Here is a 72,089-nt window from a genome sequence, read left to right as displayed (position 1 = left end):
GTGTCAGAGAAACAGAAAGCAAGTGAGACCGACTGTGTGCGATAGATAGAGGGCAGAGAGAGATAGAGTGTGTGTGTGTGTGTGTGTGTGTGTGTGTGTGTGTGTGTGTGTGTGTGTGTGTGTGTGTGTGTGTGTGTGAGAGAGGTTTATCCAGAACTGTGTTTATCCTTTCTGCTCACTTGGGGAAAGAGGGGACTGCTGCCCTCACTCAACACAACAGATAGGCAGCTATCAGCTCCCAGAGCACCGGCAAACTCTGTGTGTGTGTGTGTGTGTGTGTGTGTGTGTGTGTGTGTGTGTGTGTGTGTGTGTGTGTGTGTGTGTGTGTGTGTGTGTGTGTGTGTGTGTGTGTGTGTGTGTGTGTGTGTGTGTGTGTGCTTGGCAGTGCATTTACAGACTCTGAGCTTGTCTGTGTTTATGTGCTTTCCAATACCAAATACATGTATCAGACCGCAGTGAATAGCAGCGGTGGATCGATCCGGTCGAGTGTGTGTCTCCGAGTGTTGGCTGAAAGCTGCTGGCAAGCTGACCACAAAATAAATGTCAGCGAAGTAAGTTAAGCTTTATTTATACGGGGGGGGGGGGGAGGGGGGATCACTGAGATTAAGATGTTTTTTACAAGGAGAACTTGGACACAAAATAGAAATATTGCGACCAGACAAAACCGCACTTTTTTAATCACAATAAAGTATTATAACAAGAATAGAGGAGTCTTCAGACAGAGAGCACACACTGACTACTTATTTACCCTAAACAGTGAACCTACTGTACTTTAAAGAGTACTCTCCTGCTGATGTTCAGGTGTATATCAGTATGTATCGTCTCTACTTTAAAGAGTCCTCTCCTGCTGATGTTCAGGTGTATATCAGTATGTAGTGTCTCTACTTTAAAGAGTCCTCTCCTGCTGATGTTCAGGTGTATATCAGTATGTAGAGTCTCTACTTTAAAGAGTCCTCTCCTGCTGATGTTCAGGTGTATATCAGTATGTAGCATCTCTACTTTAAAGAGTCCTCTCCTGCTGATGTTCAGGTGTATATCAGTATGTAGTGTCTCTACTTTAAAGAGTCCTCTCCTGCTGATGTTCAGGTGTATATCAGTATGTAGTGTCTCTACTTTAAAGAGTCCTCTCCTGCTGATGTTCAGGTGTATATCAGTATGTAGGGTCTCTACTTTAAAGAGTCCTCTCCTGCTGATGTTCAGGTGTATATCAGTATGTAGTGTCTCTACTTTAAAGAGTCCTCTCCTGCTGATGTTCAGGTGTATATCAGTATGTAGTGTCTCTACTTTAAAGAGTCCTCTCCTGCTGATGTTCAGGTGTATATCAGTATGTAGTGTCTCTACTTTAAAGAGTCCTCTCCTGCTGATGTTCAGGTGTATATCAGTATGTAGAGTCTCTACTTTAAAGAGTCCTCTCCTGCTGATGTTCAGGTGTATATCAGTATGTAGTGTCTCTACTTTAAAGAGTCCTCTCCTGCTGATGTTCAGGTGTATATCAGTATGTAGTGTCTCTACTTTAAAGAGTCCTCTCCTGCTGATGTTTAGGTGTATATCAGTATGTAGAGTCTCTACTTTAAAGAGTCCTCTCCTGCTGATGTTCAGGTGTATATCAGTATGTAGTGTCTCTACTTTAAAGAGTCCTCTCCTGCTGATGTTCAGGTGTATATCAGTATGTAGTGTCTCTACTTTAAAGAGTCCTCTCCTGCTGATGTTTAGGTGTATATCAGTATGTAGAGTCTCTACTTTAAAGAGTCCTCTCCTGCTGATGTTCAGGTGTATATCAGTATGTAGAGTCTCTACTTTAAAGAGTCCTCTCCTGCTGATGTTCAGGTGTATATCAGTATGTAGTGTCTCTACTTTAAAGAGTCCTCTCCTGCTGATGTTCAGGTGTATATCAGTATGTAGTGTCTCTACTTTAAAGAGTCCTCTCCTGCTGATGTTCAGGTGTATATCAGTATGTAGAGTCTACTTTAAAGAGTCCTCTCCTGCTGATGTTCAGGTGTATATCAGTATGTATTTTGCTATTCTTTAAAGCGACTCTAAGCCTCACAAATAGTCTGTATTTGCAGTTGATTTGTCCTGAACGCTAACTAATAGAAGTCTGCTCTACTTCAGATTAAATAGAACTCATCCAAATTATTTACAACACTTGATTCATCATGTCTGACACAATGGGACCAAAAGTGGAGAAAATTGTTGCCAAAACCCCCTTTACATATCATAGAATGAAATCCAGAACAATATCAATAAATAACTCCTTCTTTGTGATTGAGAAGTGGAATACATGTGGGATCACCTGACACATTTTCACCAAAGAGAAGAAGTTTTATTCCTCTCCTAAATCTTAACGACGCACTTCATATTCAACATACAGTTGGTGACGAACGTCCTCATCCTCTTCCCGTGTGTGTGCGTACCTCAGCCTGGTTTGGAAAAGTGGTTTGCGCCATTATCTCCTCTGTGAAGTCGAGGTGGTCCAGTCCAACGGAGACGGAGGAATAAAAAAGGACAAAGGTAAAATAAGGGACGAACAGAATGTGAGACAGAGTCAGATAAAGCTCTAAACACAGATAGTTTGAGAGTTAAGATCGAGCAGCATCTGAGGAAAGATGACAGAGTTTTTGTCAACATAAAACATAAACATGATGTTTAAGAAACAAACATTTAATCTGCTTTTAGATTCAAACCCGCAGCCAGAGGAGAGTGAGCGGAAGAGAAGAGGGTCAAAATAAAATAATGATGGAAATGAAGTGAAAACCCTAACTCTAACCATAACCCTAAATAACCTCCATTGGACCTAATAGCTGTTAAGTAAACAGACAACAACAACAACAACAACAACAACACATAGGAGGAGACTCCAGGCTTTAAGTTGGATGTTTATTGTTGCTCTAAAGCCATTTAATATGTCTCTTAATGACTCAAAAGTTGCAATAATTGACGCCCTGGGATGATGGACATGTAACGCTGAGGTGTGAATCGTCGTTGTTTGGGACTTTTTAGAAGTAAATAAAAACATACATTTCTTAGTATGTTCCTTGAATGTTCAGAGCACATATTAAACAGAATTACACCTTGTTTATTCTCAAAGGTAATGGCTTATTATTCTGATGTATAATCTATAAAGCTGTATGAGTTGGAAGTAGTATATTAAATTACACTAAAGCTGCACAAAAACATGGAAGACAGCCAATTAGTTCACTCACCTTTGCAGATGTAAAGTATTGCAAAGGTGGTCGGAGGCAGAAGACAGCTCTTTCAGATGCTGCTTTCCTCAAAATATCTACATGTTTTTGAATTGAGTACACATGTCCACCCTGCCAAGAAGCCAGGTTTTGGGAAAACTGATTACTCGTAGTCCTTTGAAGGTTTTGAATGCTGGCATACAAAGATTTCTATCCCTGGCTTTATTCACACACACCCTCCAGCCTCTGAAAGGATGCATCCGTGGAGCCTCAGTGTTAAGTGCAGAGGTGACAACCAGCGAGTCATGATGGGAGCTGTGAAAGTGTTGCTGTGACGCACGCACGCACGCGCACACACACACACACACACACACACACACACACACACACACACACACACACACACACACACATACACACACACACACACACACACACACACACACACACACACACACACACACACACACACACACACTAACAAACAGTGAAGATATTCTGAAGGCTGGGCTATGGGCAAAATCATCACACTGGGGGAAAGCTGAAAAAGATAATGAATAGATAGGAGAGAGGAAAGAGTAATGATACATAACACACAACCACACACACACACACACACACACACACACACACACACACACACACACACACGTACAGTAGAGACAGTAGAGATTTTTCCAGGGTCGTAGTAGTTCTTTAACTGAGGTACTGTAAAGGGTCTGGATATATTGTCCCCCGCCGGAGGAGAGAAATATAAACAGAGATTGTTGACGGGGAGAGGGAGGTGTGGAGAATAGAAAATAAATAACAACACACCAAGAGAGGAGACTATAGTACTCACAGAGAGAGAGCAGAGAGAAAACAGACACTCCACAAAAGATTGAGCAATGACACATGCTGCACACACACACACACACACACACACACACACACACACACACACACACACACACACACACACACACACACACACACACACACACACACACACACACACACTCTTGTGCTCTTCCCCAGGAGTCAGTTCAGTCTCTGAGGGGTCAGCCATTTATCCTGTCCCATTACTGCGGACACTGCTGTGAAATTGTCCAATAAATCAGTGTCCCAGAGCACCAGCGCCCCCCCCCCCCCCGCTGCTGCTGCTGCTGCTGCTTCCTCTCCTGTTTCCTTTCTCTTCTGCTTCCTCTCCTTGATTCCTCTCTGCTGCTTCCTCTCCACTGCTTCCTCTCCTTGCTTCCTCTCCTTGCTTCCTCTCTATGCTTCCTCTCCTTGCTTCCTCTCCTTGCTTCCTCTCCTTGCTTCCTCTCCTTGCTTCATCTCCTTGCTTCCTCTCTCTCTCTGCTTCCTCTCCTTGCTTCCTCTCCTTGCTTCTTCTCCTTGCTTCCTCTCTATGCTTCCTCTCTTTGCTTCCTCTCTATGCTTCCTCTCTTTGCTTCCTCTCCTTGCCTCCTCTCCTTGCTTCCTCTCTCCTTTGCGAGAGGTGTGTGTGTGTGTGTGTGTGTGTGTGTGTGTGTGTGTGTGTGTGTGTGTGTGTGTGTGTGTGTGTGTGAGTGTGTGTGTGTGTGAGCTGCATCCTTACCTAATTGCTTTTAAGAATTGTGTTTCTTAATTCTCTAAAATCAAGTTGTTGAGCATTCCAGGTTTCAACAGAGTCAGAGTCATCAAAACATCTTGGACTTGCATCACCTGTACGTCCCAAAACAGGTGCTCGTAGTTTATACCGCCTGCTAACGCGATCAAGACAATAACAATAATGAGGTTTAATCGTGAAACTGTCAATCAAAGCAGTGATGGTGTGTAATGTCTCTCCACCATAATAAACCACAAATATGTCCAAGGTACGGTGGCCCTGAAGGTCAAAACACAAAAACATTTCAGAAAACACAAAATTATTTCGCAATTCACAAACACTATTTAAGAAAGACAAACACATTAAATGAGATGTAAAAAGTTTCACTAAAAACAATATTTATGAAATAAAAGTCCAGAAAAAAAAATTTCAAAACACAAAAACATTTCAGATTAAATAACAAACACAAAACTGAAACCATCAAAACTATTTTTAAAACATCTTTTCTTTTGTGTTCATTTCTTGTGTTTTGACCTCCAGAGCCACCGTACAACACCTCTGTTAGCTCTTTAACATCAACACAGGAAATAAGAAATGATTTCTGCTCCATGTCTTTCACGCCACTCTCCTGTCATCCTCTTCATCTCTGAAGTGGGAATGGTTCTGCATTATTCAGTACGTTCTACACTCTCTTTGTTACCAGTGTAAAGCCACTTCTGTATTCCCCCCTGTGACGAACCACTAAAGAAAATATCATGCAGATCCACTGTGAAGGGTTCGAGATAACCCGCTAAAAGGAAAGGAAAGCAGGCAGAATAAAAGCACAAAGCCAATCCAGTGTTAGCTGCCGGAGATAATAAACCATTACCACATTAACTCTGAAACAAGGGTATCATTACCATAAACAAACCAAACAGAGCAGACGTGCAGCTGCACGGCATTTCACATTGGGTGTCACCTGGTGTAATTGTGAAGGAGAGACGGTGGATTCCTGAAAACACAGGAAGCATTTTGATGTGGCCTGTAAGCCACCGTGTCATTATGACAACTTTAATCCACTTTTAGCTGAGAGGTGTTCCCCACACGTCAGGTTCAGCCGTGCATAGTTTACCTTCTCAACTATTGGATGGATGGCCGGGACCTGGAGTTTTCTACGGACATTCATGGTTGCAAGAGGATGACTTCGCTCCTTTCTTCATCACAAAATTAAAATGTGTGTTTTTTAAAAGCAAAGTTAGATTGCCCTGAAACTCCATAAAGTAAAGTAGAAGTACTCAGATCTTGTACTTGAGTAAAGTACAAGTACTCAGATCTTGTTCTTGAGTAAAAGTAGAAGTACTCAGATCTTGTTCTTGAGTAAAGTAGAAGTACTCAGATCTTGTACTTGAGTAAAGTAGAAGTACTCAGGTCTTGTTCTTGAGTAAAAGTAGAAGTACTCAGATATTGTACTTGAGTAAAGTAGAAGTACTCAGATCTTGTACTTGAGTAAAGTAGAAGTACTCAGATCTTGTTCTTGAGTAAAGTAGAAGTACTCAGGTCTTGTTCTTGAGTAAAAGTAGAAGTACTCAGATATTGTACTTGAGTAAAGTAGAAGTACTCAGATCTTGTTCTTGAGTAAAGTAGAAGTACTCAGGTCTTGTTCTTGAGTAAAAGTAGAAGTACTCAGGTCTTGTACTTGAGTAAAGTAGAAGTACTCAGATCTTGTACTTGAGTAAAGTAGAAGTACTCAGATCTTGTTCTTGAGTAAAGTAGAAGTACTCAGGTCTTGTACTTGAGTAAAGTAGAAGTACTCAGATCTTGTACTTGAGTAAAGTAGAAGTACTCAGATCTTGTTCTTGAGTAAAGTAGAAGTACTCAGATCTTGTACTTGAGTAAAGTAGAAGTACTCAGGTCTTGTACTTGAGTAAAGTAGAAGTACTCAGATCTTGTACTTGAGTAAAGTAGAAGTACTCAGATCTTGTTCTTGAGTAAAGTAGAAGTACTCAGGTCTTGTACTTGAGTAAAGTAGAAGTACCAGAGTGTAGGAATACTCTGTCACAGTGAAAGTATTCTAAATGTTCCTCCAGTGAAAGTAGAAAGTACTCTCCTCTAAATGTACTTAAAGTAGCGACAGTAAAAGTAGTCATTGTCTGATTGGTCCATTTCAGAATAATATCTCTGATATGTTTTATAATGATTGATCATTAAAGTGTTCTCAGAGCTGGTAAAGGTGCAGCTAGTTTGAATGGCTTTGTATACTGCAGGGTAGCTGCTGGATTTACTGCAGGTGAACTACAGTCTGATTTAAGGGAGATTAAATTTACCATCATTAATCCTAATCTGCCTAGCAACTAAATACATGTAGTGGAGTAGAATTACACCATTAACCTCTGAATTGTTGTGGAGTATAAGTACTCAACTTTTAAATATGGCTAAAGGAATAAATATCAGTATTTTCAAGAACTCTTGGAGTGTGTGTTCTTATGTTTTTTTAACTGTTGATGCCAGAGCTTTGCCGGGACTGAAGAGAAATTGACAATCCAGTTGCGGCGGCAGAAAAACTCCCAGGAGTCGTGACAGAAATGCAGGAAAAAGGATTGTTTTTTAGCCGCTGTCCTTCTTGCCTTTTCAATCGAAAGCCGAGCAACTGCAGGGAGAGATAAGAGGAAAGCCACAAACTCTGAGTCAGGACAGGAGGGCCTCCATTTGGGAGAAATATGGCTTTAATTCTCAAGAACACTAAAAGCCAGCGCACAGTTTAGTACCTGCAATGCTTTCCCTAAACACAAACCAAATGTAAGTCTGACTTTAAACGTGAACACGGGCCATGACTCACCATTTGCACGGGTGAGGATCAGTGAAACGTCCTCCCTCCATCCCGCTCTTGTAGACATATTTAATCCAGGCTCAACACACCTCAGATACAGTAACGCTGAAAGAGGAATACTCTGCTTCAGTGGCCACTATTCATCTGATCAGGTAGATACATGGAGGTGTTCACGAGGCTTGACTGAGGTCACACTTTCAGAATGGCAGCTGAGAAAAACACCGCCGCTCATCCATTCCCCATCTACCCCCCCTCCCCTCCCCACACTCACCTGTTCACCTCTTTTGTGAAAGCCAACGGCGTCTTTCTGCTCGGCTGGATACGCCGCCGTCTGCCGAGATGGGATCTGTGATGCGGGCCCGGCTCATATTCACAGGACGGGATTGTGATGGGAAGACGAGGGTGAAGGAATGCAGGTTTCTCAGCGGGGGGGAAGAGAATGAATATCCGAGACACGCTTAAAGAGAAAAGTGTGTGAGGGATGATAAGAAAAAAAACCTTTGTACGGAAACAGGAAGTGCTTCAAAGCCAATTTAGTTTTGACAATATCAAACCAGTTTAGTAGTGTTAGAGGAAGTACTTTAAAGTAGACGTATGACACTTACAGTACAAATACTCAAATAATACAATAATGATTTCATCTAAATTATACAAAACCATTATATGTACATTTCTTCAATTATGCTATTAATGATCTCTTAATTGACTTTGCTGTTCTTATCAAACGGTTGCTGGTTTAATTTATATATTTTACCTTTTATTTTTGTGTTTATATCAACATGATGGTTTTCTGCAGAAAATCCCTTGTAATTAAAGGTGTGAAATAAATGCAGTGACGTTAAAAAGTTTACCTGTAATTTGTACTGGGGTTGAAGCATAAATACTGGATTAAAATACAAGTACTTCAAATTTGCACTTTATATGATAACTGCAAGTGTGTTTATCAAGGAGCTGATTTGTGTTGTTTACCTGCAATTTTGGAAAAAATGCTCAGATTAAGTAAAAGTAGAAATACTATAAACCTTACAAATAAAAGTATTCAATTCAAGATTTGAATTAAGTAAAAGTACGCAAGTATTGGCATCAAAACGTGCTGAAAGTACAAACAAATATAAGTACTTATTCATCATAATGGCCCATCTCATGATAATATAAAGAACAGATGTATCACCAGCTAAATGTACTCATAAGTAAAAGCACCCGTCACGCAGAAAGTATTTTTTTACAGTATTATATCGCGTATTTTGTACTTTAGTTTGTCAATGTGGAGCCAATATTTGAGATTGGGAAAATATTTGTGTTTTTAAATGTAGTAACTGTGAGAGTTATATAAATGTAGTGCAGTTAAAACAGTCTACATACCTCTGAAATGTAGAAGATTAAGAATAAAGGTGCATTAAATGGAACTAATACAATGAAAACACAAGTGTAATAACATCACCGCTGTTTCCCCCGAGCTTTATTCTTGTCTGATTTATATTCCAGTTATTCAGGGCTTTGAATTCAGAGTGTATTCATCCGCTGTCTAATGAATGAGTCATCAATCAAACGGCATCAGATCTATCATCAGTTCGACCACACTGACTCAGTGAAGTCTGTTTTTAATAAAAGTCTAATATTGACTTGATGTATTGGTTTGTTGTACCCTCCACGAAAGCAGGACAAAATATTAAAAAACAACCCCGGTGTTTGTTATCCAAGATGAGAAGAGGAGAGACAAACAGGTGATGGTGGGGGGAGTACTCACATCCTTTACTGACATAGAAGAAGAAATACTATGGTTTTAAAATACTCCATTCCAGCTAAGCTAAAGGCGGCTAATGTTGGGCTATAAAGGAACTACAGCACGGTCACATGGCTTCACGTCACCACCGCTAAGCTAAAGGAGGCTAATGTTGGGTTATAAAGGAACTACAGCACGGTCACATGACTTCACGTCACCACCGCTAAGCTAAAGGCGGCTAATGTTGGGCTATAAAGGAACTACAGCACGGTCACATGACTTCACGTCACCACCGCTAAGCTAAAGGAGGCTAATGTTGGGCTATAAAGGAACTACAGCACGGTCACATGACTTCACGTCACCACCGCTAAGCTAAAGGCGGCTAATGTTGGGCTATAAAGGAACTACAGCACGGTCACATGACTTCACGTCACCACCGCTAAGCTAAAGGAGGCTAATGTTGGGCTATAAAGGAACTACAGCACGGTCACATGGCTTCACGTCACCACCGCTAAGCTAAAGGAGGCTAATGTTGGGCTATAAAGGAACTACAGCACGGTCACGTGACTTCACGTCACCACCGCTAAGCTAAAGGAGGCTAATGTTGGGCTATAAAGGAACTACAGCACGGTCACATGGCTTCACGTCACCACCGCTAAGCTAAAGGAGGCTAATGTTGGGCTATAAAGGAACTACAGCACGGTCACGTGACTTCACGTCACCACCGCTAAGCTAAAGGAGGCTAATGTTGGGTGGGAGGATGGTTAGTCGTCTCATTTAGACACTTGTTAGTAACCGCTGCTTTTAAATTCACCAGTGAGGTATTAACTGGCGTATTTTATGTCATAGAACAAAACAACAGACCTTATTTTGAGCATTAAACCGAAAACATTTGATGAACAGATGATTGAACAGGAAATGCTGACTAATTTCTGGGTTTTAGGACTCATTCCTGCACCACTCTAGGACAAAGACAAAATGCATGAGATGAGACGAGTGGGAGAGGGGGGAAGAGGATGGGAAAGAAACAAGAAAGAACACAAGAGAGAAATTGTGAGAGAGGGGCACCATCGAAGGCCTAATGGGGAGCATGGAGTGTATTGATCCACTCAACATCGCAGGCTGTTTCATTTGGTCATTCAATTATTCGGCCATTTGGTTGATGTTGTTTCCCCCTGCGAGTATACTGAGGTACAGCTCAGAAAGCAACATGGCTCTCTGCACCCTGGAGAAATGGAAAGCTTTAGCAGCTTTAGATGTGTCTTTATACTCCAGTCCCCCAAATCGCTCCAATTTAGAGCTTGTCACATTTTCTCTGCTTCAAACATTTTTCATTTGTCGCTCCCATTTTCGGGCTCTTCGCATTCATGTTACTGGAAAATGAGCAAGCATCAGTGATGGATTGAAAATATGGAGATCAAACTGCTGCCCAGAATCCAGTAAATAAAAGCTTTCTGTAATCCTGCCCTTTGCCAAAACTACGGCTGGCCTGTGAGACGTTCTATAAAAAGCAGCAGAAAAACAACATTTTTTTGTGTCCGTCTGATATTTTGTATTCCTCTGTTCAGCAGAAATCCATTTTAATGGACAGCAAAGCACTGGCTGACATTTTCTTCATCACCATGAACACACACTGTACTTTAATCTGTGCTTCTGCCTCTAACACTCCAAAAAACAAGGTGTATTTTATGAATGAAAACAGTCCCCAACCAGTGCACGTTTTCCTTGTGTGATTAAAGATTGCTAAAAATCACAATCCCTGCTGTTATAGGAAATAACTGACTGAATGTTTGAGATTATATTTGACATGTCTGATAGACTAATGTGCTGTGTGTCTTATCATGGTAACATTTAGGGTTATTATTTAGAAAAATAGGGTAAATGAAACCAATTAAAAAACAAACAATTTCAATATAAAATATAATTTCCCCCAAAATCAAAAAGGTTGATGCGAAAGTCATTTATCAATAACATTTGAATTTCTATTTTTTAATCAAATGGGTTGGGAAGGTAGTCCCAAAAAAGATTAAGAATTCTAGCTTCTAAATAATTGTCTTACTTGATTATTTCTGATGTTTCTTAATTGATTTAAGTAACTCCGGCTCTAAACTTTGCCTTTCACACTTCATGTCAATAATATCCTGCCTTGTTTTGTGTATACTGTAAATTCCCTTCAAGAGTGTTTTATTTTATTTGTCAGACAGTTTATAGATGTTTATGTTCACGATCACATTGTGTATTTTCTACTCTCGAATGCTGTTTCATTTCTATTTTGAGATGTTTAAATTTAGGAATTGTTTACTGCTTTATTTCCACTTATGAACAATGCCTTGCGTTTTCCATTTGGGATGAATAAAGTACATCTTATCTTATCAAAATATTAGCTGTCTAGTTTCAATAACACCTATAAACATGGACATCTAAACTCTCTTTATTCCAGCTTTTATTTATCTTATTTTGAAAGTCTCCAACAACTTCCTGTCTTTGTGTATTTTCCCGCCTTTTTTGATTGTCGTTGTTTGACTGGATTCCCGTTTAAATTTGAGTCGCCAAGAGGCTAAACTTGGCTTCATACTGAAGTTTTAAACGGTCGATGATATTTAATAAACAAAATCAAACACATCCCATCCCCCAGCATGCAACGGGGGAGCTAAATACACAAACCACACCCATGTGACAATTGCTCGGAAATACTCAACAAATACAAATCAAATGAATAAGAAATAACATTAACTACTAATAATAAATTCAGCAGTTTGGCTCCTTCAGTTTAATTGGTTTCACCTGTTCCCCATCAGCCCTGCACCCACCTGACCTCCTGCACACCTGCACTCCATCTCCTCGTTAGTCTGTATTTAAAGTCCTGTTTCTTCTTGTCTGTTACAGATCAGGATGTTCTGTTCTGTGTCGCCTCGTCTGGACCAAGCCTTAAATGAATGTTTCGTCTGTGAAAAGTTCCTGTCTCTTTCATGTCAGTGCAACACCTCCCACAAAGGACTGTGTCTCTGAGAGGACGTGGTCCTGTTAAGTTTCTCACATGTGCTTTCTTTCATTTGGGCACCAGAAAGTAAATGTCCTTCACCATTGTAGTGGGGTAATGCCTCCCTCCCCTGACCTTGGAGACGCGTGCTGTCGTGGCGTTCAGCTCAATCCTGTTGTCATTTGTCATTAGCCTCACATTAGTCCTGGGAGATTTGTGGGCTGACCCCTCATCAAATCATTTAGTGCAATGAATCAATTTACCCTGACACACGCAGTGTATTAATCAGCTGGCTCGGCTGGCTTAATGGCTCAATCAGAGGCAGGGGAAAGAGAGAGGGATTTAGGGAGGGTCACGACACAAAAATACAATCCGAAGATCACTGGTTCTGGTTTCTCTCCAATTACAACCAGCGACACGTCAGGGAGGGCTGGAAAAATACTGTAGTTTCTCCATATCTCAAAATAATCCCTTTTATTTCCTTACTTTTATAAAGTCTCAACTCCTTAATGTCACGTTTCCTTTTTAAATTGCTGCTACTCATCTTTAGCCATGGTTGTGTACTTATTTGTCTTCATCAAAACCAGAATCAGAATCGGACACGCCTCCCACCCTGGATACAAACTGTTCGCCCCCCCTATGGCAGGAGGCCGGGCTCCATCAGGACCAGAACCTCTCAGACAGCTTCTTCCCCTCCGCTACCGGCCTCAATAACGAGGCCCGGGACCCCCCACTGACACTGACCCTCAGACACATCATAGACTCACATTAATGCACACTATGTAAACAGTATGTTGTTCATATTTCCATCATATTCGATGTAAATATTGCTATATCTTTTATGTTATTATAGTTTACTTTAAATCCTTTTTTTTTTATCAGTGTTTTATTTTTATGTATGAACCAAAAACACCAGGACAAATTCCTTGGCAACAAACCTGATTCTGATTCTGATCATATTGAGAATAAGTGGCTTCATCCTTTTCCTGTTGTTCTGTTTCTGTACTGGTGGTACTACCATCTGTTTAAAGAGTACATCCTGTATATAACCTGTTCCTGTTTGTACTGAAGAACTGATTTTGTTTCTGCCATCAGCGTGCAATGAATGTGGGACTGAAACGATATGAAAAAAGATAAAAAACAACAACATTTTCCCATTCCTTCCTCGCTGTCCACACACTCTTGAGGAGATACTACACAGAAAATGGCCGGTCAAGATAATCCAGGACATTTGAGCACAAGTTTAGCTTATCAGTCATTTCTTTTACCTACACAGTATTTGGCCTACGTCAATAGTTTGCCAGATAAAACCAACGCTTTTAGCTTGGCTATTTTACACAACAGACAAATCTTGAAGGTCTTGGAATAACTATTAGAAAAACTGTGGGCAACTTTAGCAAAACATAGACACAACTTTACAAAGTAATTCATGGAAACCCACAAACAACAGAAGTGTAGGTCAGTTAATCCTCTGCATGAATAGCAACCATGTGAAAAGATGATTATCTGAACCTACAGGTGTAGCAGGACCCTCTGTGACGTGGATAATTACTGCCATTAAATGGGCTGATAATATTCATTGTGGGATAAATTACACGGCCATTAAGAGAGCCAATTATAGTTAACACTATGTCACATTGTTTGGACCTGTCCACTGAGAATGGAATGGAATTTTATTCGTTTGCAGTATTGAGTGAATAAAATACACTTCATGTTCTCTTGCTTTTGACGTTTTTAGGTCAACAGGTGTTCAAACAATTCCAGCCAGGATCAGACCTAAAGGAGTAGATGATCATGCCTTCAGTCAAACTGTTCGGGTCAAATCCAACCGATTTACTACCTTGATCAACCATAGTTGTGCTTTACATTTGATCGCCTCAAGGTCTCATGATGTCCGCCACAGTAGACTTTCACTCTTTCTGTTATGTTCCAAAAAAATGGAAATTAAGCAACCAGTCATGCCAGCATGAACTCCACTGTACTCTGAGTTTTTCAATCTGAACATTATATTTTAACCGTACTATGTCCTATTTTATTGAGCTGTACTTTAATCTGTTTGTGTGATAGAGATTAAGCAATGTGTTTACTGTTTGTGGTTGTTGTTGTTTTCCTGCCTAACGACTGCAGGTGGAAATGAGCTATGACCTGAAATCTGGCATAAATCATCGCTTCCCTTTTCTGAGATTGAAGTATTTGTATGCATTGTCCTTGTTTAAATAAATACATACATTTGAACATATTCAATTACTGATCACATCTTTAATTGAATTCTGAGTTGTTTAATTCTGATGTTCCCGATCAAAAATGACCCCCTTAGGAAATGAATGGGTGACCTTAGATTATGTTCGTCCATCACAGTCACACATTTTCAGTGTCTTGTCTTTGTATATTCACTGCAGCTTTCCATGTAAACCAGTAGTCTGAGCCATTGTTTACAGCTTAAACAGGTTGTAAATAACACCAGGTGATGATTAATGGTGTTAATGTAAGAGCCGTTAAAACAGACCAAAGTCAGGACGTAGAAGCAAAGTCTTGTAGATCGCCCCCATCACTGAGCTCTGTTCTTCACGTCTGTCCTCCCTCCCTTTTTGACACAAACAAACATGGCCGAGTTGATTGTTGGCGAGCGTCGGAAAACAGAGTCCTGTGGTATCACGTTGGCTCGCACGATGGCTCATCACAGGCCGTTAATTCACTGACTGATGGCATCGTTTAGAGCCGTCCATCCGTCCACCGACCATCCGTCACTACTGCCTCCATCTGTCCCGGCTCTTCCTCCATCCTTCTTCTCCTCCCTCTGTTCTCTGTCTTTCACTGATGAGGGGAGGAAGTGCTCGCACAATGGCCCGTTGACAAGTCAGCAATATCCAGTCTAGACCAACTTTAGTGGGGGGGAGGGGGTTTGTTTTAATAACCAAATGTGTGTCAATGACTTAATTACCTAAGTGCAGTTGTCGGTTATAATTACATTACTTTATTCATGCAGAAAATTCTTGTTTTTATTAGATTTTTTAATATTTCTTGGTATTTGTTTTAGTAACAGAATTTGTTTCAGTTACTAAGTTCAATTTATTAAATCACATTACTGAAAAAACCTGCAACACTTTCAACAATTGCATTATCATAGATTCTTTTGGAGAGGGGTCTCTGGCTATACCAGCCTACGTACTTCCGCCCAATTTCATTTTGCTCCTGTGAGTGAGACTGGGCAAGAACTCATTAGGGACGATTACTGGAACTCAGAATTCTATCGGTCCAATCAGCGAACAGGGGGAGGGGTTGAGAGCGATTAGGTCGAAGTTGGTGCCGACTTTGAATTGTAGTCTAGTCTGTAGTTCAACAATGGCGACGGAGGAAGAGACGCCACTAGCTATCCGCTCGGTCGTTTCAACTCTGGAAGGAATTCTTCCCTTTTTTCAAATAATCGTTTCGAGTTACGAACTGTCCCCTGAATCCTTAGTTACATTGACAACATCGACACATGTAGTTGACAGCCACTTTGACAGCCACGCTCGCAGGTAGCGATTTGTTACCTACTGTGAAAGCGGAAGTAGGAAGCGTGAGGTCAGAGCCTCAGAACATACGTCATTACCGAACGTTAGTGATTGGTTAAGGGAACTCCAATGATTTTAAACTTCAGACAAGTTTCCACCAATTACAGTAATCCAAATCCAATGACGTTATTCCAGACTGTATGCCGAGAGAATCGAAGTCAAACAGGCTGGTATTACCAGGCTAGGTCCCAGGGGGGTCCAAGCACAGTGTTACTGGGGCAGTATTTGGGGGTGACGAGCTACAAAGTTCACCAAAGTGTAATCATCACTGTTGATAACAGCAGTGATATCGTCACAGTGACTTAGCAGGACATGATCTCGTTACCTGTGTTTCTTTAATCAAACGTCCCTTTTCATTCGTGCTACACTCAGGCTTTTAAGGAGGAGACAGAGCAAGAATGTCGGAGTCTCCTGGGGATGGCTAGTCGCTACGTCATCATAAAAACAGCCACTTCCGTGTCCACGCGCTAACCTTCTAATGGTTTCTACTGGTGTCAGCGGCAGTACAATGGTGCGGTGCTGTGTCCCGGGTTGTAGTAACAGAAATGATGTCGACAAAACCGATTTCCCCTCGATGAGAAAGAGAAGAAGAGATGGCTGAAGTTGATACGGTAAGTTGGATCTCAAATGATGAACAATAATAACAGGCTAGCGGTTACTAGCCAGCCAAACGTCAGATGTTAACAGTGTTGTGCATGAAGTAGTTCCAAAGAAGTGAATAGTTCATTTTTCTATGAACTTTGAACTGAACTTAACATCATTTTAACTAACTAACCCTCATCAAACCCTAACACAGCTAAAGGACAATCAACGCACAGCCTTTAGCCTACATTAGATAGCTAGCGCTAGCTTCCAACCCTAAATTCACTAACCTGTGTTTCTAAGACATTCCCGGTGTGTTGTAACGCTATTTACATGAGCAAAACAACTAAGCTAACCCTTCCCCTACCCCGACACGGTCAGCATCGCCCCGTGTTTACATTAGCTAGCACTACCGACAGCCTTACTGTCTCACCTCAACGTCGTAGCCCCCCCCCCCCCCCCCCCCCCCCCCATTGAGGCCTGGACTGTCCCTGTTAGCAGAGATTAACAGGCTTATTGCAGCAAGCATCGTGGAGGAAATTGTGCCCTTTAGGCGGTGTAATCACCATCTTTCTGACACATATTAAGCAAGATACAAGTAACAGGTGGTCACCATCAGATAGGAACACTTTGCAAGCTACCTGGACCATGTTAGGAAAACAAGGCTGATGTTCAGTGGGGTTAATGTTGTTGCTGATCCGGGCATCTGATATTACAGTCATCCAAAGGCAGTGTCACTAATTAGTTTCATAAGTGATTAATTAAGTTTACTACCTTGAAACCTTGAAACCCAACACTGGCTACCATTCACTTAAATGCAGTTGGAAATAAATCGATATATTTTAGGTCGAGGTTTTAATGAATGTATTAAGCTTGAACTGCATTTGTAAACCATTACTGTAACTACACGAAATATATTGGTTTCTAAGTAAAGAACATCTGATTTATTCTTGATGGAGCCGTATACAGACTTACATTATTTATTTAATAGTTATACATTTATTTTATTGTAAATCTACTTTCTTACTCTCGTGTAATCCAAGCCGAGCCAATAGCTTGTTTCATGCTTTGGTGGACCCGGGGAGAGAGAGAGACCGGTGATTGTAAGTTGGTAACAGGTGGTGGCCTTGTCGCACCAGGCATACGTTTTTTTACCATAGGGTATGCAAGACGCACACATAAGAGAAGAGAACTGTTATACTCTGATCTGGCATCGACAAAATAAAATGCACGGAAAATACTTTTGCCCAGACCTTTCTTTAACCAATGAGTAATGTCCGCTGACGGGTGCCTCAGCGGCAGTTTGTGTTTGCATTGCATTTGGTATTGAGGTTATCCGAACGTAACTGAAAGTACGGACTACAACAGATTACATTATTAAAGCAACCTGCTCCCCTCACCCTGCCTCTACTCCATCTCCATGTTTCTCCTCCTCTTCCTCCACTGAGCTTCCTCCCTTCTCCTCTCTCTTGTTTCTCTTCCCTGCTGATGGCCGGCCCTCTCGTAGTCGAGTAGAAAGCCCCTCAGTCTGGCGCCGCCGCTGTCTTTGTGTATGACGACCCTCTACCACACTAATCTCTGGCACTCCACAGAGGCCCGTTTACAACACATGCCTGCTTGCGTGCAACATCCCCGTGAGCAGAGGAGATTACACTCACATTAACACTGCTAAGACACTGGCTGCCGCTCAACACTCGGCTCACACAGCCAGGTTTCATCCCAAAGCTGCTGTATTCATAAAGTGCTTTGTCTCAGAAAAAGCTGCAGGTGAGAAGGTGTGCAGCCACACAAAATGCTGAGCATCGCTTTGTTGGCATTAATGTTTGAAGAGTGCTGAAAAGAAGTCATAACATGTCACTTTTTCCTTCCTGTATGTGTTGAGTTTATGGTCATTTCTATGGGGTCAGATCAGTCTCAAATAACTAAATGCACACAGAAGGATTCACAGATATATTTCTGACCCACACAGAAGGATTCACAGATATATTTCTGACCCACATACAAATAGCACCAGTAAAACACCTTTCTGTGTGAGTCTCTCTCAGACTCTTTCCTAAAAATTCTGCCTTTTTTTTCAAATTTTGATTTAGGAATTTTCTACTATTTCTTCAAAATGATCAGTTTTTCCTAAAAGATCTGACTTTTTTACTCAATCTAGACTTTTTAGAATTTCCGATAATTTCTTTGAAATCTTACTTTTTGTGATGCATTTGTGAATCTAGCTACTTCTACTTTACTCAAGCACAAGACCTGAGTACTTTTACTTTTACTCAAGACCTGAGTACTTCTACTTTACTCAAGTACAAGATCTGAGTACTTCTACTTTACTCAAGTACAAAACCTGAGTACTTCTACTTTACTCAAGCACAAGATCTGAGTACTTCTACTTTACTCAAGTACAAGATCTGAGTACTTCTACTTTACTCAAGTACAAGATCTGAGTACTTCTACTTTACTCAAGTACAAGACCTGAGTACTTCTACTTTACTCAAGTACAGGATCTGAGTACTTCTACTTTACTCAAGTACAAGATCTGAGTACTTTTACTTTTACTCAAGATCTGAGTACTTCTACTTTACTCAAGTACAAGACCTGAGTACTTCTACTTTACTCAAGTACAGGATCTGAGTACTTCTACTTTACTCAAGCACAAGACCTGAGTACTTTTACTTTTACTCAAGACCTGAGTACTTCTACTTTACTCAAGTACAAGATCTGAGTACTTCTACTTTACTCAAGTACAAAACCTGAGTACTTCTACTTTACTCAAGCACAAGATCTGAGTACTTCTACTTTACTCAAGTACAAGATCTGAGTACTTCTACTTTACTCAAGTACAAGATCTGAGTACTTCTACTTTACTCAAGTACAAGACCTGAGTACTTCTACTTTACTCAAGTACAGGATCTGAGTACTTCTACTTTACTCAAGTACAAGATCTGAGTACTTTTACTTTTACTCAAGATCTGAGTACTTCTACTTTACTCAAGTACAAGACCTGAGTACTTCTACTTTACTCAAGCACAAGACCTGAGTACTTTTACTTTTACTCAAGACCTGAGTACTTCTACTTTACTCAAGTACAAGATCTGAGTACTTCTACTTTACTCAAGTACAAAACCTGAGTACTTCTACTTTACTCAAGCACAAGATCTGAGTACTTCTACTTTACTCAAGTACAAGATCTGAGTACTTCTACTTTACTCAAGTACAAGATCTGAGTACTTCTACTTTACTCAAGTACAAGACCTGAGTACTTCTACTTTACTCAAGTACAGGATCTGAGTACTTCTACTTTACTCAAGTACAAGATCTGAGTACTTCTACTTTTACTCAAGTACAAGATCTGAGTACTTCTACTTTTACTCAAGTACAAGATCTGAGTACTTCTACTTTACTCAAGTACAAGATCTGAGTACTTCTACTTTACTCAAGTACAAGATCTGAGTACTTCTACTTTACTCAAGTACAAGACCTGAGTACTTCTACTTTACTCAAGTACAAGATCTGAGTACTTCTACTTTTACTCAAGTACAAGATCTGAGTACTTCTACCACCTCTGGTTATGAGCTTTGTTGTACATGTATATATATTTGTTTCCAAAGGTGCTTCTGGTATTTTGTGAGTTAGGCTCCAAAAAGACAGAAGAAAACATTTTGTTGGGACATAAAATATGAGTATTTTTTGGGGGAAATCAGTGAAAAGCAGAAATGATAAGCCTTTAGCCGAGGAAGCGCTTAAGGAACAGATAGGAATCAACACGCAGATGCAGACCATCTTTGAAAGGATTGCTTTTGCTTTCTCAGATAATGGATTTTCTTTAACACTTTTGTTATTTTCTCAAAGATTTGTTTCTGTATTTGTAAGAATGAAAAATATTTGTCAAACCTCAGCGGAGGAACGAATGATCTCGCTCAAATCTTCCAGCTTTAACAATTTCTATTTGGCTTGGCCCCTGTTACCCGGTTTGGACTGAACCCTGAGCTGTACTTGTTTTTCCATTGAGATGCTTTGAAGCTGTTTAATGCAGAGGTTTGGAGATTGGAGGTTATTAACTAATGCACTCGCCCAAAGATTAATTAATGAAATAACTTCTGAAATATTTCAATCCAGAGAGACTGAAACCACATGATGTATTCACAGAGCCAGAGCTAAGGCCTGTCAGGAGCCCCCCCGATGCAGTCCTAATCCACCCTGGCACTTCTCATAATGGTTTTAATGTTTATGTTGTTCCGCGGCAGACGGCCTCTCTAACTTTGTTACGCTCGGACCATCCATTACGGGACAGAGTGGGCGTGATTATTTATGCACACTTAAGCCCGAGTGTGTCGGTGTGTAATTCACTGTAAGCAGACTTCATTGGAATTGCAAATCAATGGCCCCAGCAGCACGCTTTAGCTCGACTCCCTCTGGAGCGATTCCTCCATCTCCGAAACCACCGTCTCCCTCCTTTTTTTTCTCCCCCCCACCCCCACGTTCTGTCTCTATCTGGTCCCAGCCTGTATTAGGTAGTTTGTCTTCCCCGAGTCCCGTCTGGCCTGCAGAGTTAGCCAGCACTTGTTCCTGGGCACTTAGCCAAGGCCAGTCTGGACCTGAGGAGGAGGAGGATGGGGGGAAAGGGAGGGTGGAGAGGAGGTGAAGGGAGTGCAAAGATCCAATAAAAAATGTTGCGTGATTTTAGAAAAGATCGCATTTTAATTCAGAAAAACGTTTTGATTTTAAATTGAATTAAAAATGGACTTATTTTTGCAATACCGTCTTTTATTGATTACATTTTAAGAAAACACAATTTTAAAAACGAACTTATTGACCTTAACATTTATTTTATCAATTGTTCTGTTATTTTTCTAAAAATCCCGGAAAATTACTTTTTAATTAACATTTTTGAAGTTTAGTTAAAATTACCTCATTTAAAAAGTGAAAGAGGGCAAAAAAAAACCAAAAAAATCAAGTAATTTTAGAAAGATCGCATTTTTATTTTGAAATAACTTCTTTTTTTTGAGATTGACTGAAATGAAAAAAACAAATGTTGTCCAATTATTTAAAAAAACGATTTCACTTAGGAAAAAAAACCATTCAGAAATAATTTTCCCTAAAAAATGACCTGTGTGTTCTAACAGTTTAATATTGAAGAACACTTTAAAAATGAACTTATTTGCAAAAAAATAATTGAAAATTAAAAACATAAAGAGAATTGGGGGAAATCACCCCAAATCACTTTGTAATTCAAAGCTTTTCTTTTGTTTTGTGCAACAAAAATAAATATATATATTTCTATAAATGGTTTTTATTAAAAAATTGTCACCTCACTTTTCTTTAGTTTCTGATCTTTGCACGTTCCTTCTGCAACAGGTAGCAGGAAGCTGTCAGATATTTGCAGGAGACGTCCTATAGAGTCACTGCCATGGACACAGGATGGCGGGTAAGATAAGTGGTGGGAGGGGGAGTGCAGGTTCCTTTTAAGTGCTCTGCTGGCATGTGGTCTCTTGTGGTTCTGAATTGATGAAACATGGTTAACAGTTAAAATGCCTGGACCAGAGTCCCTCTTTCTCCTCCCTTTGATCATCCTGTTATATTGAAAAGACACTTTGCTGTCATGCTCTATCTTACCCTTTCAATGCAGCAGAATGAAAAGGAGGTGAGTGGGGTGGGGGAATCTAAGGGCAGAAAGGGGGGGGAAGAAGCCAAGAGGGTAAAAGAGGATCAGAAAAGGAGACGTGTTTCAAACACAGTGAAGTCAGAGGAGATGCAAAGAATAACCCCCGCGGAAAACTGTCTTTCCTCCTCCCCCTTTTACTTTTTCAACTCTGGACCCCCATCGCCTTCCTCCCTTCCATCCCCCCTCTCTCATCCTCTCTTCCTCCCTTCTAACAGAGTGCATCCTTCAGGCTCCTTCGCGCCGATCTCCTCACCAGCTTCTGTATTAGAGGAACCTTTTACCGCTGCCTCGGCCGAATCAGTCACACTCGCTTCCCCTGGCTCTCTCCTACTCACACACACATTTGCTTGCCTCCTTTTCCCACACACACACACACACACACACACACACACACACACACACACACACACACACACACACACCTGGAGATTCTCCACAAACACTTTCACCCATTCTCCAGTTTTCCATCTCTTTCTTCACAGTGCGTTCCCTCACATCTCTCCCACATTGTTCGGCCCCCTCCTCTTCCCTCTTCCCACTTCCCACCTCTCACAGCTCTGTTTGTCTCAGCGTTTATCCCTCCTTAACCTCTATTTACTCTTTCAATCCATCCTTGCCTGGAGATATATCTTCCACGACCCCTTCCCTGTTGTTACCCCCTTGTTTCCTCCCTGCATCCCCTTCCTCCCTACCTTCCTCCCCCTCCGCCCTTGCTGATTTTTCTTCTTGCAATTTCCTCCCATTCGTTCTCTCTCGGCTCGCCGCGCTGAGCTGCACCGTATCCCTGACACTCTTTTACCCTCTTTTTCTGTTCCGTTTTTACCTCCCCCGTCTCGTCTCTCCCCCCTCCTCCTCTCTGCTGGTATTCACTTTTTTCCCTATCAGAAAGTCAGGCCTCGGGTCCCAGAGCAAAATGAGATTTGGAGGCCGAGGCCCCGGTGTGCCCCCCCCCCTCCATCGTCAGATAGGCTGCATGCAGGTATAAACCGTTTACGCTTCCCAGCACCTCTTACCCAGAAAGTAGGGAGGGAAGATTCACTTCCTCTCTCGTTCTCTTTACCTCCCGCATCTGTTTGTGTTGCATCTCTCTCGCCTCCATGTCGCTCATGAAGGGATCCATGAGGTCTTTATGGATTTAATCTGAATGTTAAATAACTTCTGTGCCGTTAATCCCAATAATATCTGTGATTAATCAGGATTAAAGAGGCCCTTTTGGATTTTCCCTGTCCTGTAGTGTGTGCTATAGATTTGAGTGCATGTAAATGGTCTGCAAAAGCTAAAATCCCTGCTTGTACTGCCTGAAACGCCTCCATTTTACTCCTTTGTTTACTTGTGTAAAATAATGACATAACCATGTAACACTTGCACTGCCATTGGCTTGCTCTCCAACATATTGTACGTGATAGAATAGGGGCGGAACATCTGTAAGCGGTTGACCAATCACAACCGACTAACCAATCAATCTGAAAATGAACATAATGTGTCCCCTTTGATGTGTATTATTGGGGGAGATAAATCAAATTCCCATGTGGTGTTGTAATAAAGAAATGCATGGCAGACGGACAGGAGAAATCTGATGGTTCCTTACCTTATTAAATAATCTCAGTTTAAATTTGACAATTTATGCAATATTGGCATGAAGTCCAACACGTAGCTTAGCATTGACAAAGCTGCTGTCATGGAGAGCTGATGTGTGAGTGCTACACACAGTGCCAATACTCATGGTTGTATTCTCTACCACTATCATACTCCGAGCTAGATCTGTGCCTCGTGGTGATCCTGTCCGCTGACTCTGCTCCTGTGCAACTTGAAGAAACTGGATCATGCTTCTGCAGAATGCCTTTCCTCCGTTTCCCCCCCACACACCTAAAGCAAACAATGCAGAACATTTGGCATGCTTTAGGTCTGCCGTTACACCGAGCTGTTTGCTGACTGAGTGATCCCAAGTCACTGCATTAACGATGTCCTCCCTGCCTGTTTCACTTGAGACCTGTGGTTTGTTATTGTGTTGGATTGCATGTTGCAAACCCTGCTCTATAGTGAAAGGTTAGCCACTCAAACACATGCAATCATTGCATGTGTTTGAGTGGCTAAGGATGATGTCTTGAGATGTAGACATTGAAAGCTTGCATTGACTCTGCAGAGATAGCACTAAATGAGAGGAATTGGTCTACAGGACGATAAAAACCTGAAAGCAATCCAGAGCGCCAGAGAGCTTTACTGCATTGTAGTCCATTATATTTCCAATGGTCATCTGGCGCTTGCATTCTGGGTCTTTCTTTACATAAATAGAGACATTTTCATAAATTGGCGCATGCTATTCTACCAGAATACACATCATTACGTTTTTGACGCCCCCAAAAAACCCACCGTTTAATATCTGTCCCCACCAAGGAAAGAGAAAGCGTGTCCTCCTGCGGCTGCCATCAAGTCACAAAGGATTCATCAGAGCCGAGATACTCATTTCAGTCTCAGCTGGACCAGAATTCAAAGCAGCCACAGACTGCATCTTTTTGTCATGATAATAATTTCATAATGTAATTGTGTTTGAACATCAAAGACACGTTTTTCTCGGGAAAGGACAAAATAAATACACCATAAATAGCCTCGATGGGAGGATACAATGCAATGTATCCAGACAGCATGCTGGGATAAATCTCGGGTCATTTGTGCATGAACATCACTGCAAAACACTGATTTCTGCACACTGCAGTCAGCAGCAGACAGTTTTTGGTCATGTAGTACTTTTCTCTTGGTGATTTCAGTAGATGGCAACGTGTATAGCTGCAAGGGATACTTCTGTATTTTCATTCATGCAGTGTAAGAGCTCTGTAAAACCAAGGGGGAAGTGCAGGGTGAGTGAGCAGGGTCAGATCGCAAAAAAAGGTTTGTCCAAGCCAATGCAAGAGACGTGTTTAGTGAGAGACTCGAGGGAAGGAAAGAACAACATGCTTAGTCATAGGTGCAGAGACAGCAGACAGGTGCAGTGATGACGTATATGTTTATGGGCTATAAAGGAACTACAGCACGGTCACATGACTTCACATCACCACCGCTAAGCTAAAGGTGGCTAATGTTGGGCTATAAAGGAACTACAGCACGGTCACATGGCTTCACGTCACCACCGCTAAGCTAAAGGAGGCTAATGTTGGGCTATAAAGGAACTACAGCACGGTCACATGACTTCACCTCACCACCGCTAAGCTAAAGGCGGCTAATGTTGGGCTATAGAGGAACTACAGCACGGTCACATGACTTCACGTCACCACCGCTAAGCTAAAGGAGGCTAATGTTGGGCTATAAAGGAACTACAGCACGGTCACATGACTTCACATCTCCACCGCTAAGCTAAAGGCGGCTAATGTTGGGCTATAAAGGAACTACAGCACGGTCACATGACTTCACGTCACCACCGCTAAGCTAAAGGCGGCTAATGTCGGGCTATAAATGAACTACAGCACGGTCACATGACTTCACGTCACCACCGCTAAGCTAAAGGCGGCTAATGTTGGGCTATAAAGGAACTACAGCACGGTCACATGGCTTCACGTCAGCACCGCTAAGCTAAAGGTGGCTAATGTTGGGCTATAAAGGAACTACAGCATGGTCACATGACTTCACGTCACCACCGCTAAGCTAAAGGAGGCTAATGTTGGGCTATAAAGGAACTACAGCACGGTCACAATAGGAAGTCTTAATATGCTGACTTATGCTGGTGTTTAGGATCAACTGTATACTATTCTGGTCTGTTCGATCTGTAAGTCTGTCTGTATGTATGCTCTCTGAATTGCTCCATAACCTCTCCTTTAGCTCGGTGCTGGCGCCAGTTGAGTGCTAGCTCTGGGTTGAGTGGACTCTAAATTGGTGGAGGTAGAATAATAATGGTAGTTAGCTCCCGCCCAGCTCTATCCAGGACAATCCAGGCGCTAGTCAATCGAAGGCTAACTGCGTGACGGGCCCTGGCAGAAGGGCGTGCGACGGTGGAAAAGGAGGATCAATTTGGGCCTATATAGGTCAGAAGGAATTCTGGGACAAGAGAGGATTTCTTGCTCCGCTGGATATTTATTCCTGTGTTGAAATCAGATTGTGTGCACCTGTATGTGCTATTTTTACCAGACTGACGTACAAGTATGGATGTGCAGAAGGGCATTGACATAAGAAAGGTCTGTTTCTCTCTGTTGTTAAATTCTAATCTTCAACCTATAGATAATAAGTGTTTGATGATGCTCAGATGCAACTAGCTCATGGATCAACAAAGGATATAAAGTACAAAATCATTTGTCATCCTAAACTATATTTTGACTTGAAGTGTTGGGCTCTGACTGAACCCCACAGTCCAGTTTAATGAATATATTATCTTATAGCCCAGGCGATGGTTTTTGTTTTAAGTCAATCAGGAGCCCTAAATTGACGAGAAGGGAAACAAATAATAGTTTTTCTTGAAAGAAAGCAAGGAGTATTTTCTTACTTCTGTGCAGCTCGCTGTCTGTCAGCCGTCGGGCATCTCTGCCAGAGGAGCGATGTGACAGCAGCCAGTAATTTCCCGGGCGCTCTCAGGCCCTCTGTGGCCCACGCAATCAATTATATAACATGAGTGGACACTGAGGCAACAATAAAGACATGATTTACCGCCAGCTATGAAAATGAGAGCAGCCTGTCAGACAGTGAACTGTGTTAGCACTAATCTGTCACGTTTTGAACGTAGATGTGTTTTGGTTGCCATCGGTGAACTGAGTGCTGCTACCTTCATCATCTGGCTCTTCTTTCCCTTCAAAAGTATTAAGGGTTATAACTTCAGTATGTAGCGTCTCTACTTTAAAGAGTCCTCTCCTGCTGATGTTCAGGTGTATATCAGTATGTAGTGTCTCTACTTTAAAGAGTCCTCTCCTGCTGATGTTCAGGTGTATATCAGTATGTAGAGTCTCTACTTTAAAGAGTCCTCTCCTGCTGATGTTCAGGTGTATATCAGTATGTAGCGTCTCTACTTTAAAGAGTCCTCTCCTGCTGATGTTCAGGTGTATATCAGTATGTAGTCTCTACTTTAAAGAGTCCTCTCCTGCTGATGTTCAGGTGTATATCAGTATGTAGCGTCTCTACTTTAAAGAGTCCTCTCCTGCTGATGTTCAGGTGTATATCAGTATGTAGTGTCTCTACTTTAAAGAGTCCTCTCCTGCTGATGTTCAGGTGTATATCAGTATGTAGAGTCTCTACTTTAAAGAGTCCTCTCCTGCTGATGTTCAGGTGTATATCAGTATGTAGAGTCTCTACTTTAAAGAGTCCTCTCCTGCTGATGTTCAGGTGTATATCAGTATGTAGAGTCTCTACTTTAAAGAGTCCTCTCCTGCTGATGTTCAGGTGTATATCAGTATGTAGAGTCTCTACTTTAAAGAGTCCTCTCCTGCTGATGTTCAGGTGTATATCAGTATGTAGAGTCTCTACTTTAAAGAGTCCTCTCCACAGGGAGTTTGGCCTTTGCAGACCATTTAGATCAGGGGTCTCCAACCTTTTCCCCTCTGAGAGCTACCTCTAAAGAAAACAAATGACAGAGAGCTACTTGTGTTTTATATCCTGTGTAACATTTATTCACACGTATCTAAATCCCTGAATAAGGTTTCGTTTGGCACAAGCATATACGGAACATACATCCAACACTCACTATTTGTGTAAGAACAGTAATACTCAAATTAAACTCAAAGTCTGCACGTCCAAACATTTCTTTCTCTTTTCAACAACATCTTTTGTTTGCATGAACATTTTCAAAATATTGGCAGCCAATCCTCACGCTCAAAATACAGAAATGTAACTTTGTGTGAAACATAGCCCAAATTGAACTCATCAGCATATGCATTTCTTTATCTTTTCAAACTATAAAACACATTAAACTCACATTTTTTGCACAACATTTACAAAACACTGCATTTTGTCAAAACATAACTCACACCTTTGAAATCACATAGGCTTCTATTGATGTTGAACAATTATAACCTCTTAACTTTGTCCACATCACACTTTCAGTCATTTAGTCACCAGCCTACATATTCAGTCAAGCACCTTTGGTTAGTGAGATACCTGGCACTGCATGGTGCCAACAAGAGAGCTGTATGCTGGAATATACCCACTTAGGTTCACTCTTATGGAGTCTTTCAAATGTTCATCTGTCAGTCTTGTTCTGAACTTAGATTTGATGACCTTCATGTCAGAAAAAGAAGATTCACAGAGGTATGTAGACCCAAACAAAGCAGCTGTCTTCAGAGCTGCTTGACACAGATTCTTATAGTGTTCTGGCTCAACCAAGCTCCAGAAATGTTCAGCATGCTGTTGAGATTTCAGCTGTATGTCGTTTTTGGAGGTTTAAAAGTTCCATTTCCATTTCCACAGGATCGATACAGAAAAGGTCTGCCATCTGCCCACAAATCTGACTAATGTCCACATTCATGAATGGGTTGGCAATTAATGTCACACAGGGCTCAAGTCTCTCAAAGTCTCTGAACCTGTCTGCAAACTCCTGGCCAAGCTTGATCAAGAGGTCACAGTACTTCTCTGTGTTCAAAGCATCAGCTGCCCCTGCATGGGTTTCCAAAACCTTTGTGACAGAGGGGAAATGCTGGAATCTTTTGGCCTTCAACTGCTGGATGAAAAAGGCCAGTTTTGCACTGAACGCGTTAACAGCACTGATCATGTTGCAGACGTCTTTCTCTTTACCTTGCAACTGTACGTTCAAGTTATTCATTTTCTCAGTTACATCTGTCAAAAACGCAAGATCAAGGACCCACACTGCATCAGTGTCATAACAAGGTGGTGTCCTCCCCCCTCTCTTCCAAGAAACTCTTGATTTCCCCCAGCAAGGAAAAGAAACGTTGCAGTGCTTTACCCTTACTGAGCCATCTGATGTCAGTGTGGAGCAGGAGATCTCCATAGGCCACAGTGCATTCCTCCAGGAATTGCTTGAAGGTCCTGTGTTGCTTAGCCTTTGCTCTGATGGAGTTGATAATCTTGACAACCGGCTCCATGACATGTTCAAATCCCATGACCTTCGCGCATAAAGCCTGTTGGTGAATTATGCAATGGTAGGCCAGAAATGGCGGAAACTCCGGGTCTGCTTTCCATCGGGCTAAAAATCCAGAGTGACGACCTGTCATCGCTGGTGCTCCGTCAGTGGTTATTGACACCAGCTTTTCAATAGGGATCTTCTGTTCCGTGAAGTAGTTCTTCACAGCATTGTAAATATCGACTCCCCTTGTTGTAGTTTTCAATGAAAGTAAAGTCAAAAACTCTTCAGTGAAATCATCAAAAACCATGCGGATGAAAACAGCCAGCTGGGCTGTATCGCTCGCGTCAACAGGTTCATCCAGCTGAATAGAAAACCATTTACACCTGTTAAGGTCAGTTTCCAACTGTCTTCCCGCATCCACAGCCAGTGCAGACACTCTCCTTGCCATTGTATTTGCACCAAGTTGTACATCAGCAAAAGCAGACAATATTTCTGTCTTACATTTATGGTCCTTGAATAACGTTTCAGCCACCGCGGTCATGGCCTCCTTTACAACACTGCCATCAGTGAAGGCCTTTTGCGTTTTGTCAGGATGTGCGCCACTTTAAACGAAGCCTCCGTACAAGCAGTAGCCTTCTGTGCTGGTCTGGTAAAAACAGACTGCTGTCGTTGTAGCTGTGTTTTCAGGTCCTTTATCTTTTCTTTTCGTAGATTGCTACCAGCGGGAAAGTTCCGTGAGAAGGTGCTGTGGACTGTGGTGAAATGGCGCTCCACATTGCATTTTTTACCGGCCGCCACGCTTACTCCGCAGATCAAACAAACACGCTTGTCCTTTACACTTGTGAAACAAAAGTCTATTTCCCAATTCTCGTGAAAAAAGTATGTTTTCCGCCTCTTGTTGCATTCAGCGGCCATGGTCAAGCTAATGCCGCGTTCGGTGTTTGCCGCGTTTACATCGGAGGTCGGAGGTCGGAACTGGGAGTGACGTCGCATTCGAGGTCGGAAAGTCGGAAAAGATGGACGCGCCTTGTTTACAGATTTAGCAATTACCTCGGGTTAGCCATTGTTAGCAATGCCGGTTGATAACAGCTCTGTGTCATATTTTGTGAAAACAAATATCGTAGCAACATATCTTCAGATAGAAGATGAGCGGTACTTCATGTACAGGTGACAAATGAAATTGGCATATTATGAAAATGTGTGTTTAAATCTTAAATATACAGTCTATGGTTTAAATGTAAACTATTTGGGGAGCTACTTTGAAGGGGGCGGCGAGCGACTGGTAGCTCGTGAGCGACGTGTTGGAGACAGCTGATTTAGATGCACTAAAACCCCATTAAGCAGAACAGGGCCTTTTAAGAACTATTATGTCATAGTAATTCCTTACCTGAGGATTTATATTTCATGCAATATGTGCATATTTTTCATTAATGTCATTAAGTTGACACTTTCAATTCAGCAGCAAACATTCCTCTCTCTCTCTCTCTCTCTCCCTCTCTCCCTCCCATTGTTTGTCTCTCCATTCTTTCTGTCTTTACATCCCCTGTCGTGGCCTCACGCCGTCTCCATTTCCCTGCTCTCCACCGCTCAACAGGAGGCTGATGCACTGAGCCGAGCACAGCGGGGGGCCAGCTTCGCCTGTTGCCAACATAACTCATGGCACAGCGGCCGGCCCGGCGCCACCTCATGCCAGGAGAGCAGATTAGAGCCACTTCACGCCCCCCCGCTGACACGCCAGCTTTACCCCACCTTTGCCCGCGGGTGAAGAGGTGCCAATCCAGCTGTGCCCGGCACCCTTAAACACTCGGTGTTTGTGTGTGTGTGTGTGTGTGTGTGTGTGTTTTGAGGTACTTGTACTTTACATCTATTTTATGCTACTTTCTACTCCATTACAGTTATTTAATCTCTTGAGTTGCTAGGCAGATTAGGATGAATGATGGTAAATATAATCTCCCTTAAATCAGACTTTAGTTCACCTGCAGTAAATCCAGCAGCTACCCTGCAGTATACAAAGCCATTCAAACTAGCTGCACCTTTACCAGCTCTGAGAACACTTTAATGATCAATCATTATAAAACATATCAGAGATATTATTCTGAAATGGACCAATCAGACAATGACTACTTTTACTGTCGCTACTTTAAGTACATTTAGAGGAGAGTACTTTCTACTTTCACTGGAGGAACATTTAGAATACTTTTACTGTGACAGAGTATTCCTACACTCTGGTACTTCTACTTTACTCAAGTACAAGACCTGAGTACTTCTACTTTACTCAAGTACAAGATCTGAGTACTTCTACTTTACTCAAGTACAAGATCTGAGTACTTCTACTTTACTCAAGTACAAGATCTGAGTACTTCTACTTTACTCAAGTACAAGACCTGAGTACTTCTACTTTACTCAAGTACAAGACCTGAGTACTTCTACTTTACTCAAGTACAAGATCTGAGTACTTCTACTTTACTCAAGTACAAGATCTGAGTACTTCTACTTTACTCAAGTACAAGACCTGAGTACTTCTACTTACTCAAGTACAAGATCTGAGTACTTCTACTTTACTCAAGTACCAGACCTGAGTACTTCTCCCACCTCTGCTTCTGGACAATAGCTACAGCAGCTTTTGACTGAATGAGCCCAGGTCTGAAAGCAGCCTGCGGTTCTGTTCATTGGAGCGATGTTATTACAGAGGCTTTTTGAACCTCAGCACTAAATATTGTCTAAAACATCACAGCCCTGCTTCAACCCTTTTCTCGTTATTCTGGGAAAATGTGAAAGTGGATAATCACAACATAAAACCTGGCTCAGATATTGAACTTGTTGCCTGTTTCCGTCAACAAGTGAGCACTTCGAACTAAAGCACGTTGGCTAGAGTTCAACATCAACAGGAAAACATTACTTAGTCAAGCTCTGTCAAAGAGGCTTTTTAAAGTGTGTTTCCCAACCTTTACCAAGTGCCTTTTACTGAATCCAAGGTGGCACTATTTGTGTAGTTTGCAAAATGTGCAAAACCTTGGTCTGTCGAAGGCCGGTTTTAGAGTGTGTGTTAGCCGCTAACAAGTGACCTGTAATATAGAAATGAGAATAAGTGAAAGCATGAATGCAGAAAGAAGGAAGACGGAGAGAAGAGACTCTGGTGAATAACGGTGTGGATGGGAAAGGGGAGAGTGGTAAAGGGAGGGAGAGGTTTATTTGTTCCTCACTAACAACTAATGAGAGCTCAGGAGAGACGGAGGAGAGACAGAGGTATAACGTCTGCAGGATCAGGTCACGCTGTAACTTATACAACCATGCATTCTCAGATCTTATTCATCTTAATAACCTAACATTCATATTGTTATATACATGTTATATATTGCAATTCAGTTTTCTGACTCTGATGATAGATTCTGATTATGTTTCTATCAGACTTCCTTGACAGGTTGTTTTGTTGTATCAAAGTGCTGCTCTTTATTCTTCTGTTCATGACTTAAGGGAGGATCAAAATCTGTACAAAATAAAAATACCACAACCCGTCCTGTAGGAAAACTGTTGCAGGAACGTCAACCAGACTAACACTGTTGTAGCAACCTGTCAATCACACGGTAGCCCCGCCCTAAAGCCTACTGTTTTCTAGTTTGCTTTGATCCTCTTGAGCTCCGGTAACATTTCACACTGCAGGGTTTACACGAGGTTATCTGTTGGAGTAGATTCTCATTCGTTCACTTTTTATACGAGCAGAACAGAAAGATCTAAAGACACGTTTGCCTCCTGCTCCAGCTCGACTCCACTGTTTGCTCTGTAAACGCCTCTGGTTCTGATCCCTCTGACACAACACACAACACAACTCAACACACAACACACCACCTCCCCTCCCTTTGGTTTCCTGCTCCCTCCATCTCTCCCCTCCTTCACCTCTGCTCCATTTCATGATTTTCTCCTTTCACACTGTTTCCATCTCCCCCATCCTCCCTCGCTTCCCCTGCTCGGCCGGGCTACGCTTTGCATTGTATAAAGATTAGGACACACACACACACACACACTGCACACTTTCATTGTTCTCCTGTATTTCAATTACATTAGCAAGTTCACAAAGAATCAGTGAGTGTGCACAGACACACACTCTCTCTCTCACACACACACACACGCACACACACACACACACACACACTGTTGCAGTGTTTAATCAGACCAGCAGGCAGTAGTCGAACAGAACCAGCCAGGCTAATGTTTTTTTCATTATGCAGCCAGAGTTCAGCACCTTAGATTTCCCTCAAAGTGGCCGAGACACGGTTCACTGATCGACCGGACCCCTGGCTCAGGGTCTAAAGGCCCGGACACACCGAGTGTCCCGCACTGTTGGCCCTTTGAGCCCTGCAGAGAGGCTATCTGAAAGAAGAAACCCCTCTTATTGAGATACAGAGGCTTCTCTTCATCTCAACAGATCATTTTAATACACAGATATTTGCACATTGTGGTTGTTTTGTAGTCAGTTGTGTTAGGCAGAAGTTTGATGGAAAATCTGGAGTGTGGTTTAGTGTGCTTTATGGAAACACCGCTGCAGGATGTGTCTGACAACCATCAAAGGCATCCAACTACAAAGTTTACAACGATTTCTTCCGGACAGTTTGGACCGACAAGGATTGCATCGAGAACTTCACCGTGTCTTCAGCATGTCTTCACCGTGTCTTCACCATGTCTTCACCAAGTCTTCACCAAGTCTTCACCGTGTCTTCACCGTGTCTTCACCGTGTCTTCACCGTGTCTTCAGCATGTCTTCACCGTGTCTTCACCGTGTCTTCACCGTGTCTTCACCGTGTCTTCAGCGTGTCTTCAGCGTGTCTTCAGCGTATCTTCAGCGTGTCTTCACCAAGTCGTCACCATTCCTTTCCGACATTGTGTCACCATGTCTCTCCCATGTGTGGCTACAAGGAACTGATTGATTTGGTCATGAATGTGTGAGATATAAAAATGGTGGTCCGAAGCTGCATTGATGTAATGTGTTGTATCATACAAACAGTTTGTATTTAAAGCTCTACGTTTCCTGGTTTCACTTTTTAAATGAATTCCTCCACCTCCGCTTGTGTCCCCTCACGCAGGCAAAGAACATATGTCATCGTCAGCTGTTGGCTGTGGTCTTTGCGATGACTTCAAAGGCATCTTTTTGTCTTTTATTTTGCAGGTAACATGTCTTCGTTTCGGCCATAAATCAAACAAATGCGTAAAGCAAATGTACGTCAAAGAGCAACATTAGGGAAGGTGTGTGTGTGTGTGTGTGTGTGAGTGTGTGTGTGTGTGTGTGTGTGTGTGAGTGAGTGATCAGGTGATTATTGATCTTGAATACTGTTACACCAGCATGTGTTCATACTCACTGAACACTTGGAAATGAACTAGATTGTCCATATTGACTTCAGTATGATCCTTGCAGATCTATTCTTACGCCAATATTTTCCTTGTTCAGTTCTTGACGCCCATGGAGAGAGAACAAAGTCTGTCTGAAAGTTTCCTCCGTTGAATCTGCTTCAGTCGTGCGTGCGTCTCCTCATTGTCTTTAAGGGAACAGGAGCAGAATGACACTTCTCAAACTTCACGGTCAGTGGACATCGAGATGATTCCCACTCCTGCAGCAACGCTTTCTGTGTCTTTTATCTCCCCCCCCAACACCCACCTACCTTCCCCCTTCTCAATTCATCTCATCTGTACGCCTCCCTTTCTTTTTGCCTCCACCGTGAACCGTGAGGAAAACACTCACTTCCTCGTTTCACGCCAACACCGCCCTGCTCTTACCCAACACATTAGCAGGAAACTCATTGCTTTTACTGGACACACACACACACACACACACACACACACACACACACACACACACACACACACACGCTTGAACACATGGATGTGGTTCACTGCTCTTATTCAAACTCATCCAATCTCATTTGAATAAATGCACAATTTGTTCTTTTAAATTAATTCCCTTTCACAGTTTGAGGAGGTAAAGCATATTGAATCCATTACTCAGATCCTTTACCTGTAAGAGTAGCATCACTAGAGTGCAATACATACTCAGGTACGTTCAAAGCAGGGTTTCTGTGTATTACTTTCTATAAGGGTAGTTAGCCTAAATGCATCATCATTTGTAAACTGATTCATATTTTGTGTCAACAATCTAAATCTGCACTGAAAATAGAAATAAAACCAAACAAATCCCTTCGTCCACTCGATCCCTTCCAGCTGTTTTCCCTCCCTTCCTCGCATCCCTTCGACCGTTTTCCCCTCTGTCCCTCCATCCATTTGTCCCTCCCTCCCTACTTCTTCTCAACCCTTTATCCCTTCATCCCTTGATCAATACATTTCATCCTCCCCACATCCATCCATCCCTACTTCCCTTCATCCCTTCCTCCCTTAGACCTTTAATCCCCCCTACTTCTCCTCGATCCTTCAACCATTCATCCCTCCATCCTTACTTCATTTTGTCCTACTCTCCCTTGATCCCTTCACTACATCCCTTTATCCCTCCCTCCCTCCTCCTTCCTCCCTCCCTTATTCCTGACTTCCCCTGATCCTTTCCTTCCCTACATCCCTTTGACCTTTCATCCCTCCCTCCTTACTTCCCTTTATCCTACACTCCCTTCGACCCTTCATCCCTACCTCCCTTATATCCTTCACCACAACATCCCTCCCTCCTTACACCCCTTCATCCCTTCCTCCCCTACATCCCTTCAACCTTTCATCACTCCCTCCCTACATACCCTTGTCCTACACTCCCTTCGACCTTTCCTTCCCCCGTCCCTACTTCCCTTGATCCCTCCCTACCTCCTCTCTACCCCTCACCACAACATCCCTCCCTCCTTACGTCCCTACATCCTGTCTTCCAGTCTCCCCTCATCTCTTTCTATTTACTCTGGTGCATACTTTATATCTCTTAGTAGTTACCATCTGGGGACTCATATTCAGATCCAGTGAAAATACTCAAGTCAATTAAAGTTCCCTCACGTTAATGTACCAGTTCCACCGCTAACCAACAGATACCCAAACACACCAACTCCAGCCACATGCACACACAGCATTGTTTTCTCGCCTCTGTCAGTCCTGTTTACAGAGAAACCAGTGTAATTACCCAGTTTTACGGCTGTGATTACCAGCGGCATTATTAGCACATCCATCCCTCTCGCCTCGCCCCTCCGTCCTCCTCTATTGATCCTGTCGGTGCCTCAGTGTGGGCCGAGGGCTCCCAGGAAGCTAAATCAACAAAATGACCGGCCATTCTTACTTCTTACATTAGCCGTAGTTTCAAAGTCTACCCCTCGCTGCGCCAATGGCCCCACACACACACACACACACACACACACACACACACACGGCAGAGCAGTCTGAACAGGACTAAACACTGGCAGTTAATACGCCGACCCACTGAGCGAGTGATATTGGAATTGACTGTGTGACAGGACACTAACAGGTGGGTGCGTGTGTGTGTGTGTTTTCAGATGACTGGCCATTTTGCACAAGTGTTATCTCTTGAAGGGTTGCCAACTTGTCGACATTTATTTGCTTGATGTTTGACGTTCATAGGTGGTCTCTGGTCAGTTTGCTGTGTGTGTGTGTGTGTTTTCTGATTGGCAGTCTATTGGCGAGTATCCGTTGAAGGGTTGTTACTTTGTGGACACTTTTGTTTAATGCATCACAGTTTGCATATGTCCACAATTGTGTGTGTGTGTGTTCGGTCTCTGGTCTGTGTGTGTGTGTGTGTGTGTGTTCGGCCTCTGGTCTCTGTGTGTGTGTGTGTGTGTGTGTGTGTCAGGTGGGGGGGTGCAGTGATTGCCATTTTAATTTTAATGATGAAGTCAGTGGAGTAGAGATGGTTCTAATTTGCCATGGCCCTCCCCAGTGGCCCGGCATAATGGGCTGAAAATGGGCTCTGAATTAAAGTTAGGGCCGTCCAAACACAGCCAGGTGGACTGGTGTGTGAAAGCCCCACAACACTACACACACACATAGACACACACTCTCACACACACAGCATGAGCCGAGTCACCGCATCAGGGGGAGGACGGATGAGATGCGGTTGTTGTGTATTAGTCATCATCATGATCTCAAAGTTATCAGAAAACAAACACAGCGATGAATAAATGTGGAGGAAACAGTTTTACGTGCCGTGGTTATCGTCTCTATCCTAGTACATTACTTCTGCTTTCTCCAGGTGTTGAGAATGCATTATTATATGTCATTAATGATTAATAATGCAACCAGGGTGACGCATAAACTCAATAACCTTACTGCGGCAGACTTTTAGTTGCTGCTTGTATCGAAATACAGTGGCTTAAAATGTAGAGTTACCAAGTCTAGACACAACATCCATCCACCCAATAGACTTCACAACAGTCTTAGTGAATACAAATGGAAAGGAAGATAAATTGTGAGGGTTATTTATTGATTTTTTTAGGGTCTTTTAAGTGTGAATAATACCTGGCAACCTCATAGCTGTGTTACTAAAAGGTGGATTTAAAACACTCAGGACTTCTGATTGGTCAGGTGTTATCGTCATGAGAGCAACACCGGACATCCTGCACACACCTGCCAATTTCAAAGGGGTCCTATTCTGCTTTTTGGGGGTTTCCCTCTCCAGCAGTGTGCTCTATAGTTTTTAGTGCATGTAAATGGTCTGCAAAGGCTAAAATCCCTGTGGTTCCTCCGGAGTAGTTTCTCGCAGCAACCCTTTCAAATCTAATCAATTAAAATGCAACTTTCTGCCAAATGATTTGTTTGTTCCCCTCTCGAGTGATCAATCAGCAGCAAATATGTTTTCATAACCTTTTAATTTCATTCCCTCTACCAATCTCAGTGACGCTCCCGTCGTTTAGGTCAGGATTTGATCAGTAAGTCTGTTATGGTGTCTTTCAGCCTGGGAAATATCCCCGGCTAAATCAGTACAACTCACACTCTCATGTCTGAGGTGACTGTGGGTTAGGTCGGCAAATGTGGTGAAATGATGCAAACAAACAGCCCATAATGAGAGGAACAAAAGGGAAAGTCTTGCTGTTTAACCACCCAAACAGCAGTGGTGAATCAACATCTCCTCACTCCTCACTGGGAAAGGTCACTTTTGTTGTTTGTGATGCAGAAATCGATTCAAATTACCGTCTAAAAAAAACAAAGCATTCGGAAAATCAAATATCAGAGCTTCAGTGGGTTTTATATAAAGTGTCTTGTTCCTATAGATGGATATTTCCAGGAGCTGTTGATGTTGTTGTTGTGGCTGAGAGAAGACGTTGTTCATATTACTGACATTTATCATTGTGGCATTTCAGTCTTCATGACGGTTAAAGACAGACAGTGTAGCATCGCCTTATTTAAAGAGAAAAAGGCTGGTGTGCAAGTGATGGACGGACGAGCTCCCACTGATGGAAAGAAAAGGACACTTCCTGCTGCTCTGTACTTTTTATTTCTGCTCAAATACAAGTGATATTGTTCTTGTTGGTCCACAACTTTGACGTCAAGGTTTAGCTATTACTACCTATAGCTGTGAGTCAATAACATTTGTCTCACATGGAGAAAAAAGAGGAAGCAAAGACTCGGGGGAGGTTGTAGGTGGAAAGAAAGGCCGGTTAGTATTGAGACCCTGGAGGATGAATAGAAACATGTCTAAAAGACAACAACAACAACAACAACAGCGGAAAGTGTATGTCTCTATTTTCCAGGAGTTTTATTCATGGCTCCAGCAGACCAATCACTGCACAGCTCAAAGAGTTACTATCACTGTGTTTGGCAAGTGGTGGCAATGCCGTTCAAACACACTCCAATATGTACCGGTAAATGTACACTCCACTGTTTATACGCCCCTTTAAAGAGTCCTCTCCTGCTGATGTTCAGGTGTATATCAGTATGTAGAGTCTCTACTTTAAAGAGTCCTCTCCTGCTGATGTTCAGGTGTATATCAGTATGTAGAGTCTCTACTTTAAAGAGTCCTCTCCTGCTGATGTTCAGGTGTATATCAGTATGTAGCGTCTCTACTTTAAAGAGTCCTCTCCTGCTGATGTTCAGGTGTATATCAGTATGTAGTGTCTCTACTTTAAAGAGTCCTCTCCTGCTGATGTTCAGGTGTATATCAGTATGTAGCGTCTCTACTTTAAAGAGTCCTCTCCTGCTGATGTTCAGGTGTATATCAGTATGTAGAGTCTCTACTTTAAAGAGTCCTCTCCTGCTGATGTTCAGGTGTATATCAGTATGTAGCGTCTCTACTTTAAAGAGTCCTCTCCTGCTGATGTTCAGGTGTATATCAGTATGTAGCGTCTCTACTTTAAAGAGTCCTCTCCTGCTGATGTTCAGGTGTATATCAGTATGTAGTGTCTCTACTTTAAAGAGTCCTCTCCTGCTGATGTTCAGGTGTATATCAGTATGTAGTGTCTCTACTTTAAAGAGTCCTCTCCTGCTCTTCATTTTTCTCACTGTCTGTGCCGCAGCACCTCTTTTCACCCTCTGTCTGAAACCAGAGCCCAGTCTGCTCTGATTGGTCAGCAGTCCTGCTCTGTTGGGATTGATCAACCTCTTATAGATGTCCCGCCCCTTAGCCTATCACGTACAATGTGTTGGAGAGCTAGCCAATGGAAGCGCGAGTGTTACACAGTGATGTCACTATGCATGTGTTTCAGGCAAGGAAGAAAACTCCCTCTAAACGGATGTTTGGGATTTTATCCTTTGCAGACCATTTACATGCACTAAAAGCTATATAACCTGCCTGGATAATTGTATTAGTTCCTTTTTCCAACCCTCCTGCTGCCAACTCAATAAATGCTACTGTGTTTGTTTTGTGTTTCTCTTGCAGGACATATAGACTACAGCTGCCAAGCCACAAACTGTCTTCCTTTGAAAGACTGAGATGCTTATTTCTCCAACCTTTTTACCCTCACTTCCCACACCTCTACAAACAAACATCTCCACACTAGATAAAAATGTATCAGCACACCAAACACCAGAATATTAATAATCTGGCTCGGGAACAAGGCTTTTTTATAGCCTCAGTAGATGTGTGTGTGTGTGTGTGTGTGTGTGTGTGTGTCTCCACTGTTAGGACTCAGATCCAAACTGACTGCAGGCCAAGATGTGTGTGAGCCAGAAATCCCAGCCTGTGGCCAAGTGATCATTGAGCCATTTGTAGTGATCATCCCTGCTATCCGCCCCCGCTGGGATGTTGATTTCCTGCTACGAGACGGGGGAAAACATGCCGGATTAAAAAGAAAGGGGTTAAAGAACGATACACCCCCGCCACTTGTTGGACTTGGTCTGATCTTTAAAGTTCAGTAGTAAGAGTGATTCAGTCTGTCAGCTTGACATTCGGGAGGAAATGTTGTTAGACAAACTCAGAGTGACAGACAGCTTCATGGGGTCAAACATGCAGACGTGTCAGCGCTAATGCAACCCAACACCCCCGCATCTTCTGTGGGAACCTTAAAGGGGAACTCAGTCATTTAGGAATGCACTTTATGATGTTTATGGAGGGATGGATTACAGAAATGATGCCTCAGATGATGAGATATCTGGGTTTTTTACTCCCAATATGCTCAAGATTCAAACAAACTAGATCATATTTCCATTATTTAACTCATTACCTTAAGACATCCATACGTCCTGTAAACGTGGCAGAATCCAATGTTATATAATAGATGATATAAGTTGTGGTAAAGGGGTTAGGAGTTAATGTGCATTTGTGAAAAGAAATGAAGCACTTTAAAGAGTCCCTGTTCAGAAAGAAATGGTAGGTATGGGTCACATGGATATGGGCGCCACGTATAATCGTGTGTGTGCGTGTGTGTGTGTGTGTCTGAGGCTGATTGCTTTGATTATTTACACATTTTCGTTGCAGATGATGTCATTTTTTCGACCACATTTTCGATCCCAGCAGTTCAGTTTTTGATCGGTTGCAACCGGGCCCGACCCACGTGGTGAGAATATGCTACCCATGTGTGTTTCATACGCCACATATACGTCTTTATTTGCACCCAAGATCTTCCAAAAGCTAGATGTCAACATTCTTTGAGATTTGACCTTTTATTTCCCAGATGTTCAGTGTTTATTACATCAAAGCTGAAATGAATGGTATCTCGAGCCTGGATCCCAAAGCGAGTCAATGTCCGTACAACTCCAAGACAAACTGCTTGTCTTTACAACGAGAGAAAACATCTTTTTTTGGGGGGAAGTTCCAAAAGTAACGGTGGAAAAATGACAAAACAGACAAAGTGATATCGATATCTTTAGTCCCTTTATGGCTCAACTTCTGAAAGCACTATTCCCAAAGGGTCTTGTATCGGATCATACACCTTGTTTGTGTAACTCGGGCGTAACATGAGGAGGGGATATGTAGAACGTCTGTCGAATCTGAACCACAGATGGAAATGTTTGAAATGTTCTTTGTGTGCAGGCGATAACTTCTTCCCTAATAGTTCCCACTTTGTCTGTGTGGTGGCTCAGGACTACTACACAGATTAATGTAGAATATTTAATGTACCTTTTTTGCACCAAAACAAAGGGAACTATCTGGATTTGTGGCTATTCATCGACCCACTTGAGATCAAATTTGGCTGCATGTGGCAGCTGAACTTAAATGAGTTTGACACCCCGGTTTTTATGTTGCATGTAAACACGTCTTTGTTGCAGTCAACAACGCACAAGCAAACTTTCACATTTAGCAGAAGGAAAGCACAGGATTTACTCGGAATATTACCAATTAAGGGTTGTGCTAATTGTGTCCCAGTGAGTCAAAGTCAGTTATTTAAACGTGAAAAAGACCGAAATGTGAAGCAGAGGAAAACGGGTAGAGATCTCGTTCAGTATTATAGAAACAGACACTATCAGATGTTTAGGAGTGTGCTATAAAGTCTTCTGCCAACTCAGCCTTTTCTCCAGTCTTCAGCGTACCGTCCGGTCCCAATAAAGGAGAGTGGCCGATGTGACGACACACGGACAGAATCAATCAACACTTCCAATCAGGCCTAATGGAGATCAGGACTCTCTTTAAACACAGAGTGTGTGTGGGGCTCCTGCAGGTGTCTGTAGGAAACACAAACTGAAATCTTTGGAGCATTTCTGGCTGATTTTCCAACAAAACATTTCCTGATTCTGTTCAAATGTAGTTCAAAATACGTTTTCCCAGCTAATTACAAGATCTAATTTATGCAAATATCCCATCTTATAGGAAGACATCTTACCAGGCACATTTGTACTTGTTCTATTGGCAGATTTGTGTACTCATTACAAGGGAAAACACCATGTTTTTGGAGCGGCACTCTTTCCAGTGTGGAGAGTTTCCGATCTCGTCGTCTCACCAGTTAGATATTTGTGATTCAGTCCGTGTGTAAATGACTCTTGTTCTCCACACTTGCTTGTCTGTTTTCTACCAGTTTTGAATAGAGGCATCATCAACACACCTACATGCTTACGGTGAATTCTCCAGACAATGAGCACATTAAAATGACACATCACACAGATGAAAGAGATCGCAGGTAAATCTGTTGGCTGTCCGGTCAAAATGACTGGGACATTTGAGTCTCAGCTGGAGCTCCTTGAGATGAATTCAGGGTTGAGTGAAAGGGACTGTTCATCTCCCCATCCAGTTCCTTATATTTAGAGTATGGAAATGGTGTCATTCAGTTCTTTTTTCGCTTGTTTTTTTGCCTCACACTGGCGGTCACTCCGAGGCTTTGTCACACAGACTTCCTTCTCTTCTGTACTGTGACAGTTGTCTGGCAAATTATCAAACGGTATGAAGTACCATATGTATTCTGTATTCTCGCAGCTGGAAATAGATTGGTGTCACGGTCTGTTTATTTTGAAATGTATCTGTGTAGTCCTACTAGTCTGATTGTGTTTCTCCTCCCCTACCCAGCTGTGTCTTGTTTTGGGATGACACTTCTCTGTATTTAGTCCCATCTTCCGTTGAGCTCCTTGTTGTTCCAGTGCGTCATTTCCCTGCTTTTGGCTCCGTCTAAATTCTGGATTTCCCTCGTCTGCCCTCCTGTGTCCTTTGAGTCTTCCTGGTTTGTTTTAATTCGGTTTTCCTTTTGTTTGACCTCGCCTGCTCCGTCAGTGTTTGGTATTTTTGTACCAGCTTTAATTCAATTAAAGCTTGCTTCGTGTTCCCTCACCTTCCTCCTGTTTTTTTTTTTTTGACTGCTCTTGTGTCTGCAGATCTACCAAACCCTGAGCAGAGGCTTTTACTAGTCTATAAATAACACAACTTTGGTTTTAACTTGTAGATTTCTCCACTTAAGGTGATTAATTGTGGTATTTCCACCACACTATGCAAGGAAGGAAAGCCCTTACAGACGGTCACACGTACCTTAAACCACAAACACTTATATCCTCCTGTTTGAGGATCATATAATCAGTGAGGCCTCTCTGTCTCTCAATCTGTTTATGGTTCTTTATCGCCCTCTCACTCACGGTGAAGTTGCTGTTAAGTTCTCTGTTAAGAGCACTTTACAGAGACTCAATGTAAAGCGAGTCGCACCCCCCCGGACTCATAATCCATTACACCTGAGATATAACCTGACCTGATGTCGGCTCAGGCTCTGCGGTGATGTAATGTTCTGGCCGTAGCCTCGGGACAGTCCCTCTGCCAAAACTGTAAAGATGTCTGGGAAGGACAAACCGGTGCATCTCCTGCCAGAGGAGACGGCACAAGGTTTCTTTCTCCACTTTCTGGAGCGCTCGCAGCACAGTGACACACACATTAATTTCCAGATTGCAGGAGAGGAGCCGAGGACTCTTGCCAGTTCCAAACCAACACCTGGGACCAAAGGAACATCATGATATCAAACAAGTTAAAATGTGCTCAAGCTAAAGATAAAGGTATGTTCAATTTAAGGGGTTCACTGAAAGGGATATTACACCTTTTGAGGGATTGTAGACAACAGTAAGACAATGAGACTTAATGATGTATATTCTCTGCCTTTAAATGTCCTTTTTAATATCTTTCATTTTAACCAGACAACTGTAAGCGAAGGCATCTTATAATCAATATGAATCTGTATTTGTATAGCACCTTTCTTCTTGTTCAAGTTCTTTACAGAGCAAGAAGAAAACATTATCAAAATAAATAGAGAACAATCTGAAACATCAACAGTGCTCCTTATGAGATTCCCTTGAAGTGAAGCTGACAAGAAATCAAAATAGGTTCAAATAAAACAATTTAAAATGTAAAAATCAAAACAGAAGAAATACAGATAAACATGGAAAATGATACCAGTGAGAATTAAATTCAACCCAAATTAAAAGCCATATTCAAAAGATAGGTGTTTAATTTAAAACATTTCAAGGGAGTTTGCTGGCTGAATTCAGTTTAAACAAGATGAGATAAGATGGGACTTTATTCATCCTGAAAGAGAAAGTTGTGCCAGAGTTACAAAGATACAATAAACACAGCAGTACAATAATAAAACTATGCAGCAAAAAGAGCAAATCAAACATCTACAGGAGACGTAGACGGTCAAATAATGAATGCAAAGTAGAAGTAATGAGTTGTGCAGAAAGACGTGTTTGTAAAGATGATCATGCTGTTGATTTTGCACATAGTGATGGTGTAGGCAATATGCCAAGAAATAAAGGATCACTGATTGAGCGGCTGTCATGATCCTTGTTTGGTATCTGTCATGATCCTTGTTTGGTATCTGTCATGATCCTTGTTTGGTATCTGTCATGATCCTTGTTTGGTATCTGTCATGATCCTTGTTTCGTCTGTCATGATCCTTGTTTCGTATGTCATGTCTTTGTGTTGTGTTTTATTTTGAAATGTTTCCCCTCTTGTTTGTTTTAGCTTCACTTCCCGTCTGCGTTTCCCTCCTGTGCCTGATTGTGTCATTGTGTTCACCTGTTGCCCCTGTGTTTCTCCTCCCCCTTCCAGCTGTCTCTGATCTGGTGATTACCCTTGTGTATTTAGTCCCTGTTTCCCTTTTGCCTGTTGTTCGGTCGTCGTCATTTCTTCCCTGTTCCTGTCGCCCTTCATGTCTGAAGCTAAGTGTTTTCATGTCCTGTGTTCCCCTTGCTTCGTGATTTCATCAACAGCTTTTGAATAAAGCTCGCTTTTTGTTTTTGACCCTTACCTGCTTCCTAGGGTGGCCAGACGTCCGGCTTTTCAATGCCTAAGCCGGATGCGTATTTGTCCTCCTTGAGTCAAGAAGGAGGGGCATTGAAAAGCCGGAGGTCTGGCCACCCTACTGCTTCCCCTTGATTTACTGCACTTGGGTCCTGTTTCCCCAACCCTGACAGAGGTAATGTGAAAACACTGTGAAGGAAACACTGAAGAGGAACAGAAGAAGACTCCTTCGTTAAACACGACCACTAATGGACGGATGGATAAAGAAAAGGACACGTGTATCATAAAACTATGACAAGGTAATAAATCAGGTGAGAAGAAGCCACATTTTCTCATAGACTTCTATACAATCAGACTGTGTGTTTTTGCATCCACTGAAGTCCCATTAAATCGAAGTCAGGGCATGTCTACATTAGAGTGGGGTCATGAACTTGTCGGTAAAATGTTTACTAAGGTAATAAATCAGGTGAGAAGAAGCCACACTTTCTCATAGACTTCTATACAATCTGACTTTTTGCAGGAAGTGGAGTCGCCCGCTGCCGGCCATCAAAAGTAATGCAAGTTTAAAACTCCTTTGTCAGTGGAAATGTATAATCAGAATAACTAAATTGCACTCCTTGGCTCCTGCAGTATCTCCTATATTTATGACCTATATCTGCCTATAAAGGTGTGCTTTATGACGTTGCATATTCTAGTAATTCCACCCTGATGCTCTCCCCGTATTGCATCTTTTATGTCTTTTATCTATCCCCTTTTATTATTGCATTGTGTTGTATCGTATATTTTTGGTGTCTCTGCTGCAGGTCAGCTCTCCCTCGGGGACGATGAAGCCCTGAACTCGGGAAACCTCACTTTGGTTGCTGTGTTATTACGGAGCCTAGGCAACAAGTCTGAACACATCTCTGCAAAAACACTGCTCTGCATCCACGTGTCCTTTTATAAATATAGCTCTAATTTCATCCGGATCTGCTATGGTGATTTCATAAATGCTAAACCGTTTACAGACAAGGCTTCACAAGGAACAACCGAGTAACGTGCTGCCGGCGTGCATTGAACGCACCACGATATTAAACCTTTTATCAAACCTCTAAACAAAAGGAGTTACGGTTGCATATCCACAGTGATTATAAAGAATGAAGTGCATCTTTATACACGTTTCTTTATAATGGAGTCTACACGTGCTTGTCTGATTAAGATAATAGGTTTTTTTTTCATCAATTTCCTATTAGCAGTATATAAAGCTTACATTGCAGTGTTTATTTGGCCTTTCACCCCTTAGAATAAAAGCAGATGTGGTTCATTTTAATGTTAATCAGGTGTAAGCAGGTCCGTTAAAGACCAATGTCGTTTAAATGATCGATGTCCAAATTAAATAACCCAATATTTCTTTAGGAAACAATCACAACAAAGTCATGAAAATGTGACGCTGAACATTACCGGCCTTCCCTTTCAAATAACAATCTCAGAGTACGGTATTTATTTTGTTAGCCAACCCGTGGATTGGGAACCACTAATCTAGACTAACGCGTGTAAAGGGTAGGAGCTGCTCCGACACATTGATGCATCATAATTATATTAATGAGTCACAGTGGACATATCTCTGAACAATATTCCTCTCTCACAACCTGCTGATTATACTTCTAGATAAAGTAATAATTGAATTAGCCATGCTATCTACCTTCTCACTATGCCCTCGATCCAAATCCAGGATGTAGATTCATGCATCAGGTATGTTAGATTTGTGGGTAAAATCATAGATTAAATACAGTATTGAAAACTCATTTACTACATACACTGCCCGGCCCAAAAGAAAAGGTCCCCAGCCTGTGGGGGGGGCAGTGCTATGATCTGGGGGTGCTGCAGTTGGTCTGGTCTAGGTTCAGCAACGTGCCCAAAGAATGAGGTCAGCTGACTCCCTGAATATACAGAAGGACCAGGTTATTCCATCCATGGGTTTCTTCTTCCTTGATGGCACGGGCATGTTCCAAGAGACAGGATCCATCGGGCTCAAATTGTGAAAGAGTGGTTCAGGGAGCATGAGGCCCCCACAGAGTCCAGACCTGAACCCGATGGAGAATCTTTGGGATGTGCTGGAGAAGACCTTGCGCAGTGGTCCGAATCTCCCGATCAAAATTATGCAGGACAGAAATAAATGTCGAGACGTTTCAGAAGCTCGTGGAAACGATGCCACAGAGAATGCGTGCCGTACTCAAAGCTGAAGGCGGGCCAACGGATATTAAAGTGTGACCTTTTTTTTGGCCAGGCAGTGTGTTCATAATCTGTGTGCCTACGTTTAAATTGATGAAGTTGATGCTTCTTCGCTAAGCGTGCAGGTACTGTGAGTCAATGGGTCGCGGTCGATTGTATCCTTAAAGGACGGCTGACATCTTTCTAATTTAGATTTCATTGTTATTGAGATTATTAGAGTCTATCGTTCTTGCAAATAACCCAAATCAGCTTCACGAGGGAATCTCAGGAAATGAGAGTTCTTCCAGAAAAAGGAACTACTTTCTCTGTGTTGCATTGGGTCCCTATACTGTACTGAAGTGGAAGGATCTGAGTACTCCTCTTCCACCGTGTTTGTGCTTCACACTGAGCTGTATCCGCTGCGCCACATTCACTTTGAATTACAGATCTCCCATCACGCCACATCTGCTGATGCACCGTCACAGCGGGGCGGGAAACAGCAGAGAGAATCTTCAGAGCGAACAAAACAAGAGTCAGATCTACCTTCAGGAGGGTTTCTCTGATAGATGAGGATGTTCGATACTGACTCATCGAAATGGTTTGATCCTGGAAAAGATGCAAGACACTTCCTGGATCAACTGAGCTGTGTTTTTGAGGAACATTCATTCCTAAAGTTTAAAGTATGGAACGAATATTTGAAACATCTAGAAGTGGCAAACCAGCGGGAAATGACACAAACATGAGCCTATTCCTCACCATCATTTCACTTCAGTTCACACACACACACACACACACACACACACACACACACACATGCATCATTCATCCTACCTTCAAATGAAATCATGCACATATTGGCAGCGATTGACTCACTTTATACACACACTTGCATCATTTCACTCACAAATGTAAGCACTCACACACCACTGGCAGTCCACACTGTACAACAAACAAACACACACACACACACACACACACACACCTCTGTACCCTGGGCAGCTGTTGAGTCAGTCAGTGGGTCCGCCGGTCTGTGGTAATAACAGAGGGGCTGATGGGAAGGCAACTGAATGCTTAGCGTCTGCAGCAGAGAGCAAACCCAGCATGACTCCTACACACACACACACACACACACACACACACACACACAGGGAACATTCAATAAAGAGTGAGGTGGGGAAATTGAAGCCGACTGTAAGGAAACAGTGATATGATACAGTCTGAGACTTCATTCATACTTTTGGGATAATTAAAAGATGTGGAAAATGATTCTCAGGGGTGGAATAAAGTCTGGTACACTCTTATATAACAGGGTATGCGTCATGCTACCTCATGTTGTAGTAAAGAAGACTTGAAACTACAGATGGAGACCATAACTCAACAGAACAATATTGGAAACGGTAATAAATCGAGGCACATTTTCTCATAGACTTCTATACAATTCGACTGTGTTTTTTGTCGCGCCCATTAAATCACGTCAGGGCATTTCCACATCAGAGTGAAGTCATGAAGTTGTTGAGAAAATGTTTACTGAGGTTATAAACCAAGTGAGAAGAAGGGTCACTTTCTCATAGACTTCTATACAATCTGTCTTTCTGCTGGAAGTCAAGTCGCCCCCTGCTGGCCATCAAAAGTAATGCATTTTTAAAACACTTCGATTAGATTAGTTGTTTTTTCTCATCACTACATGAACACAATATGCATACAATATATAAACAACAACAACAAAACAATAACAGCCAGAGATACACATGGATATTCTGGTTGTATTGAAACAGATTTGTTCAACTCCTTTCTTTTCATTGTAACTTTTTATTTAGAAAAATTGCAACCTAGCTTTTTCCCCGAGCTCAAATGATCTGAACATCCCAAATTAAAAAGCTGCTTTAAGTTATGCTGACTAAAGAGTAACAGTCACATGAATGGAAGGTAATAAATAATTGAGTTTTTAATACTGTAAATAAGGAATGATTTTACCCAAAATGTCAACATTCAGCTTTTAAGCTTCTTTGTATTTTAACTTTTACCTTTTGGGTCAAAATGTGACTTTAGAAGTTTCTTAGTTTTAGTTTTATCTTTATATATTTTGGTCCGACTTTTACAACTTATGTTCCTCTAAATTCTAGTCACAATATATGTGTACAGCCAATCAGATTATGGGGGTTTTTTTTGCACGACATTCAACCTGAATGCTAACACTCTCATTTGGCAAGATGACACAGATGAGATGATCCATAAATATAAGTGCATTACATAAATAGAATATCAATATCATCAACTCTACGTGTATGAACTGCACCCTAGATTTGGGCAAGAGCTTCGTATTTAATCCTCAAATGTACCTCTGCTTCTCCGCAGTATAACCTTCCCTTCTGCAGGATATTTCAATATTCAGATCTTCCTCTCTTGGGTACGCTCTCATTGATTTCTGAGTACTTAGCAAACCACTGATATAAGCAGCCTTTCCACGCCGGAGACTGAGGAGAAGTGGAGACGTCTTTACTGTCACATGTCTCAGAGGCTCAGGCAGTTCATTCAACACGGTCTCTACTTTTACTCAAAATCTGAGTACTTCTACTTTTACTCAAGATCTGAGTACTTCTACTTTTACACAAGATCTGAGTACTTCTACTTTTACTCAAGATCTGAGTACTTCTACTTTTACACAAGACCTGAGTACTTCTACTTTTACTCAAGATCTGAGTATTTCTACTTTTACTCAAGAACAAGATCTGAGTACTTCTACTTTACTCAAGTACAAGATCTGAGTACTTCTACTTTTACTCAAGATCTGAGTACTTCTACTTTTACTCAAGTACAAGATCTGAGTACTTCTACTTTACTCAAGTACAAGATCTGAGTACTTCTACTTTACTCAAGTACAAGATCTGAGTACTTCTACTTTACTCAAGATCTGAGTACTTCTACTTTAAAACTCAATCCACTGGAGGACGAAGAGCACACGGTCCATAGAATAGAATATATCTGCAGTGGGAAAATTGAGAAGTGAAGTAAGAGAAGACGTGCACACACGCTCGGCGTAATGAATCACGATGCAACAGCTCCTCGTCCTTCGGGCTCGAGCCGTATCGACAGGTGTCGTCCACAGGGGGGCTAATCTGGTTTGTATTTTTCGCCAGCAGCGTTTGTACCTGTGTTGTTGAAGAGAGGACAGCCGGGTTTATGGATGAATTTGTGTTGGACATGTTAGGCAGGCAGGCAGGTGTGTGTGTGTGTGTGTGTGTGTGTGTGTGTGTGTGTGTGTGTGTGTGTGTGTGTGTTGCCTGTGGCGTTTCTCCCTGCCCACAGTGAGCTGGATCTGGATTCACATGCAGCAGCTCTGGACTTCCCGTCTCTGTCTCGCCTCCAAAATGAAAAGGCACGCTTCAACGGCTAATAACTTTTCACGGTTATTTTGCAGCCAATTAGTCACCGAGAACATTCAGACACTGCCCGACCTGAATCACTGAGGGGAGGCACCGGGTATTTAGGGATGCATTAAAGCATTGTTGATTCGTTACCTCAAGCCCTCAGGACCATTAGAGAGTGATCCAATAGAAACACAGACACCTTTCGATGCCTTTAGGTGGAGATTATATTGTTGCATACTTGTGTCTGAAGACTGAGAGGATCCTGCCCAGCATCCAACCATTATTCCTCAATGTGACACTGGGAATTTGGACCTTACGTTGCTTAAATGGTAACTTTATTCTAGTGTGCATGCACAGACCATGCATGAAGCCCGTTGTATCTTGTTATTTCTCTCTGAGGGACTTCTTAAGCGGTGCCCTTCCTGAACATTGTCATAGAGAGAGATTAACTTTGTTTTTCCGCCAATTTCTTTCTGCTGTTTTGCATTCAGGCCACTGTTGACACCGGGGACGGCTGACGGCGCTGAAGCTGGCTGACATGGAGGTCGGAACAACGGCTATCCCCACTGAAATCTGAAGAGGGACAGAAAGGACGCTGGATGAACCGAGGGGATGAAGAGGGAGAGCAGGGTCCAGATTGATAGAGAAACGGGGATATAATCTGTGGCTCCGTCCGCTGTCCATGGGCCACGTTAGATCACTGGCTAATGAGAAGGAATACCTGGAGTCGGGACGGTTTCATCGACTCTTCATCATGAGCCTGAGTCTTCATCATAGGCCTGAGTCTTCATCATGAGCCTGAGTCTTCATCATGAGTCTGAGTCTTCATCATGAGCCTGAGTCTTCATCATTAGCCTGAGTCTTCATCATGTCTTCATCATTAACCTGAGTCTTTATCATGAGCCTGAGTCTTCATCATGTCTTCATCATGAGCCTGAGTCTTCATCATGAGCCTGAGTCTTCATCATGAGTCTGAGTCTTCATCCTGAGCCTCAGTCTTCATCATAAGCCTGAGTCTTCATAATGAGCCTGAGTCTTCATCATGAGCCTGAGTCTTCATCATTAGCCTGAGTCTTCATCATGAGCTTGAGTCTTCATCATGAGCTTGAGTCTTCATCATGAGCCTGAGTCTTCATCATGAGCCTGAGTCTTCATCATGAGCCTGAGTCTTCATCATCAGTCTGAGTCTTCATCATGAGCTTGAGTCTTCATCATGAGCCTGAGTCTTCATCATTAGCCTGAGTCTTCATCATGAGCTTGAGTCTTCATCATGAGTCTGAGTCTTCATCATGAGCTTGAGTCTTCATCATCAGTCTGAGTCTTCATCATGAGTCTGAGTCTTCATCATTAGCCTGAGTCTTCATCATGAGCCTGAGTCTTCATCATGAGTCTGAGTCTTCATCATGAGCCTGAGTCTTCATCATTAGCCTGAGTCTTCATCATGAGCTTGAGTCTTCATCATGAGTCTGAGTCTTCATCATGAGCCTGAGTCTTCATCATGAGTCTGAGTCTTCATCATGAGCCTGAGTCTTCATCATGAGTCTGAGTCTTCATCATGAGCCTGAGTCTTCATCATGAGCTTGAGTCTTCATCATGAGTCTGAGTCTTCATCATGAGCTTGAGTCTTCATCATCAGTCTGAGTCTTCATCATGAGTCTGAGTCTTCATCATTAGCCTGAGTCTTCATCATGAGCCTGAGTCTTCATCATGAGTCTGAGTCTTCATCATGAGCCTGAGTCTTCATCATGAGTCTGAGTCTTCATCATGAGCTTGAGTCTTCATCATAAGCCTGAGTCTTCATCCTGAGCCTGAGTCTTCATCATGAGCATGAGTCTTCATCATGTCTTCATCATTAACCTGAGTCTTTATCATGAGCCTGAGTCTTCATCATGAGTCTGAGTCTTCATCATGAGCTTGAGTCTTCATCATGAGTCTGAGTCTTCATCATGAGCTTGAGTCTTCATCATAAGCCTGAGTCTTCATCCTGAGCCTGAGTCTTCATCATGAGCCTGAGTCTTCATCATGTCTTCATCATTAACCTGAGTCTTTATCATGAGCCTGAGTCTTCATCATTAGCCTGAGTCTTCATCATGAGCTTGAGTCTTCATCATGAGTCTGAGTCTTCATCATGAGCTTGAGTCTTCATCATCAGTCTGAGTCTTCATCATGAGTCTGAGTCTTCATCATTAGCCTGAGTCTTCATCATGAGCCTGAGTCTTCATCATGAGTCTGAGTCTTCATCATGAGCCTGAGTCTTCATCATGAGTCTGAGTCTTCATCATGAGCTTGAGTCTTCATCATAAGCCTGAGTCTTCATCCTGAGCCTGAGTCTTCATCATGAGCCTGAGTCTTCATCATGTCTTCATCATTAACCTGAGTCTTTATCATGAGCCTGAGTCTTCATCATTAGCCTGAGTCTTCATCATTAACCTGAATCTTCATCATGAGTCTGAGTCTTCATCATAAGCCTGAGTCTTCATCATTAGCCTGAGTCTTCATCATTAGCCTGAGTCTTCATCATGAGTCTGAGTCTTCATCATAAGCCTGAGTCTTCATCATTAACCTGAGTCTTCATCCTGAGCCTGAGTCTTCATCATGAGCCTGAGTCTTCATCATGAGCCTGAGTCTTCATCATGAGCCTGAGTCTTCATCATGAGCCTGAGTCTTCATCATATCTTCAGCATCAGCCTGAGTCTTCATCATGAGTCTGAGTCTTCATCATGAGCCTGAGTCTTCATCATGAGCCTGAGTCTTCATCATGAGCCTGAGTCTTCATAATATCTTCATCATTAGCCTGAGTCTTCATCATTAGCCTGAGTCTTCATCATGAGCCTGAGTCTTCATCATGAGCCTGAGTCTTCATCATGAGCCTGAGTCTTCATCATTAGCCTGAGTCTTCATCATGAGCCTGAGTCTTCATCATGTCTTCATCATTAACCTGAGTCTTTATCATGAGCCTGAGTCTTCATCATGTCTTCATCATGAGCCTGAGTCTTCATCATGAGTCTGAGTCTTCATCATGAGCCTGAGTCTTCATCATTAACCTGAGTCTTCATCATTAGCCTGAGTCTTCATCATGAGCCTGAGTCTTCATCATGTCTTCATCATTAACCTGAGTCTTCATCATGAGTCTGAGTCTTCATCATGAGCCTGAGTCTTCATCATTAACCTGAGTCTTCATCATGAGCCTGAGTCTTCATCATGAGCCTGAGTCTTCATCATGCTGTGTTTGAAGCTGCAGAGCCTAATGAAGCCCAGCCGGAGGACGGACTGCCTCCCCACAGCTCTGACTGCCACGTCTCATTCTCCCTTTCATCTGATCGCTCTGAACTGGACCGATGAGTGACGGACAGAGGAGTTCAGAGGAGGCAAAACAAACTCCCACAAAAAATGGGATTGTTGAAACTAAAACACGAATGCTGTGTTTGGCTACACATCAATGTGTGTGTGTCTGATGTGCTTCACACACACTGCCTGTCAAACAGTGACGGGATCTTCCTCCCATTTTTCTGAAATCCAGAATGAGGTGTTGGGGGGGGGGGGGGGGGGACTTCATCTGACTGTTTGTGCAACTTTCTGAAACCAAGTTGACAAAAGTGAGGAGGAGAGGAAGCCTTGAGCTCTTCCTCCATGTCCTTCGATCACTTTGTGTGTGAACAAACAAAAGACAGAGCCTCTGTATGATTCATCACTTTGAGTTACAAATACAAATACAGCTTGGCTTTATTCCCTCAACTGTGGAACACTTTTAATGTGTTTCTCTTTAGACATGGTCTGAAAACAATTATAGAGCTCTTCATCAGGTCTCTTCGACCCCTCAAAGCTTCACATACTACGAGTCATTCTCACCTCATTCATGCAGAGCAACACCACTTGCTCTAGGGAAGCTAACACTCACACACACTCACACACACTCTCACACCGTTGGCCTTTGGGAGCACCTCGGGGTTCAGTATCTCACCCAGGGAGTTTTATAATTAAAGTTATCGTTATATTTTTACACCAAATTGTGTTAGGATTGTACTGTCCAGTTTGTCAATGTGGATCCAATGTTAGACCCTTTCTAAATGAGAGACCGGGGCGAGGCACTGGATCGGGCCTTTACCCTCAGGAGCGATCAGGTGTTCACAATCAATGCTACCTTCCGAGACCAAAAGGGAGGATCATAAAGGTACGCACACTGCAGGGAGGAGGAGGAAAGCAGGAGTTATCACAAATGCTACGTGCTACATGCTACATGCTACACACACAATGGTTTTCATCTTTTTAGAACAATGAACATTAAATAACAAACAAGTCTCATAAAAACAACTGAAAGGATTTCCGGCTGAAGTCGATGCTTTTAATTACAGTCGGGATAAAAACGTAACTCCTCTTCATCCTCTCCTCTGAAACAATCCTCGGAGTGACGGAGAGGCTGGGAGAGAAGGAGTCGGAGCAGATGGGTTTCCACCCAGAGCTCTTTCTTCTTAAAGAGGGCGGGGGAGGGGGGAGGGGGGGGGGATCACAGTTGGCTCCTGAAGTTGGCATTTGTGAGAGTGACACTGTGATGTGGATTTGATTATTCTCTGTAATGAGCTGACAGTTATTGCATTGTTGTGCCTTAATCACGTTGGATTGGAATTGCCTTTTCCATTACGAGGAGCCACTCTCAACACTCCTGTGATTCCCCGTCACCTGCCAGCGGGACTCAGTGTGGGAGGGGGCTTCATAAAAACACACGCATGAATATCTTTAATGTGTGCATGCATAAGATGTCTTTAATGATTGGCTCTCTACAGGGAGACAACAGTAAAAAGTGCACCATGGAAAGCATGAAGGAGAGCGAACAGAAACAACAACAGCCTCATGTTCTGCCAATCCGTCTCCAATTCCAACAAATTCACATACTTTGAAACAAATGTACCTGCATTTTCCTTGTTGGATCTCCATGGTTTATTGTACTTATTGTAAATTGCTCTGGATGAAAGTTAGCTAAATGAAATGTAATGTAGTCATACAGTACTGCATCCTACTCTAAAGGCACATCAGGTGTTTGTAGTTACATATATAGTAAGTACAATTCTACTACGTTAAGGCAAGGCACGTGTATTTACATAGCACCCGTCAGCACACTGCAATTTAAAGTGCTTTACAAAATGAAATAAAGAACAAATGCAGCAGGAACACATTTAAAAACAGGCATTACAAAGCTAAGATAAATGCAGCAGGTATAACACACAAAGCCACACTGCAGCGTGACAGATGAACAGCTCAATCAAAAGCACAAAGATACGTCTTCAGTCTGGATTTAAAAATAGTACGAGTTGCAGCCGACCTGCAGGATTCTGGGAGTGCATTCCAGATATCTGGAGCATAAAGGCTGAACGCTGCTTCTCCATGTTTAGTTCTGACTCTGGGGACAGAGCAGCAGACCTGAGACTCCTGGATGATTGATCATTTAGCAGGAGATCGTCAATATATTTTGGGCCTAAACCATGTGATGCTTTAAAAACCAGCAGCAGTGTTTTAAAAAGAACAATAAGTGAGTAAAGGCACCGGGTCTCCACCACTGGTCTTTATAAGGGTTGAGGGTTGTTTACTTCTGGGGTTTGTTCTCATAAGATCTTAGGTTAATGATTGAAATGCACTCATGATATTTATGGTTGTGTGTCTGCCTTAACGTCCACCTTATACATACTCAAAGTGCCATACAGTTTAGTGAGTTCCTCTAAGGTTAGGGGGAACTCGTCTATGATTATCACACTGTGTCAAGTCTCAGATTGATGCAGCAGAATCACCTTTTTTCTTTCCCTCCAGAGAGTGAAATAAAGGTACAGAAGAACAGAGAAGTCATTTTGTTATTTGATTTCTCCTTTAAATATGTGTTGCTGGTTATTCATCCCAGAACAGAACGACCCTTAAAATCTGATTATAAAGTCTGTTGTGGTTAATAAATGAAAGCTTGTTTCTGAAGGTTCTTTCATAATCTGAAGTTTAATCTGATGATTTTTATTCCTAAATGCCTTTTCAGTTATGTGAAACAGCAAACGCCACTGTTAAGACAACATCGTGCTGCAGGACTGAGACTCTTTGCTGGGGTTAGAATATTCTGTGGGGAAGAAATATTGAGAGTGATACAGCGTCTTACCGTAACAGAGAGGGAGAGGGGGAGGGGAGACATGATCTCTGGGAGCACATACAATTTAATTATATCTGCAATCAATCTGATTTACAGGCACACACACGCGCACACACACACACACACACACACACACACACACACACACACACACACACACACACACACACACACACACACAGAAGTGCAACCAAGCCATTTTTGAGTAAGATCAGACAGCATCAGTTTGTCTTTTTATTTTTGTCGGGGTCTACACAAACAAAGATACACACTAATGTTTTCAGGTATCATAGTATAAAAGTGTAGTCTAAAGACACACACACACACACACACACAGACACACACACAGACACACACACACACACACACACACACACACACACACACACACTATCAAACAAAAATCTACCAAGTCTCTTTTTTATTCAGTCTTTCTTACTGGACAGTTTTCCTCAGGTTTTCTAGCTTAAAATCACAGACTGAAGATATGCACACACACACACACACACACACACACACACACACACACACACACACACACACACACACACACACACACACACACACACACACACACACACATTAAAGTATTGTTCTCAGCAGTAATGTAATCTTGCCTCAGCTGCTGGCTGCATCAGACTGATGTAATAGGAAACTGGTATTTATGTTTTTTAGAAAAGATGGATTGAGCGGAGGCAGGGAGGGGCTGGGGGAGGGTTAAAGGGTTAAAGCCCTGCACTGGGTGGGTGAGGGGGGGGGGGGACGAGAGAGGAAAGAGAGGCAGAGGGGGAGAAAGATGGAGAAAGTGCACTGGGAAAGGTAGAGGAAGCAGATGAGAGAAGAGATTGGACAAGGTGTAGATTAAACAGATTGGTGTGTGTAGGTGTCTGTGTGTAGGTGTGTGTAGGTGTGTGTGTGTAGGTGTGTGTAGGTGTCTGTGTGCAGTGTAGCGTGACATGGAGCAAGGCTATTACATACAGGAAACCCCCCCCCCCCGAGGGAAGTGTTATGTGTAAAGGAATGTAATACTAAGTCAATATGAGACGGAGTGACTGGGGCTATTTGTGTAACACACACACATAATAATGATAGTACAGCTGTGTTTCTTTGTGTGTGTGTGTGTGTGTGTGTGTGTGTGTGTGTGTGTGTGTGTGTGTGTGTGTGTGTGTGTGTGTGTGTGTGTGTACGTGTGTCTGTGTCAAGGGCTCTTCTTGGCCGCTGTTCAGATGGGATGATTCCAAGAGCTCTTTAATTTCTTCCAATAAAATAAACTGGCAGAGCATGATGATATAATTAGTGTGATTCTTGTTCTATTACTGCTGATTCGGACCGTGGTAAACTCCACTAAAGGGTCATTATTGCACTTTAAAACGGTATAAAGAGTCTTAACTGCATTAAAGGAAGACACTACAGTGAAGTAGGGTAGAGTTTTTTATGTTTGAATATGCAAATGAGGCATTATCCTATTAAATGTGAGCTAATTTTCATATTTTCCAAAGTTGTGGAGACCAAATTGGAGAAAGTGGCTCTGAAGAACACCCCTCTGTCCTTAGGAGAATGGTACAGTCCAATCACCCAGGCCTAACCTCAGCAGGTGTGTTTCAGCAGCTCAGTTTGGCCAGGAGGAAACTGACAGGAACCGGGGTGAGAACTTTACAGAATCAACTGTGTTTAATCAGGACTGTGTTCACTAACGATGGTAAGATGAACCTTCAGGAAACTTTGAAACTTTTTAGTCAGATTGGTTCACAGAAGGATCCACGTCTCTACTTTAAAGAGTCCTCTCCTGCTGATGTTCAGGTGTATATCAGTATGTATGTCTCTACTTTAAAGAGTCCTCTCCTGCTGATGTTCAGGTGTATATCAGTATGTAGTGTCTCGACTTTAAAGAGTCCTCTCCTGCTGATATTCAGGTGTATATCAGTATGCAGTGTCTCTACTTTAAAGAGTCCTCTCCTGCTGATGTTCAGGTGTATATCAGTATGCAGTGTCTCTACTTTAAAGAGTCCTCTCCTGCTGATGTTCAGGTGTATATCAGTATGCAGTGTCTCTACTTTAAAGAGTCCTCTCCTGCTGATGTTCAGGTGTATATCAGTATGTAGTGTCTCTACTTTAAAGAGTCCTCTCCTGCTGATGTTCAGGTGTATTTCAGTATGTACTGTCTCTACTTTAAAGAGTCCTCTCCTGCTGATGTTCAGGTGTATATCAGTATGTAGTGTCTCTACTTTAAAGAGTCCTCTCCTGCTGATGTTCAGGTGTGTATCAGTATGTAGTGTCTCTACTTTAAAGAGTCCTCTCCTGCTGATGTTCAGGTGTATATCAGTATGTAGAGTCTCTACTTTAAAGAGTCCTCTCCTGCTGATGTTCAGGTGTATATCAGTATGTAGAGTCTCTACTTTAAAGAGTCCTCTCCTGCTGATGTTCAGGTGTATATCAGTATGTAGTGTCTCTACTTTAAAGAGTCCTCTCCTGCTGATGTTCAGGTGTATATCAGTAGGTAGAGTCTCTACCCCGGCTTTGTTTCTTACACCATGAGCAGCGATCGACTGACGCCACTGGCACCAGTCAAATAAATAAACCAGTAAAGCGTGGCGGGGAAAAGCCAGGTAGGTTGCCATGGACACTGCAAACCAGATGAAAGTATGTTTTCCAGCCACTTGTTTTGGAGAGCGTGAGGTAAATCTGTGTTTTGAGATAAAGAGTCTTTAGGGTTTATCACCGGCGCATTATCTCCTGTTGGACTGCGTGTTGTTTGACCAGCTTCACTCCTGTGCTGCCGTCGTGGAAAAGCAAAAGTTATATTTAAAAACAACTGTTTATAACACAGAGGAGGTGGGGGGGGGGGGCTTTGTGTGCAGTGGAATAAACTGCTTTGACTGAAACAGGTTGTTTTGTTAGGTTGTAGCATGCCCAAAAAAAAATCCAGTTTTAGTTTCGTAAACATTTTTTAATTTTGAGATCAAATTTTTTTTTAATAGAAAACAAATAATAGATTTAAACAAAAAATATAAATAAAAAATAAGCCTTCAAAGTGAAAAAGTGCACAATATATAACAGCAATACTTATATATATATACACAGTGTTGTTTTATAAGGATTTTAATGATTAAATCCACATAATTGCTCATAGCTGAGATATCAGAATAAGAGAAACCGGGTCTAGCTGTATTTTTTACATTTGAATGTGTATAAAAACATGAGTCTAAAAAGGGTTTTATCTACATGAGACGTTGAAGTAAATTTCCCAATAAAAGATGCAATTAAATGAAATGGAAACACACATTTAAATAATCACAGCAAGTTAAGTTTAGAATACAAAATGAAAAGATAGGGTATAATAAAAGTATTCAAATAAACAAGAGTTCAAATAAAAACACGATGTGAGTATTTATTAAAGCTTTACTTTGTGCTAACTCATGGCAGCTTTTGCCCCACATAAGTGTGTGTGTGTGTGTGTGTGTGTGTGTGTGTGTGTGTGTGTGTGTGTGGGTGTGTGTGTGTCTGTGTCTGTGGCGGGTTAAGCCCTTGCTCTGCTTCCTCCGCTTGTCCCAGTGGGCTCTTTAAGAAGCTCACACACACACACGCACACACACACACACACACACACACACACACACACACACTCATGGTGGTGATAAGGAGCTGCTTAAGGGAACTTGAGCTCTCCCACTCGAACACTTGTTTGGAGGCTGTGAGCTCACAGAGTGCAAACAAACCAGCAGGGAGGTTTAAATAAATACACACACACACACACACACACACACACACACACACACACACACACACGACTGATTCATACACACACACACACACACACACACATGACTGATTCCTACACACACATGCTTACATACGTGTTTTACAGAGGTGTATCTTGGGTGTAATATTAAGCTCTTTTCGCTGTAGCAGATGCAGGTGTCCCCCCTGTGGGTCGAACAAAAGAGGTTCTGATTCTGAAGAAGAACTCGTGCTTTACTCGAGTAAAAGTGGAAGCACTTTGGTCTCCGTACCCTAAGTCCAGGTCCTGATTTTAAATAGCTACCTTAGTACAGGTAGCATTATCGGCTAAATATACTCAAAAGTAAAAGTACTCAGTGTGCCTCTTATCCTGTTGAGAAATGTTATTTCTGAACAGATGAAAGAAGCACTCCGATCCTTTGCTGAAGTAAAAATAGGGAAGAGTATGGTCTGGAAATCTATTCAAATTAAAAGTATTGAGGGAAACCTTTTACTTAGGTACAAGTACGGCTGCTTGCATCTGCAATATGTACTCAAAAGTAAAAGTACTCAGGATGCAGAATGGCTTTTATCACATCATTAGTTATAGAGTCATATTTTCCTGTTTTCAACAACCAATACATTTTGAAAGCATGTTAATGTCGTCGTAGTACAGCATACATCTAATTATGAGCATATGTATTTTAATAAAGTAACTATGACTATACATGTAAACAGTAGAATAATAAAGCTGTGCATTGGAAACATAGTTAAATAGGATCATCAGCTAAACATACTCAGAGTTCAAAACCATAAGGATGCAGAATTGTTCTTTTTTAGGGTTATAGAAATGTTATTGTGTTCAACAAAAAAGAGCGTGTTAATGCTGTCGATGTGGAGCCAATTTTAGATCAAACACCGGGTATATTAGTAGTGCTGTACTGAATCATATCAGAATTTAAATATACAAAGCAGGACAGTGTTTCCTCTGAAATGTAGTAGGAGTATATGTAGCAGGAACTGGAAGTGAAAATAGTGTAGAAAACTCAACTGGACTTTATTCCAGCAGTTGTCTTCCTCCCTGTCTCGCAGTAATGAAGCTTCGTCAGCGGGAGGCTGCAGCGCCACAGACAAATTAAAACTCAATTATGTTTCATTTCACGCTCTTTTATTGAGCTGATGATAAAAAAAATGGGGAAAGCGGCTCAGCAGAGAGAGGAGCCGCAGACTAGAGGAGGAGAGGAGGAGGAGGAGGAGGAGGAGGAGGAGGAGGAGGAGGAGGAGGAGGAGGAAACAGGAGGGGCTGTGATGTCAACTCCTCTGTGTGTGTGTGTGTGTGTGTGTGTGTGTGTGTGTGTGTGTGTGTGTGTGTGTGTGTGGTGTGTGTGTGGTGTGTGTGGTGTGTGTGTGTGTGTGTGTGGTGTGTGGTGTGTGTGAAGCCAGAGGGGTCATTAAGATGAGATATTAAGGCCATACACTTCTGCACGCCTATAATGAAAATAATGTATAGTTGTACTCTCACGTGGCCTCCGTTGAACGTCGTCATTCATAAATATCTGCTGTTCCCTCCACACACACACACACACACACACACACACACACACACACACACACACACACACACTGTCAGATAACCTCAAGTGTCTCTTCATCATGCTGCATATGTTGGAGTTTAATTGAAGTTAAAGGTGGATTTTTTTTGCATTAGTTATTCATGCAATTCAATTAGGTTCGTCTGGACACGGTTGCATAACTTCTCTCGGGCACGATTTTGGTCACTTTGTGATGTCACTATGTTCATTTGAGATTGTGCAACCATTAGCCAATAACCAACCAATGTAACACCCGCTCACCTGATCACCTGAATCTCCTCCTAGACCAATCATCTCTCAGAGGGGGCGTGGCCAGCAGCTCATTAACATTTAAAGCTACTGACACAGGATCAGCACCTTAGGGACAGGGGTTAGGGTTTTTTTAAGGAACTGAGCTGGACTTTGTGGACTTTACTACCAGATTTGGAAAAGGAAAGAAGCCGTGTTGGAGTTTTAAGTTTGTTTACTGTCCGTGGATTTTCAATTCATGCAGAGATTTTGATTTAGTGCTCAGTGATTGGAAATTAAAGTGGGAACAGAGAATTCTCCCCAAGGAAATTGTTGTGTTTATCGTATTAATGTACCTGTGAGGTTTTGTCACGCAGCATTTTCCAGTTATTTTTCACACAGACCTCAATCAGTTTCCTCTGAAGAATGTATGCATGCAACGAGAAAGAAAATCACACCTGTTCCCTGAAGAATGTGGAATACCTGGTTACAGTAAATTACAACGGTCTGTTTCTCTTAATATATCATTTCAAAACAGAGTAAAAGGTAAACCCTAGTGAGCACGTGCCTCTGGGGTTCACATCTGTCATTACAGTGATTACAATGGTACACACACACACACACACACACACACACACACACACACACACACACACACACACACACACACACACACACACACACACACACACACACACACAGTTGCCCTGCAGTGCACTGTCTGCTGTCTGTGGTAATTGATTGATTGTACAAGAGAACACAACAGACACAATTAGTTCACCCCGGTCATCTCGTTAGTAATCCCCCGAGGACCCTATGGACATGTTAGACACCCACCCACCCACACACACACACACACACACACACTCAACAGTTTAGTTTTCTCAGTGCTGAACACACATATAATCTCTTTCCTTTATCCCATTTTTTCCTCCTCCACAATCCTCTTTCCAATCAAACTCAAGGCTCTGACTTCTGCCCTTCCCCAGCTTTTCTCCCCCTTTCCCCTCCTTCACCCCCTTACCTCACCCCACCTTCGCCCCGTCCGTCAATCAATCAACCCTGCACCTCATCACCCAACACCTTCCCATCCTTCCCTGCCTCCTGATGCTGTTGCTGCAACACTTTTAATTAAGGCGAGTTAAAAATTACCAGCCCAGAACAGCGAGTCGCCGGCTTTAATTGCCCTGTGTTGTAATTCTGGACAGAGGAAAGGGGAGGGGCGGGGGGTGGGTCACACTTGGGTGACAGAGGAGAGAGAGAGAGAAGAGAGAGAGAGGGAGATCGACTTTCATATGACCGCTTCGATCAATCGACAGCTGATAATGTAGTAGAGCGCTGCGGCTGCTTCCTCCCCAACATTTATCCTCAAAGTCTTCCAACACACACACACTCCCAGAATCTAAATATTAGTAATGCAGTGCATGGACCCTAGAGATTGGTGCAGCGATGACGTGTTTCTGTAGTCCGACCCTGGAGGTAGCAGCTTTCCTCCACAAAAAGCCAATGGGATTTTGACTTTGGATTTTGGATTATTGCAGAAAATAAGCTCTGTGGCAAACATGTTTCTGAAACGTACACCTTCTGTTCAGGGTGATCTTTTAATAAAAAAGCTAACATTAGACTATAAAGGAACTACAGCACAGTCACATCACTTCACGTCACCACCGCTAGCTAAAGGAGGCTAATGTTGGGCTATAAAGGAACTACAGCACGGTCACATGACTTCACGTCACCACCGCTAAGCTAAAGGAGGCTAATGTTGGGCTATAAAGGAACTACAGCACGGTCACATGACTTCACGTCACCACCGCTAAGCTAAAGGAGGCTAATGTTGGGCTATAAAGGAACTACAGCACGGTCACATGACTTCACGTCACCACCGCTAAGCTAAAGGAGGCTAATGTTGGGCTATAAAGGAACTACAGCACGGTCACATGACTTCACGTCACCACCGCTAAGCTAAAGGAGGCTAATGTTGGGCTATAAAGGAACTACAGCACGGTCACATGACCACGTTAGCACCGCTAAAGGAGGCTAATGTTGGGCTATAAAGGAACTCCAGCACGGTCACATGACTTCACGTCACCCCCGCTAAGCTAAAGGCGACTAATGTTGGGCTATGAAGGAACATGGAGTCCTAAAATGCTGAGTCATAACCGGATTTAGTATCAATTCCTGCAGCTCTGTCTTGTTGATTTGATGATTGCCCCTCACAGATTGAAGCTAGTCTTAAATATATTCCGCCTTTCCTAACCAGCCCCTCTCTTGGTGGTCTGCTCGGTAATTAAAATAAAAATCTCACCTTTGGCCTTTTCCCTTTTTGAGTCAAAACAAAGCAACGTACGCCTCTTACTCCCCACCATGGATTCATAATGAATTTGAAATGATTTATGGCCCCACCCTCCCTCACGTGGAAAGCACTCTGATATATTAAAATGGAGCGCACCCCTCCACCATGGGTTATCCAGCCTCGACGAGCTTCAGTGGATCTGACACCGTACGTTGCTGTGCAGCTGGACGGCCGCTCCACCCCGACTCCACCCATCTAATGACACGGACATATTTGTGTCCTTTGTGGCAAATGTGCATTAAGATGTAGGTCGCTGCGGGGCTAAGTGGATGTGTGTGTGCAGATGGTGATGGTGACGGAGATGTAAGCGACGATGGCATCTGACCAAAGGATCCATATAGGGATGACATCACCCTTGGAAGAGGAGGAGGAGGAGGAAGAAGAGGAGGGGTTGTTAGCAAACTATATGAGCTCAGAATATCAATGTAGGAGGACAGCTTTAAGCACTTGGAGCTCCAACCCCCTCCACCCCCTCGGTGTCCATAACTCCTCTTTTATCATAGGTCCCTGACACCTGTCCTTTTCCCACCCCCAGCCTCATGTTCCAGTGCCTTTCACTGAGAATTCAGGTTACAACTGAGGTGACAATTATTTTCCTGAGGAGTAACTGGACTGAACTGTCAGACTCTGAAGGTTTATTGGAAGGCTTGCTCAAAGGAAAACAGGAAATGAACAATACAAGCTCATACAAGAATCAGTTTTACTTATACAGCCCAATATCCCGTATTACTCATTTGTCTCAAAGGCTTTACAGTTTGGACAGCATACGACGCCCTCTGTCCTTTTACCCTTGCATTGTAGAAGGAAAAACCCAACAATTAAAGGGGAAGAATGAAAGAAACGTCTAAAAGATGTTGTGCTTATAGATTAAAAAACATAAGGCAATTACTAATAAAAACTGTGATGTGAATTTTAAGCTTCTACCAGAATTACTAGGGGCCAGTTCACGGTAAGATTGAGCAGCCCTTACTATAACCTTTATTGAAAAGTAAAGTCTCAAGCCTAAACCAGGATTACTAGGGGCTGGTTCAAGACAAGCCTTCGCCCTAAATCTAAGCTTTAATTAAAGGGAAGGTTTTGAGCCTATAGCTGAATAATTAGGGGCTGGTTAAAGGTAAGCCTTAACCCATCACGCTTTATCAAAAAGTAAACTCTCAAGCCTACAGCAGGATAACAAGGGGCTGGTTGAAGGCCGGTTAAGCTTTATCCAAAAGGAAATCTCAAGCCTCTACTGGAATAATTAGGGGCCGGTTCAAGACAAGCCTGAGCCAACAAGTAAGCGGTTGCTAGCTGAAGGATCCCATTGTACGTTTGCAGTCACACCTACAATACCATCTGTTCTGGTCTCTTCTGCTCTTCTCATTTAATTGATTGTTGGACTGGTCATTAACGATTTGATGAAAGCGTAACTAAACTCCGCCTCACAGCTCGGACTCTTTCCCTTCCTCTCCTTCTAAGTTGTTTCCTTCATGATGTCCTTGAATCTAACACCAACCAACAACTGAGCACTCAAAGGTTATAGCACTTTGAGTTTTGGTTACTCAAATGAAATGTGCGCTTATGAATAAAAATGATTACTATTATTATTATTATCCCCCTCAGATGGTTTGTGGGATGTCCTATTCCTTAACTCTCTCCACAATTTAGTTAAACATCACCACCCTGAAACACAGAGTTTCTATCTTGTGTTAGAGGACATTGACAAAGGTAAAAGGACCCTAATACTCCAGCTTGTTCGACACTGCATCCTACAATCAATACGTTCATGAATCCCCCTTTCTTAAAAAGCTATTAGCGCTGGTCTTTGTGAATTATTCTGTTTACGCAATGAGGCTCATTCGCTTAGAAAGAAGACAATTTCATGCCAAATTTAAGCATAATACATATTTTAAATGCATGCAAATGCCACAGGAGTTTCTGGATGATATTTGCTTAGAAATGTATTTCAGGTAAGAGAGAGCTTTGAGAATTATACGCTTTCTTTTTGTCTTGTTTGTGGAAGTTAAGCTTCCTCAAAAGCTGGGCAATCCTTTTGTGATATTCCCCCCCCCCAGTCTTTGACTTTGAAGCTGATGTCTTCACTTTCTTGGGAGTTTTCACCTTTTCTTCCCGGTGGTGCTTTACCAAATTTAAAGACAGCATGTTGGCTTTGAACTTCAGTAAGGTTTCTTCAAGTCAAAGAGATTTTTCCCGTTTTGTTTTACAACATGAAGTAAATGTAGATGCTACCAAGTGCCTAAATGAGAAGGTTAAATGTCAAAACAGTAGCCTCCTTTAGCTTAGTGGTGCTGCTGTGAAGTCATGTGACCGTGCTGTAGTTCCTTTATAGCCCAACATTAGCCTCCTTTAGCTTAGTGGTGGTGACGTGAAGTCATGTGACCGTGCTGTAGTTCCTTTATAGCCCAACATTAGCCTCCTTTAGCTTAGCGGTGGTGACCTGAAGTCATGTGACCGTGTTGTAGTTCCTTTATTGCCCAACATTAGCCTCCTTTAGCTTAGTGGTGGTGACGTGAAGTCATGTGACCGTGCTGTAGTTCCTTTATAGCCCAACATTAGCCTCCTTTAGCTTAGCGGTGGTGACGTGAAGTCATGTGACCGTGTTGTAGTTCCTTTATAGCCCAACATTAGCCTCCTTTAGCTTAGTGGTGCTGCTGTGAAGTCATGTGACCGTGCTGTAGTTCCTTTATAGCCCAACATTAACCTCCTTTAGCTTAGTGGTGCTGCTGTGAAGTCATGTGACCGTGTTGTAGTTCCTTTATAGCCCAACATTAGCCTCCTTTAGCTTAGTGGTGCTGCTGTGAAGTCATGTGACCGTGTTGTAGTTCCTTTATAGCCCAACATTAGCCTCCTTTAGCTTAGTGGTGCTGCTGTGAAGTCATGTGACCGTGCTGTAGTTCCTTTATTGCCCAACATTAGCCTCCTTTAGCTTAGTGGTGCTGCTGTGAAGTCATGTGACCGTGCTGTAGTTCCTTTATAGCCCAACATTAACCTCCTTTAGCTTAGTGGTGCTGCTGTGAAGTCATGTGACCGTGCTGTAGTTCCTTTATAGCCCAACATTAGCCTCCTTTAGCTTAGCGGTGGTGACCTAAAGTCATGTGACCGTGCTGTAGTTCCTTTATAGCCCAACATTAGCCGCCTTTAGCTTAGCGGTGGTGACGTGAAGTCATGTGACCGTGCTGTAGTTCCTTTATAGCCCAACATTAGCCTCCTTTAGCTTAGCGGTGGTGACGTGAAGTCATGTGACCGTGCTGTAGTTCCTTTATAGCCCAACATTAGCATCCTTTAGCTTAGCGGTGGTGACCTGAAGTCATGTGACCGTGCTGTAGTTCCTCTATAGCCCAACATTAGCCGCCTTTAGCTTAGCGGTGGTGACGTGAAGTCATGTGACCGTGCTGTAGTTCCTTTATAGCCCAACATTAGCCTCCTTTAGCTTAGCGGTGGTGACGTCATGTGACCAAAATTAGCTTTATATTTCTGGAGATTTCCTTTACAGAGTTTAATTCCTGCAATTATCCCAAAGCCAATGGAAAAATACCAGTGGCTTTTTGTCCAGGGAAGCAGGAAGATGCTGCTGCAAGCGAGCTGATAAGGATGCTAACACCTTCTTTCTATTTTTAATCGTTTCTGCTTTCTGTGGAGTATTATCCAACCATGCCAAGACTAGCCCGATGGTAAGATACACAAATAAAGAGAAAAGTTTTATACAGTTTGTGAATAATTTGGTGTTTTATTTTAATTGTGAATTAATGAGAAAAACAGCTCGGAGAATTAGGGTCAGCTCACCTAATTGTGCTGGTTTTTCTCCCAATTTAGCTATTTCTGATTAAGGTGGGCAAGAAAAAATAGCGTTGGGTTGGTGAAATTTGTGTTGCTTTTGTCAACATTTGGTGGGGATTTGGAAAAACTGTTAAAATGAACGACTGAAGAAATATTTGATTGTCATGGTTGTATTCAATCGTTGTTAGAGGTAATTGAGGATCTTCTTACCTTGATGTCAACATGTATTTATTGTTATTTAATGCAGGTATGAAGCTCTGCACGTATTGGAAGTGTAGTTTCACAGTTTGGGGTTTATGTAAGGTTATGATTTTTATGGTAAAATGACCATGTTTTAAGTTGTAATTGGAAAGGAAACTTTTAATCTGATCATGCAAGACGGATTTTAAGGGCCCATTTAAAGCTCTGCCTGCTGTTTGCTGTGCCGCTACGAAACTAAACTCTCTGCGTTATATTTATATATCATAAATACAGGATGAACGCTTTATTCTGTTGCAAACTGGAATGCTGTTTAGGGTTATGTCTGGCCCTCTTACTCCAACCAAAATGCAGATTTCCCCCGTAAAATGTTAAAGTGCTGCCAGGAAACAATCTCTCTCTGTTGGTCAGAAAGGGTTTAATGAGTCCAGAGATATGAAGATGGGGTCAGATGTCTGGTCAGACACTCTTCTCTTACGGAGAATAAACAGGGGATGGATGTCCGGTGGGTCTGCCGGGGGACGAGTGGCAGGCAGCAGGCTGACACTGAGACTGAGATTTCTGATCCTTTCTGTTACTCTCCTTTTTTCTGGAGAGGAAGTAAAGGAACCGGAGCTCTGGATTTATTTGTGCACAAACAAACATCTTCACTCAAGGTCCACTAACTGTATTTCTTTCAGAAAGATGTTCTCCCTCACATGAATGCTGTTTTTAACATCACCAAATATAACCTTTTTATTTGTTGCTCTTTTAGGAACTGCTCCGCTGCCCTCGGACGGTATTTTTAGATTCCTCCTCTTGACCTTATGGCCATTAGGGGACAACTGCGTTTTTATGATTGATGCTGCGTTTTAGGAGAAATAAATGTTGTAAGAATGTCTAATACAAATATAAAATCAAATCAAAACATTTATAGAAACACAAGACGTTAAATTAAGAAAGTGCAATAAAACCAAAATGAATATACAGTATTTATTTGAAGTTTGAATAAAATGGCCAATAAAAGATAGAAATGAAATACAATTTATAAAAACTGATGAGGTACATTCAAGAACTTTAGATCAAATAGAAAATACATCTTAAATAAGGATGATTACTTAAGAATAAAAAATGTGTATATAAACATAAAGAGTTGAAGTAGGAGTGTGCACAATATATAGCATGCACATTACAATAAATACAGTGTCGTAAAGGTATTCATAAAATATAAAGGCTGAACTTAACATTCAAAATGGTTTGGCTGCTGATGGTCCAACGCTTTTTAAACTATGCAATTCAGCATAAATGTATATATTATATGCATCGTAGCATAGCTTCTATAGCTTAAGAAATAAAGAGCCACACATTTTGAAGTACGACATCCACCGAGCAATCATTGTAAAAGCGCACAGGCTTTCTGCCAATCATCTGGGAAACCTTCTTGTTTGTTGGTGGTAATTACAGCGACATCTCAAAGTCGACGTGCTGCTGATTTACCGACGGAGCAGGACTACATGCATGTGTTGAAGTTCCTCCCTGTGTTGTTTCTTCACGGTGTTGTGAAGCACTTCTGTTCTGCACACTCTCATCTCCACATCCCTCCATCATCATCTCTCTCTGAAGCCTCTCTCCATCCATCTCTCTCTACTTGCAGCCATATCTCTCCCCCTCCATGCCTCCCCCCGCCTCCCCCGGCTGTTTGAAGGAGAGCTTTTTGAGGTCCGCTGACTTAATTACTGTAATGGGGTTTCTGACACTTGAGACCAAAGAACTTAAAAAAAAAAGACGCAGAAAAGGAGTCTGAGGAGGGGGACGTTATTATTAGTTTTATATAAAGGGCCTCAGTCTGTGAACATAACAGAAAATACTCCAAGGCAGCTCCACTTTTCATCAGCCTTTGGTTATTGTAAAAGTTTAATTGCGTGCGTGCGTGCGTGCGTGCGTGCGTGCGTGCGTGCGTGCGTGCGTGCGTGCGTGTGTGTGCAGGAAGAAAATGCACAGCTGTGTTTGTAGCTGTTTTCTTTTGCACATTAGCATAGCAGTTCATGGCATTCAGAAGAGTCTCTCAGAAAAATACTTAATTAAGCAATTATTGAACGTTGCAGCTGTGACTCATGGGAGACGTGTTTTCTGAAGGGTTTTGTTTCGCAGGTTGTTTATGGCAGAAGTTTCTAAACTACGGTTCAAGGATTTCCAGACATCCTTGAGGGGATCACCGGGCAAAACAGTTTTGTTACTTCGGTAAAAGTTACCTCGACATTTTGGAGGGAAACCCCACAAATGTTGATCCCTTAGTAAACGGTTAAGTCTTTGTCCTTTCCTCAAGGGTCTTTTGATTTAATATATAACAAAACAAAGTTAGCTGAGGCAGAAACCATCCCGTCAGTCATCCGTTTACATGGCTTCTGGTGAAATATCTCAAATCTTATGGCAAAACAACTACATGTAAGTTTCAAAACGTATAAAATTGTAGATATCATGTTTATATAATGTATCTCAAGGTTAGAATTAAACTAAGTCATGTAAAGGGGTAGAAAATCAAGTCTGAGAGAGCAGGAAAGGTCAGATTTTTGCATGAATGGTCCTTTCATACTTCTGAATCTGTCATGACCCATATCCAACAAAAGTCCCCAACATCAGGTGGAAGGGACAAGTGCCTTTATTTTAATAAAGGTTTGAATCTACTTTTGTTTCCACCAATATAATATTCCACACCTTTAATGTAAGTGAAATGTATGGAAGAGCAACACGTGTTTCTTTACATCAGCTTGTGACTGTCACTTGTCATGTAGCTTCTAAACAACATTAGCTTGTTCATCTAAATTACAAACACTAGCTAAGGTTAGTTTGTGACAGGCTATTTAAATACGTTATAGCTTTTACTTTAAGAGGAATATTGTCACTTAGATACAGAAGCTAATTTTAGCTTGTACCTGTCACTTAACACTTTAGCTTCTAACCAGCAACCAGCGTTAGCGTGTTAATGTCATTTACATACATTAGCTTGTGACAGCCTTTTACTGTGAGGGGAATGTTGTCACTTATTAGCTCATCTTACCTTGCATCGGTCACTACATACTTTTGTCTTATAACCAGTAACCAACGTAAGTTAGTGACGATTAGCTCACATTGTGTCTGTCACTCATGTTCTAACGACGGCTTTTGTGTATAGTTTTTACTGTAAGGGGGATATTGTCCCTTATATACAGTAGCTAATATTAGCTTGTAAGAGCTGTGGTTTATCTTTAATATGCAATAAGGTGGTGCAGAAACAGGTCCTAAAACCTAGAAATGAATCAGCATTTTCACCCGTTTCGGTTCCCTCGTTTCGAAGTCAACCGTTTTTTTAAATTGTTTGTGAGTGTTAGCTGGAAATAAAGTCTGAGAGTCTCGATTTGTCTTTGTAAATACTCCATTTGTAAAGTTCTGAAGCTACAAGTATGTATCAAAATACAGTTTACT

General features: G+C 42.2%; 1 long non-coding RNA gene across 1 annotated transcript; it reads left to right on the top strand.

Annotated features, from left to right (window-relative positions):
• The first annotated feature begins 16,188 nt into the window (after positions 1–16,188).
• LOC134879733 (uncharacterized) lies at positions 16,189–45,403 on the top strand. The gene is made up of 3 exons (XR_010167867.1): positions 16,189–16,426; positions 43,757–43,864; positions 45,281–45,403. It is a non-coding gene; the product is annotated as an uncharacterized LOC134879733 (long non-coding RNA).
• Positions 45,404–72,089: the final 26,686 nt, after the last annotated feature.

The sequence above is a fragment of the Eleginops maclovinus genome, chromosome 18 (genome assembly GCF_036324505.1).
Source record: "Eleginops maclovinus isolate JMC-PN-2008 ecotype Puerto Natales chromosome 18, JC_Emac_rtc_rv5, whole genome shotgun sequence".
In the NCBI taxonomy this organism is placed as follows: Eukaryota; Metazoa; Chordata; class Actinopteri; order Perciformes; family Eleginopidae; genus Eleginops; species Eleginops maclovinus.
The sequence above is the reverse complement of the archived record's forward strand: the minus strand, read 5'-3'. Positions and strand labels throughout refer to the sequence as shown.